General features: G+C 47.1%; 1 protein-coding gene across 1 annotated transcript; it reads right to left on the minus strand.

Moving 5' to 3' along the window:
* Window positions 1-33,086: 33,086 nt before the first annotated feature.
* Window positions 33,087-59,673, minus strand: DPT (dermatopontin). Its single transcript, XM_003999161.6, has 4 exons — window positions 59,270-59,673; window positions 47,244-47,369; window positions 37,204-37,311; window positions 33,087-34,283 (listed from the first exon to the last, which is right to left on the minus strand). The coding sequence occupies exons 1-4, from the start codon at window positions 59,599-59,601 to the stop codon at window positions 34,217-34,219; spliced, it is 633 nt and encodes a 210-aa protein (XP_003999210.2). The 5' UTR covers window positions 59,602-59,673; the 3' UTR covers window positions 33,087-34,216.
* Between the last annotated feature and the right edge of the window lie 12,182 nt (window positions 59,674-71,855).

Consider the following 71,855-nt stretch of genomic DNA (forward strand, 5'->3'; position numbering starts at 1 on the left):
GAAATGTGCTCAGGGCTCTTTCTTTCAATTCTGCGTTTGCCACACCTCCGCTTTCTTCCACCCTCTTTCACCACAAGTCAGTCCTTCCCCAGATGAGAAAATATGGCTGTGGGGAGTGTTTTAGTTTTCTGGATTACAGTGTTGATCGCTTGAAAGGGACTGGGCTAATTTTGGCCAAAGTCCATAAGGAAATCCAAAAACTAGACTCGTCAGGGTGAGCCAGTTATCTGCCCTTGAACCGATCAGCTGTGGCTGCAAGTGGGGAACGTGACCACCCTGTGCTCGTGTGCATAATGCGAGGGCTTTGAAGGGGGCAATTCCTGCACGGGTGCCCTCACTGCTTGTTCAAGTTTGCTAGTTAAATAGGTCAAATCAACCAGTTGTTTTTGGACTCGTTTAAGAAGAGCAAACATTTCCTTTAACACATGGGGACAACAGGACAAGCCATTCATGAGAGCAAGGCCAAATGTTTCCTAGCTGAACTAACATAATTTCAGAAAGCCTTTTATACACTTGAGCTGCCAGTGGCAAGAGAGTTGGAGAGGGCTCGATTTATTTTTTTAGGGCACTGTGGGTCTCAAAAGGCTTCCGTTGGGCATACTGAACCCTGGTGCCTCTAAATATTTTATGTCCCAGCCCAGAAATAATTTTCCGCTCATTTTTCTGGGTTTATCGTAGCAGCGTGCAACATCAAAATTATTACTTAGAGATAAGTGGAGTGACTCACAACTTAATGGTGATTCCAGAAGCTTTGGCTGGCTTCTTTCTAAAGAGTGGGCGTCCGTTAGTAGATGCCAACACCACGGAAAATCATTGCCATCCTTTGTTAACAAAGTTAACCATGCCGACCCCCTGTTCGGAGGGCATGCATTGTACATCATGAGCATTTCCTTTCCTAAAATGGAGGTCACTGACCTCATGTCAAAAGGATATACTGACTTTTTTTTATTTGTTTCTGAATGGTTTCTCTGATCAGAGCTATTTGCTATTGCTTAGTTTCCTTTGATATATGCATTTGAGAGATGTATGACAACCCTTCAGAGTTTGACTTATTCACCTGTTGAGAGTTTGAGGGATAACGACTGTTCTAGAGAAAGAGAGCAAAGTAAATAAAGTCCTTGGAAGGCTTGGGCCCTCGGAGCGATCTGAGACTGCCCAGCGGTTTGGATGGAGAATTTTGAGCATCTCTTCATCTCTATCAATGTTCCTAATTTGCTTGTTGTCATCAACAAGAAGGGCCCAAAGCTGAGTTTTTAAAAAAATACCTATCTTCAACATAACCATCTTGGCAGTTATGAGATGAAAATATAACGATCACTTAAAAATATAAGTGAGGTTAATATTTACTCAGAGTAAAGTGTTCAGCATCAGGTTCCTTGAAGCAAACAGGTTAAAAAAACCAATCAACCAACCAAAGAACAGTAGAGAACCAAAGGCCACTCATTTTGCCAACTAACAGCTTTTTGTGTCTGTCTCACTTGAGTTCATGCCAAACGTTGGGTTTACGATGATGAACAAGAATGGTATTAGGTTAGGGAAGGAGGTCAACAGAAAATACACGGGCATGTGAATGACAAAAATGAATTGCGTATGTTTCAGTTAGAGCTCCTTTCACCCCTTGTTAAACTCTATTCTGAAGATTCTATGCAAGTTTCATTTTCCGTCTGATTTCTCACCTAGACTTTGATATGATGCAGTAGCTTGGTTTTCTCTCCCTTTTTTGATGTTCAGGCTTTCGCTGCCTTTTTATAAACTCTCTTCTTTCTGTGCTCTTCAAGTAATTTCTTAAAACAAAAGCCTCATTATATCACTTTCAACTTCAAAGCCTTTAATAGTTACCTGTTAGGAACACTGTAAATTAGGGGTTATAATTTTGAAATTTAGAAACCCCCAGAGTTGACTTTGAGTAATCTGAGATCTCAAATAAATTCTTCAGCACTTCTAATCCTCAAGGGCTTAATTTGTAAGAAGGAGGCCCTAAAATTATTTTTCTCACAGGATTTTGGTGAGGACACATTCCCGAGTTTATAATAACTCGATAAATGGTAGCCATTGTAGCTGTTATCTGTGGATTATAAGGCACAATTTCTTTAATACATTACTTTATCAAGGATGCTATGGAGGAGATTTCTCACTGGCTGAGACTAGTCTGGACGATTTTGAATATCCCTTGTAATTCAAGGTTTTCTGGATCTTTGGCCCACTCTACCCTTAAATTTGTATCACAGTCATGAGAGAATAGTGTTTAGTATAAAAATCCCTGGGAATTGGTTAGAATAACCCTTGACTCATCTCTTAAAGGCCACAGCATGGTAATGAGACAAGGGATGAGCCGTCTGCACACTGCCGACGTCAGCTGGACGCCGACCAGAGACACTGACGTGAAGGACTTGGTGACTTGGTGGCGATGTTCCCAAGGCCTTACGGCCAGCGGTCCTGTCTTCTGCGGTGATCGTTATTTACAGCCTTAATTTCTTGGCAGTCCCTAAAAATTTCTATAATACTCACAGGTCATAAGTGCTTTATCCAAAATGCTTGTATATCCTTCTTTTGTCTGTCATAGAGATGAAATTTTCTTGAAAAACAGCGTCAGAGCAATATCCCAATTCAACTCTAGCAAAACTAGAGTCTCTGATCTGGAAAGTTCCTTCCCAAGTGTATTTGGGCATCGTCCCAGCCCCTTCTTGGTTCTTCTGATAGAAGAACGTGGTAAATGAAGCTTGATTCGAAAATTTCACAGTATTTTGCAATAATCTGATTGGGCGGAAACGATGTGGCAGGGTATATATACAGAGTTGTGGCTAGATAGGGAAGTATTCTGCTTTGTAAATACTAGGTACATAGAATTCACTTATTTATGACGTCATAGGTGGTTCATGGAGATGAACAACAGCGAGGCACTGGCCAAAAACTTTGAAAAAGAGAAATAAAATTGTCCTCAGAGATAACCTAATCTCACAGATAAAACATGTAGTGCCAGTTTACTGGTGAGAATAGGCCAGACTTCACTATTGGGAAAACCAGTTCAAAGATCGCCATGGTCAAACATCAAGGTTTGTTCCTTGTTCATTATATGTGTTCTTCACAAGTGATCTGAAGGCCTATGTTCCATAGTTTCTTCTTCTTGGGACCTCCAGCAGACCTCATCTGGAGCATTGTCCATTGTTGGGTATCTTGGCAGATAAAGAGAACTCGGGAGAGTTTTACGCTGGTATTTATTTACACGTTGCAGTATTGAAGTGACACATGGATATTTCACTTGAAACTTACTGGTCAGAGCTAGTCACATGACCTCCCCAAATTCAAGGAGGCTATCAAGGGCATGTGCTCAGAGTGGGTCCCTATAATGACTAGTAGCCCATCTTCAAGAAGATGATTGGCCCACAGGCCAACATGACTATGGACTGTAACCACACTGAAAAGGTTTATGTAGCTGAAGAATACAACAATTAGATTGTACATGTAAGTCAGCTGCCTTAGTAACACAGAAGCAGAGTCATGGATTTAGATACTGGCAATAGGCTATTCAAGCTCTTTCTGGAAAAGAGGGGTTTAGATAGACACAAGCACTTGGTTCTTGTGACCGGTCAATCAATCCCTGCTGTACACGTGGAAGCATTCGTTTAGCAAAGCCTTAAGTCCGTTCACTACTTGATTCTTTCAGTTTCCCTTGATCTCATTTTATGAGACCCAGGAAGCTTTTCTGTGAAGAAAGGGATAGTCAGGTGGATACACATATCCAGTTCACTCAGTATAGTTTTACTTCAAATTAATACTTTGATATGCTGACTCTAGAAATTGGTTTCTGGTGAGATTTATTAGCTTGAATCAGTTTCTTACGTTAAATCAACTCCAGGACGTAGAGTCTCTGAACCCACGCAGCTGAAAGTCAGGCGCACAGCTACAGAAAGTTCATCAAAGAAGGGGTTTGTTTTGTTTAGCTTTTTTTGTTATTGTCTGGTGTTTTGTCAGGGACGTTAGCTGGCTTACGCTGTGCAACAAGTGACGTTCCCTAACTTTGCCACAATCTCTTTCTATGCCGTCTTCTCTGGGGAGAAGGCCAAGGATATGGCTGTGTAACCTTTTGTTGAAGAGACGGCTCATGGATCCAGTCAGACCTCTCAGAAGAATCCTGGGATAGACATGGGATTTTCCAGGGAGACTCTGTCGAGAATTCTCTTGTCTAATGAGTGGGTCCTCTTGACATACACAGGGGACCATGAGATTTTGGAGAACCAGCAGAAACACTTCTAGGTTGGACCTAAATGGGCAGTGACTGAGCATAATTTACCCACAAGCACCCCCAAAAACCAGGTTGTCAGCTTTCCCAGATTCTACAGACAGGAAATGAGCCCATAGAGTTATGAGGCTGCACACACGTGCTCCTCTTCCAGGAGGAGGAATGACCTGGAGGATAGAGATGCAGCCCCGGGGGCTCAGGGTGATGGAGCAGCTGCTGAGGGCACAGGGTGGGGGCCATGGGGCTGCTGTGCAGGGGTAGGAGGTGACGGAGCCGTGCACCCAGACGGTGGAGCCTCGAGCCACAGAAGACTCTTCACAGGCCTTGTAACCTACAGGAATTTTTCTTGTTGGGTGTTGAACTCTACTGAGGCCAGTGACCCTTTAATTCCTTCCATTTTCTCCCTTTGGGAGTGAGAATACTTACCTGACACCTGTCCCACTGATGTATTTTGGAAGTAGATTTGCCTTGTAGTTCAGTCTATACCTAGAGTCTCTCACTCATACCTGACTCAGATGACTTAGGTGATGAAACAGAAGCCCTTTTGAGCTGATGGTATTTAGCGAAGACCTTGGACGTAGAGTTGATGTCGTCATGGGTTAAGACTTTGGGATGTTGGGATGGAGTGAATATATTTTTTCACAGGGAGTGGACATGAATTAAGAGACCAGAGGGCAGGGGCGCCTGGGTGGCTCAGTTGGTTAAGCATCCGACTTCGGCTCAGGTCACGATCTCACGGTTTGTGAGTTCAAGCCCCACGTAGGGCTCTGTGCTGACAGCTCAGAGCCTGGACCCTGCTTTGGATTCTGTGTGTCTCTCTCTCTTTGCTCTTCCCCCACTCATGCTCTGCCTCTCTCTCAAAATAAATAAACATTAAAAAAAATTAAAAAAAAAAAAAGAGAGACCAGAGGGCAGAATGTGGTGGGTTGAATAGGGGATCCTTCCCCCCGCCCAAATTATGTCCATCCGGAACCTCGGAATGTGACTTCATTTGGAATAAGGGTATTTGAAGATGTAATTAAGTTAAGAATCTTGCGAGGAGCTTATCCTGGATTAGGTTGAGCTCTAAATCCAATGATAAGTGTCCTTATAAGGGATAGAGAAGGAGAAGAGGCACAGAGATGTAGGGGAGAAGTTTACGTGAAGATGGAAACAGAGAAGGAAGTGTTGTTGGCACAAGCCAAGGAATGCCAGGAGCCAACAGACGCTGAAGGGGTAAGAAAGGACTCTCCACGAGGGTCCTTATGGTGAGCATGGCCCTGCTGACACCTTGACTCCCAACTTTTGGTCTCCAAAACTGTGAGAGAATATATTTCTGCTGTTTTAAGCCACCAAATTTGTGGTAGTTTGTTAGGATAGCCCTAAAAAACGAATACATAGCCTTATATCACTTATTCATAGATACAAATAAGCATTTATTGTGTGACTGCTCTTTGTGAAAGGTGCTGCCCTAGGTGCTGGGGACATAACAGTGAGCAAAATACATTTGTAAAATATACCAGACAAACAAAATAAAGTCATTATCACGTGATGTGGTAAGTTCTATGATACGGATAAGCCCAAGGAGTTAGAGAAATGCAGAGCAGGGGTACCCGACCCAGTCTGGGGTATTTAAGGAAGACCCCTGAGGATGTTAGGAGTTAGTTGGGGAAGGGAAAGGGGTGAAAAAAGGAGCATGTACAAAAGCCCAGAGGCAAGAGAATCTAGAAAGTTCATTCAAGAGACTGTGAATGGTTATATAAGCCTGGATCCCCAGGTGTGATGGAGACACCAGACAGTAAAGAGGTGGATGGAGCTTAGCTTGGTGATGGTTAGGATGGGTAGATGGTGGGAGAGAGAGAGAGCGAGAGAGAGAGAGAGAGAGAGAGAGAGAATGATGGCAAGGTTTCAGGTACAGTAAATGCTGGGTCCATGTAGGACAATCCAATGAAAGACGCATAATAAGTCACTGGAGTTAAGTGTATTGAGTGAGATACGAGTGATATCTGAACTAACATCTCCCAGTTAGAGGGGATGTGATGTTTGTAAATGGAACCTGAAGAAATGAGAATTGTTTGAAGAAGGTCAGCTCTGAAGGAAGAGGCACAGGCTACAGAAGTCACTAGGGGGAAATGTCAGTTGAGGACGGGTTTATTATGAGAAAGTTTTGAATACTGAAATGTTGTGACAGTAGAAGCAGAGAGGGAGATTCAGGAAAGAGGCGAGGATGAATGGGCAGCATGAGGTTCCCCAGGAGGCAGAAGGAGATAGGTTCTAGCTTGAGTGGGTGATTTAAAAATTTTTTTTCTTAACGTTTATTTATTTTTGAGACAGAGAGAGACAGAGCATGAATGGGGAAGGGTCAGAGAGCGAGGGAGACACAGAATCTGAAACAGGCTCCAGGCTCCGAGCTGTCAGCACAGAGCCCGACGCGGGGCTCGAACTCATGGACCGCGAGATCAAGACCTGAGCCGAAGTCAGAGGCTCAACCGACTGAGCCACCCAGGTGCCCTGAGTGGGTGATTTGAATTAGATCTCCCCTTGTGACAAGTACCACATCATATTGGTTCTTTATTGCTATGTAACAGACTCCAAACGTGGCAGCTGAAAACGATGGGTATTTTCACCTCATAGTTTTTGTGGGTCAGCCCAGCCTGGCTGAGCGTCTCTGGTTGATGGTCTTTCACGGGACTCCCATCAAGCTCTCAGTCAGGCCCTCAGTCACCTCAAAGCTCAAGTCTGGAAAAACAGTGACATAGGAGATCCCAACCTCCAGCCCCCAACAAAGATCAACAATTAGAGAGCCGTCTACAAACAGAAGCAGCTCCAAGAGAGCTCTGGAGTCCACTTAAGAAACTTCAACAACACAGGAGAACACAAAACCTGAGAATAAGCACCCAAAAAGAGAGTGATGTCAGCTTCATTTGGCCTGCATTATCCCATCCCCAAGCCAGTACTGCTCAACACCAAAAGGGAGCCTCCCAGCTAGGAAGGGTTGCCCTTGCCAGACAAGGAAGACGGGGGCAAGCTTCCCTTGCCTTTCGGGGCACCAGGGAAAGGTCCTGCTTGGATTCCACCCTCTCCAAGTTGGCAGAACTGAGACGTACGGAGACAGCATTGAAAAAGGAAGAAACGCGGGGTCTGCTAACAGCAGCTACTGTGGTTCCCGGTGATCTGCTTGGCAGGCAAACCTAGCAGATTTCATTTCTAAAGAAACCGAGGACTAACAAAGCCATGGCAGATTTTGCCCCCGGCACTTGCAGAAAGCCAGGACCCCCACAGCTGCTTGAGGTGCCTGTCTTCTGTCCCTGGCCTGCACGACCTCACTCTTCTGTGACCAGCCTTTCTGGCCACGTGCCTGCACGCTCCCGGCTTGACCCCCATTGTTGGCCTCCACTACTGTGCACATATGACAAAACCCAGCAGCCACGGCAGTACGCATCAACATCCAGGGCTCCCGCAGCTCCCAGGGTGCCTGCCGTTGGCTCCGGCCCTTGCTGCCTGCCCTGACCCCATTGCCATGTGTGTCTGCAAATGGCCTCTGCTAATGCAGAGGCACCTGTAGCTGGCTCTTGCAGCTACGTTTGTGGTGGTACTCCACCAGCTCTGGCCATCACTGTGGCCTGTTGGACCTGGTTGCTGGACCTGGGGGCGCCACGGAGGACCCCCCCAGCCCTTTTAGCTGCTGCAGACTCACTGCTGTGCTTGCCAAGGACCACGCATTTGTGGATATATAAAGAAAAAGTGGCTGGGCATGTTTCAAACCTGGGGAGAAATTTGAATATCCAAGTTAATAAAGCTCGTAGGTCACCAAAGAAAGTAAACCTAAAGAGATCCTCTCTAAGACTCAAGTGCGGAAAGGAAAAAAAAAATTGCCAACCAAGAATACTTTACCTGGCAAAGTGGTCCTTCACGGGAGGGCAATAAACCTCCACTTCTTAAATGGAAGTGTCCCCAAAACTTTCTGGATATGTGTTTTAAGCTCCTCCCTCCACATCATCTGCTGAAGGGAAGCCATGCGAAAGGTGTCAAAATATTGGGTGGCCATAAAATATTTTTTGATGGCTGGTAACAATGATGGCCATCTTTGAGACACATGTTCCAGGAGGCTACCTCCTTTCATTTCTGTAAAATATCTCATTCAAGGCTTCTGCACATTTTGAGGAAAGCAAAACATTCTTCATAGCAGAAACTTTCATTATGAGAGCCTCAACTTCAGAGTAGTAAATCACATCTGCTTTTAGCAGCATTGGGTACCAGGTGGGTACGGCATTTAGCAACTACATCTTTAATTTGCTTTCATCAGAAGTGTATAGACTGAGTGGAATTCACCCAGATATTCACCTGCAATGTCTGTCAACTATGCAGATACATTTGCTAAGTCTAGCCTGTGGTTAGAGAAGATATCAAGGATCTTTTGTTTTATGTTGTCCGTGGTTTCTTTAAAATCTTCACAGAATTCAAGGGAATGATTGGAAAGCCCGTTTTTCAAACCTGAGTTCTGAAGAGCGAGGAAGGACATTTTTTGTTGCCTCAGCTTGACTCAACACTGCATTAACTGAGGAAAGCATGGTCATTGGTAATATCTGAAAGAATCAACATCTACTGTAAGGGGCCAGCACATCTATTATCAAAATTTTCATTTTGGCTCCATGCTCAATGCACAGCCCAACACAGGTCTCAATCTCACGACCTGGGAACAATGACCTGAGTCAAAATCAAGAGCTCAACCAACTGAGCCACCCAAGCACCCCCCCCCCCCCAATTTTCTTTTTTATTGAACAAACAGGCATTTCATTTGTAACTTGAGTCAGAACATATAACTTCTCCGGTTCATAGAGATGCCGTGGGAAAGGTATTACAACGTTCCTTCATTGTGAGGGATGCCTCAACTAATTCACTGGTTGCTTTTCTCAACTGAGTGTTGGTGTGTTTTAGGAGACAAAAACAAAAGAAAAAACAAAACAACCCCTCTACACTGAAAGAAATATGTGCCTGTCTCATTTTGAACCGACGAGATTAGGTCTCCAAGTCCGTGCTTTCACCAAAAGTGCCCCTTTGCTGCGCACTAAATTCTTTACTGCAGACAGTGAGTGGATCGTGCTCTGTTTTGATTACTTAGTCCCTCTATCCCGTGGTACCTGCCTTCCAACTGTCATGAAAATAGCAGAGTCATTTGCCCCTTCTTTTTTTTAAGCAATTTCCCTGTCATGCTGTAGTAGGTATTTCAATCCTTCTCATTTTTGTTACCTGAACTCTTAGAAAACATGGTCACAACCATCACCATGTGGAAAAATTAAAATTAGGTTTAATCTGATACAGAGCACAATAATGGATCCAGGGGCAAAGTAAAAAGCGGAGTGTAAATGCTTAGGTATACCACGCACGTAAGTTGTGCACTTAATGCTTGGAGGAAGGGAGTTAAGATGGCGGAGAAGTAGGGGGACCCTGGGCTTTCCTTGTCCCTCAAACACAGTTGTATTAAGGTCAGATTACTTGGAACAACCAGGAAATAGATCTTCTGCGGCAGAAGGATCTCCACAGTTGGAGGGAGACAGCTTGGCAGACGCGAGGTGTGTGGATGTGAATTGGGGGAGAGAAAAATGGCAGAGCCACGGAGGAGAGGAAACCCCTTCTGTGAAGAGACAAAAGGGAGAGCAAGGGAGAGGGGTTGAGAAAGTGCAGCATCGAGTTAACACGAGATGAAAACCTCTCTGGACCGCAGACTGGGGAGCGAGAAGTACTGAGTGTCCCAGTTCTTTTTTTGCAAACAGCTTTTGGAGCTCAAACTCTCAAGTGTGGGGAGTGTGCAGCTTTCTCCGGAGTGGAGCCATGGTTCCTGCTCTTGGGGAGCTGGCCCAGAGTGCATCGCACGGTGTAGACATCTCTGGTGCACACCGGGAGAGAAGTCCCTTTCCTGGAGTACTTTTGGAAGAGGGTTTATTGCATCCCCAGGGTTTAAAAGATGCTGCAGGGGCCCACCAAAGGCTTTCCATCAGCAGGGTGGAGAGGGTCTACTCCAGAGGAGGGGAGCAGATCCACACGGTGCCAGCTCCTTTAAGACATTGGGTTTTGAATCCCAGCCATGCGCCAAAGAGAAGGCACGGAATACTTGTGGCACAGGGCGATCTGGCTGCCCTCGCTATCCTGGGAGGGCTGGTGGGAGTTGAGATCTTCAGTCTGGGAGTGAGAAGCTAGTGTGGCGCCATTTCCCCCCACCCCCAGCACCAACGTGGTGGGACTTCAGAGAGGTGGGACCCGCTTCCGCCAAACCCTGCCCCTCTGGGCCTGACAACTGCTTATTTCCTGGGGCAAGACTGATTCTGAGCCAACACAGCTGGCCTCCCCTTTAGACCAGTATAGCCGCCACCCTCAGGGACCTACAGACAACTCATTTTTAATTTTTTTCCTCTTCCCCTTTCCTTTTGGAATCAGGCTCAATTTCTGTCTCTCTCTCTCTCTCTCTCTCTCTCTCTCTCTTTTTTTTTTTTTGGCATTGTATCTTTTTTCTTGGCTCAGAAGGCTTTTGTTTTTCCTTCTTTTTCTTTTCTTTTTCCTACTTTTTTCTTCTGCTTTTTTTTCTCTCTCTTTCCTTGGAATCCACTTTATAGTTTTTTGACTCTCTGTTTTTGCGTGCGTGTTCCCTTTCCTTTTCTCTTTTTATGGGATCAGGCTTCCCTCCTCCCTTCCTTTTCCAGGGTTACTTCAACAAACAAAAGCACATCTAGTTAAGGGTCCAAGCCAGGAGGAGCTCTGCGGAGGACTGGCCAGTGGGAAAGAGTGACCAAAATGCAACAGCAGACTGCAGGCAACATACACCAGAAATGCTTCCCGAAGTGCTAGGCCCTGAACAACGTATGGGCCCTTTTTAATAGAGCAGTACTCTCAGGTGCAGGAAACATAACAAGCTTTTAAAACATGCAAAAGATAGAAACTTAGCCAAAATGACAAGACAGAGGAATTCTCCCCAAAAGAAAGGTCAAGAAGAAGAAATCACAGCCAGAGACTTGCTCAAAACAGATATAAGCAATGTATCTGGGCAAAATTTAGAATCACAAGCATAAGACTACTAGCCGGGCTTGAAAAAAAGCACTGAGGACACCAGAGAAACCCTTGCTGCAGAGCTCAAAGATCTAAAAACTGGTCAGGCTGAAATAAAAAAAATGCTATAACCGAGATGCAAAACCGGCTGGATATAGTCACGCCGAGGACTGAAGAAGCAGAGGAGAGAATAAGTGAAATAGAAGATAAAATGGAAAATAATGAAGCTGAAAACAAGAGGGAAAGGAAGTTACTACATCATGAGGAGGGACTTGGAGAACTAAGTGATGGAATGAAACGGAACAATATGCACATCATAGGAATTCCAGAAGGGGAAGAGCGAGAGAAAGGGGCTGAAGGTGTACTTGAACAAATCATAGCTGAGAACTTCCCTGATCTGGAGAAGGACACAGCCATCCAAGTCCAAGAGGCACAGAGACCTCCCTTCAGACGTAACATGAATCGATCTTCTGCACGACGTATCATAGTGAAACTGGCAAAATACAAGGACACAGAGAGAATTCTGAAAACAGCTAGGTACAAAATGTCCTTAACCTACAAGGGTAGACACATAATGTTAGCAGCAGACCTGCCCACTGAAAGTTAGCAGGCCAGAAGAGAGTGGCAGGAAATGTTCAATGTGTTGGATAAGAAAAATATGCAGCTAAGAATCCTTTATCCAGCAAGGCTGTCATTCAGAATAGGAGAGAGAAAAACTTTGCCAGAAAAACAAAAATTAAAGGGGTTCGTGATTACTACACCAGCCCTGCAAGAAATTTTAAGGGGGACTCTCTGAGGGGAGGAAAACAACAACAACAACAACAACAACAACAACAACAAAGCAGCAAAGACTACAAAGGACCATATAACACCACCAGAAACATCAAATCTACAGATAACACAATGGCACTAAATTCGTATCTTTCAATAATCACACTGAATGTAAATGGACTAAATGCTCTAATCAAAAGACATCCGGTATCAGAATGGATTAAAAAATAAGATCCATCTATATGCTGCCTACAAGAGACTCATTTTAGATGTTAGGATACCTGCAGACAGAAAGTGAGGGGATGTAGAACCATTTAATATGCTGATGGAGGTTGAAAGAAAGACGGAGTAGCCATACTTCAGCCATACTGAAGCAGGGTATTATATCATAACTATCCAGGAGATCAAACAGTTGTAAATACTTATGTCCCCAACTTGGAACACCCAAATATATAAAGAAATTAATCACAAACATAAAGAAACTTATTGATAATAATAACATAATACTAGGAGACTTTAATACCCTACTTAAAGCCGTGGACAGATCGCAAAGCAGAAAGTCAACAAGGAAACAATGTTTTTGAATGGCACGCTGGACCAGATGGACTTAACAGATATATTAAGATTTCATCCTAAAGCAGTAGAATACACATCCTTCTTGAGTGTACATGGAACATTCTCCAGAATAGATACTGGGTCACAAATCAGCCCTCAACAGATACAAAAAGATTGGGACCATACCATCCATGGTTTCAGATCACAATGCTATGAGATGTGAAATCAACCACAAGAAAAAATTTGGAGGGCTCCCAATACATGGAGGTTAAGAAACATTCTACTAAAAGATGAATGGATTAATCGGGAAATTAAGGAAGAAGTAAAAAAAAATACATGGAAGCAAATGAAAATGAAAACACAACAGTCAAAACACTTTGGAATGCAGCAAAGACAGTCCTAAGAGGAAAGTACATTGCAATTCAGGTCTATTTCAAGAAGCAAGAAAGGTCCAAAATATACAACCTCACCTTACATCTAAAGGAGCTAAAAAAGGAGCAGGCAATAAAGCCCAAAGTGAGCAGAAGAAGAGAAATAATAAAATTGGAGCAGAAATAAATGATATAGAATAAAAAAAATAGTAGAAGAGATTAAACTAAAAGCTGCTTTTTTTGAAAGAGTAAACACAATTTATAAACCCTTAGCCAGACTTCTCAAAAGAGAGAGAGAGAGAGAGAGAGAGAGAGAGAGAGAGAGAGAGAGAACCCAAGTAGATAAAATCACAAATGAAAGAAGAGAGATCACAACCAACACCACAGAAACACAAACAATTATAAGAGAATACTATAAAGATTGTATGCCAACAAACTGGACAATCTGGAAAAGGTGAACAAATTCTAGACACTTACACACTGCCAAAACTCAAACAGGAAGAAATAGAAAATTTGAACAGGTCCATAACCAAAAAGAAATGGAATCAGTTATCAAAAATCTCCTAACAAATAAGAGTTCTGAGTCAGATGGCTTCCCAGGGGAATTCTACCAGACATTGTAAGAAGAGTTAATACTTATTCTACTCAATTGTTCCCCCAAAATGGAAATAAACCTTCCAAACTCATCCTATGAAGCCAGCATTACCTTGATTCCAAAACCAGACCACGACCCAATTAAAATGGAGAATCACAGGCCAATATCCCTGATGCATCTGTATGTGAGAATTTTCAAGAATATACCAGCAAATCAAATTTAACAATACATTAAAAGAATTATTCACCATGATCAGGTGGGATTATTCCTGGGCTTCCAGCCTGGTTCAATATCCACAAATCTATCAATGTAGCACACCACATTAGTAAAAGAAAGGATAAGAACCATATGATTCTTTCAATAGATGCAGAAAAAGCATTTGCCAAAATATAGCACCTCTCGTGATAAAAACCCTTGAGAAAGGAGGGATAGAAGGAATATACCTCAACATCATAAAAGCCATGTGTGAAAGGCCCATAGCTAATATAATCCTCAATGGGGAAAAACTGAGAGCTTTCCCTAAGGTCAGGAACATGACAAGGACGTCCACTCTCACCACTATTGTTCAACATAGCACTGGAGATACTAGCCTCAGCAATCAGACAACAAAAAGAAATAAAAGGCATATAGGTTGGCAAAGAAGAAGTCAAACTTTCACTCTTCACGGATGGAAAACCCGGAAAGACTCCACCAAAAACCTGCTAGAACTGATATGTGAATTTAGCAGTGTCGCAGGATATAAAATCAGTGTGTGGAAGTCTACATTAATAATGAAGCAGCAGAAAGAGAAATCAAGGAATTGGTATCATTTACAATCGAACCAGAAAACCATAAAATACTTAGGAATAAACTTTAACCGAAGAGGTAAAATATCTGTCCCCTGAAAACTATAGAAAGAAATTGAAGAAGACGCAAAGAAATGGAGAAACATTCCCGGTATGGCACTGGCACAAAAATGCACACATAAATCAATGGCACAGAATAGAGACCCAGAAATAAACCCACAAATGTATGGCCAACCAATGTTTGTCAAAGCAGGAAAGAGTATCCAATGGAAAAAAGTCTCTCAGAAAATGGTGCGGGGCAACTGGACAGCAACATGGAGAAGAATGAATCTGGGCCACTTTCTTTAAAATATATAAATATATGTTTATATATATATATATATTTATTTATTTTTGCTGGACCACTTTCTTACACCATACAAAAAAGCAAATTCAAAATGGATTAAAGATGTAAATGTGAGACAGGAAACCATCAAAATCCTAGAGGAGAAAAAAGACAGCAACCTCTTTGACCTTGGCCACAGCAACACCCAAAATACAAGTGATCCAGTGAAGAAATGGGCAGACACTTTTCCAAAGAAGACATCCAGATGGCTGACAGACACATGAAAAGATGGTCAACATCACTCATCATCAGGGAAATACAAATCCAAACCACAATGAGATACCACCTCACACCTGTCAGAATGGCTAACATCAACAACTCAGGCAACAACAGATGTTGGTGAAGATGCGGAGAGAGGGAATCCTTTTGCACTGCTGGTGGGAATGCAAACTGGTGCAGCCCTCTGGGAAGCAGTATGGAGGTTCCTCAAAAAGTTAAAAATGGAAATAGCCTACAACCTAGCAATTGCACTACTAGGTATTTATTCAAAGGATACAAAAATGCTGACCCAAAGGGGCACCCCAATGTTCATACAATTAACAGTGCTGTCAACCATAGGTAACTTGTGCAAAGAACCCAAATGTCCATCAACTGATGAATGGATAAAGGAGATGTGGATTATAAATATAACGGAATACTACTTGGTGATCAAAAAGAATGGACTCTTGCCATTTGCAACAGTGTGGGTGGAACGAGAGTGTATCACGCTAAACAAAACAACTCAGGCAGAGAAAGACAAATATCATGGGGCGCCTGGGTGGCGCAGTTGGTTAAGCGTCCGACTTCAGCCAGGTCACGATCTCGCGGTCCGGGAGTTCGAGCCCCACGTCGGGCTCTGGGCTGATGGCTCAGAGCCTAGAGCCTGCTTCCGATTCTGTGTCTCCCTCTCTCTCTGCCCCTCCCCCGTTCATGCTCTGTCTCTCTCTGTCCCAAAAATAAATAAACGTTGAAAAAAATTAAAAAAAAAGACAAATATCATATGATTTCACTCATGTGTGGAATTTAAGAAACACAACAGATGAACATAGAGGGAGGGAGGGAAACATAAGATAAAACCAGAGAGGGAGGCATACCATAAAAGACTCTTAAATACAGAGAACAAACTGGAGGTTTCTAGAGGGGAAGTGTGTGTGGGGGGGTGGGCACAATGGGTGAGGGGCATGAAGGAGGGCACTTGTTGGGATGAGCACTGGGTGTTATATGTAAGTGATGCATCTGATGCATCGCCAAATTCTACTCCTGAAGCCAGTGCTACAATGTATATCAACAAACTTGGATTTAAATAATGCAAACACACACACACACACACACACACACACACACTCAGAGTAATGCAACAGTGAAGAATCCATTACTGTGAACTATAAATAATGGTTGTCCACATCAGCCATTGCTGTCGTCTGAATATTTGTGTCAGTCTTGAATTCATGTATTGAAACCTAACCCCCAAGGCAATGGAGTTAGGACGTGGTGCCATTCGGAGGTGATTGGGATGTGAGAGTGGCGCCCTCCTGAAGGGGCTTCGTGCCTTTACAAAAGAGGCCAAGAGAGCTCCCTTGCCTCTTGTGCCACACGGGGACAGTGGAAAGATGCCCTCCGTGAACTGGGAGTGGGCTCTCACCAAACACAGATTCTGCCAATGCCTTGATTTTGGACTCCTGTCCAGAAGAGGGAGAAAGAACTTTCTGTTGTTTCTAAGCTATTCAGTCTGTGATGTTCTGTTACAGCAGCCCAGACTAAAGAAGTTAAGGGGGGGGGGGGAACATCAATAGCCACCCTAGAAACTGGGTAATCTGCGTTGCATGCATTTGGTACCAAAAACAGTGTTCTTTCGGCCCTGTTTTTTGGGCTGTACTTTCCCTGTGCTCTTCCATGTTGACGGCCACTGGGCTTTTATGCACCAGGTGGAGACAAGAGACTTTCAGTGCTAAAACACTTCCGGTGATAATCCTGGGCAAACTGGGATGGCTGGTCATCCTATGTTACAGAGGTCCTTATACTCCAAAAGGGTCGACGCTATTTAGCCAGTAGATAAATACAGGTTATGAGGCCCATCTTCTAAATTTGCCATAACTGTCTCTGCTCACCAAGATCCTGCAATGGCTTTCCCTGGGGCTACCTTTCTGTCTCCGCTCTGTTCTTCCTTCTTAGCACCCTTTTGCCTGGCCACTTATCTGAGAGGCGAAAGTAAAGCGACAGGGAGCTTCACCATGGAAATAAAGAATTGAGGTGGTCGTCTGTACAATCGAGACAAAGAGGTTTATTATTGTTGGTAATCTGAAACCAGGGAGATGTGGGCATGGGGCGTGGGTAATCTGATCATTGCTCCCTTCTGTACATTTGGATACGTGCAAAGAAGGAGCCTGTGCATCTGAGCCAGATGCTCCAACTGAGGCCAGTAAGGAAGACAGGAAGTTTCTGAAACTCCCTGAGAAGTGTCATTGAATGGAAGAACCACTGGCTGGATCTCTAGGATTCATCTTTGATCTTCCCTTCTCTGCATCTTTCATGGAATTCTTTATTTCTGAAGGGTCTGTCTTCAACAAATGGTCCTCACCACTAATCTCCAGAAATGAACTTCCCCTTACTTCATCACTGATGATTCCCCAATCCTCCCCCTCCACTCTGGGGCCAGAGTCAGAAAGGAGTGTGGCCTGTGACCACCTGGTGGTCTATTTGAATTTGAGGTGTGGTTGGCTTACTCTACTGTTGTATGCATTCACTGTCTCTTCTAATCTTTTTCCTCTGTTTTTCATTTACTTTTACTTGTGGTGATTACTCACCCTCCGTCACTGCTCAGCCCCCTCCCTTTCTGCAGATGGACAATCTAAGGAGGTATTTGGAGCTCTAGAATCTTTCGATCCAGTTGAGTGAGGGGCTAAATTTTGCCTAAGAGGTCCATTTTCCTGAGAGGCTTACACTGCAGAAAACAAACAAACAAAAAACCTGAATGGGGGAATTCTGGGAATGATAGTTTTCTTTCAGGATTTAAGAAATTTAATATCTCTACTGATCTCGTCTTGGGAGCGGGGTAGACTTTGCCTTAATGGCCTGTTGTCTGAATTTCCCCATTTTTCAATGTTGTTCATTTAGAACGTGTTCCCTAGCGAGATCAACAAGTTTCTGCAACTCTTCACATGTCCACAAAAACAAAACGAAGCAATCAAAACAAGAAGAAAAAAGTACATCTATCTCCTGAGTAATATTTCAGCTGCACCGAATTGCACCATGACCTATGAGCACATTTCTGGAACACAGAAGTACCTCCAGGGAGGAGAAGCAGACTCTGGGTCAACTGGAAAGAGAAGATGTCTAGCAAGCCTCAGAGGTTGTGACCTCCCTCAGCCCCATTCTATGAGCTGCTCAGATCCCTGCAGCCTGCACACACGTTTTAGGGAGAGGAAGAGCTGCCGTGGGAAGGTCCAATGGTTTACCTTCAACACTGGGAGATTTTCAGTTGGGTGGTGTAAACAGAGGCAGAAATATCCAGAGCCACCAGCTGGAACTCAGGGCACGGTTTGAAAAACCACTGGGGTTGTCAAAACCATATTTTATCCGACTGTCTTTAATGGTGACTGAATCTCCCAAAGAGCCCAGCAGCTGTTTTCTTGGTGCCCCCTGGGATCCCAACCCTGAGCATTGCAAAATTGCTAGAGAAAGCCAATTAATTTGCTGCCAGAAGTGTTCTTGGTGCCAGACAAGGATCCTTGCTCTTGCGTTTCTCCAAGTTTTTAACTTGCTCAGTGGTGGTTTTCAAACCAAGATCCTACAGCAGACACTCCACATTCCACGATTAAAACGTTCAGTGCTAACGTGTTCTGTCACTAAAATAAGACAATGGGGATGACGTCCCAATTCACAGAGAAAAACAAAATGACAGAATAGATATCCACTTGTAGCCATTTCTGCCATAAAAGTTTTGCAGGCCGTCAGCCCTTGAGCGAACAAGTAGCTCATGAAAATAAAAAAGAAAACAATGATTGAATGCATGACTCTTGGAATCCTAACTCGGCCACTTATGTGGGCAAGTTAATCCACTGCTCTAATGCATTAATTTTATCATCTATAACATGGAGACTTAAAAACTTAGCTTATTTGGGGAGTTGTATGAAATTAGGGGAGATTTAGAAATCTTTATCTTGATAGTTATCTTTTTAAGTATACTTATCGTGGACATGTTACAGACTCTAGTAAGATATTTTTCCTAGTTTGTGGGCTGGAATCACATGCATGAGTATCTCCTTGTGTTTGGTTCCACTCCAAGGCCTCTTGACGGACCTTGTCAATCAAAACACTTAGAATCTTCTATTCTGCCTTGCAGCAAACTTCACTGAACAGGTTTCCTTATACATTTGCCAACACGTCCACCTTTGTCTAGGCAGACAGGAATCAATGGGCTAAGACCTAAATTTTGGATTCCATCATTTGGTGTCCCTTCAATTACTTTGTCCTTCTTTTCTGGATAAACTCAAGACAACAGGCCCAAATGGAGTTGCATATGCTGAGCCCTGCGTCACCAAACTGAGGCTTAACTTGAGTACAGTTTCAGCTCTCCCAGAACTGGAATTTTAACGTTTATTTATTTTTGAGACAGAGAGAGACAAAGCATGAACGGAGGAGGATCAGAGAGAGGGACACACAGAATCTGAAACAGGCTCCAGGCTCTGAGCTGTCAGCACAGAGCCTGATGCAGGGCTCGAACCCATGGACCTCGAGATCATGACCTGAGCCGAAGTAGGCCGCCCAACCGACTGAGCCACCCAGGCGCCCCCAGAACTGGAATTTTAAACTGGGCGATGAAGAATCACCTGATCAGAGCGAGTGAAGTAATCTACCTGATAGATCCCTCCCACACGCTACAGGAAAGTGGCCTTTTCATACCAACTCACTTTTCGGCCTAGCATAACTTCCTTGTTCCCACTCCTTTGTGGCTATGGAAGTCTTTCCTTTTGTACAGTTCCTTGGAACTTCTTTCCATTTGCTAGAACAGATACTGGCCAATCCCATTTGATTTTTGCTCAAACTCTTAAAAATTTTAATATACCTCTGTTTCTTTTAGCATTGGTCTCAGTTCAAGTGGCTTCATTAAGGGATGAGCATTTCCTTAGTTTAACCTCTCTAGATGCCCAATCTTCACCTAGCTTGTGAATCTTTTCTCACAAAGCGTTGTTTACCCTTCACCCCTGTTATGTTTGAATCCATCCGTTAGGTCTCGCTTAATTGGCCTTAAATCTACCTCATCTTGATTTTCTTCAATATTTATTTCTTTTTCATCCATATCATCTGCACGATTAGATTACGAGGTCCTTAAAGTTGGGATTCGCACACTTTTCCTTTATTTATTGTTAACCCTTGTAACTCCTGATGGAGTATGGGACACACACTTGGTGCTCAATGAATGCTTGCTTTACCAACTCTTTGAGGACATTTAGGGCATCCTAAAAGGATTTACTCATGCCATCCCAAAGGGCAGGTAAGAATGTGGAACTACATAGGGAAGGGAAGGAAAAAGAGCAAAACAGAAAGGGGGGCAAACCATAAGGGACTCTTAAATACAGAGAACAAAACTCAGGGTTGCTGGAGGGGAGGTGGAGGGATGGGCTAAATGGGTGATGGGCAAAGGGGGGCACTTGTTGGGATGAGCCATGGATGTCATATGTAAGTGATGAATCACTAAATTCTACTCCTGAAATCAACACTACACTGTAGATTAAGTAACTTGAATTTAAGTAAATAATAATAATAAAAGAATGTGGAATTGATGCTCATAACGTATCAGCATATGGTTATGTATAGTATGTTTCACCATAACTAAATTGATCTTCACAACAGCTCAGCGAGGAAGGGAGAAATTTGGACAGCTATCTTTATTTTACAGAGAAAGACTCTGACTCATGAGAATTGACTTACTCGCCCAAAGTTGTGCAGACGGCACATTTTAGAGGCAGAATGAGGACCAGGAATCCTGACGGTATATTCCATACCCTCCCAATGGTGCCACGCTGCTGCCTTCCCCGCTCAGTTGATGACATATTTACCTACCAAACCTCCTCTGTATCTGTACGCATCTGATCCAAGGCAGGAAGTGCCATACTTTGCCCTGGAAGCAAGAACTCTCCCGATAGATAAAGAAATTCCTTTCCAGCTTTTCTCATTGGAACTAAATTTACACAAGACTTGTGGTCCTGGTTGGGGGCAGATTGCTTGCATTTTAAGGTACAATGTCCTCCTTCAAGGAGGATGTTTGTCCTGGAATTTAGCAATTACAGTAGGTGACCAGGCTTGGAAGTCAGCTGACTAATCCTACTAGTTGCTGAAGGCAGAGAGGCTAATGTCCCTGGGCTGTACTTAGGCTCTCTCCTTGTGATATTTTAGGACTATTCTCATTCATGGTGGCACTCAGAGGAAGCAAGCCACCATCCCTGGATTCTCAGAGTTTACCCTGAGGACAAAAATTTACCATATAGGAGTTGCCTGACAGCTGCAAATTTGCCTCAAACATTGGACGCTGTCTTCCAGTCAAGGGGGAAAAAATAAAGTAACATTAGAAGCTCCAAAAGATTCTCTTGCTAGTGATTCAGAATCATAGTTTAAAGCATACCTTGAGTGTCCTAGAAGAGTGGAGAATTCTGTGAACATTTAGTAAGTACATAATGCCCAAGTCATAGCAATAACACATTCATCAATTTAACAGAAATTGAAAAAATAAGCAAGGGGTATTGCGGAAGAGTATAGAGATCTGATGGAAGCCAGAAGAGACTAATTTGAGTACTTCTGGATGGCTAACATGAATTTTAACCGACTCTCCAATACCCAAAATACAGTTTAATGAAGGTATAGTGCTATTGACAAACAGGGATCCAGCATATTACATGTTACAATACTGAAGGAATGAGATAATATTAATCTTGGACATGACCATGGCTGTGTTTCACTCTTAAGTGGCTTAATCATGGTGCTTAAATCACTTGGCTAGATAAATCAGATACATTGTTTCTTCATTGCCCTGATGGGTTGCCTGATGGAACAATCCAACATATGTAATGGCTGAATCATGACAACATTGATGGTGTCTATAAATATAGTCCAGTGAGAATTATGTACTTTTCAGATTAGAAGACACATTATAGATTTCCTAGCCCAACATGTGTAAGCAAATCTGCCCTAACAGATCACATCCATAAAATCTCACGCTGGAAGGAATTTGGAAGGATGAATGATTCTGTTCGGCAATATTTGACATCTGTCCCTTGCGCGATACTAGGAAGACATTGGGCTTCTGGGTCAGAAGATGTGAGTTCGAATTTTCGTCTGGTCTCCTATAGCTACAGAAACCCAGGCAAGTCCCAATTTCCGGGTGGCCACCTGCTCATTTGCAATACAGGGGTGGTGAAACCCACCACACAGGTCTGTAGAAGAGCTGTATGGTTATTTGTTACGTTTGTGTTGTCGACTGAGAAAGAAGTCCCTGAAAATTCAAGCTAATGGGCATTTATTTGGGCGATGAGAATTCCAATTTCAGGAGACACAGAATCAGGTAGAAACCTGACTGGTGTTTGGAGGAAGGCAAAGAGGGCGGAGTTCTTCTCATTTAGTTCCTCTACGTAAAACAGGTCCTCTATGAAACTGGGTTAACCGGGATTGGCTGGGTTAATACACAAATGAGGGTTGAAACTTGTCAAATCCCACCGGCTCCTTTCTAAGTGAGGAATGCAAACGATTCCCATGTCGGGGTGAGGAGGGAGGTAAGGCGAGGCCGAGGGCCTGCAGCTGGCAAAAAGTTTCATAGTTCCTCTGATGAAAACCTGCATGGTTTCTCCTCCCTTATGGCCTCACGACGCTATTTCAAAAGAGACTTTCCTAGCTAAGCTTGCTGGCTTTGTTGTGCAATCTCCTACAGTGCTCGTGGTAATAATCATGAATCGAACATGTATGACGGCGACCAAAGCTGCTCTCCGAGATGGGGATCAATTGGTTTGGCATCTTCAATTTTAATGCGTGTCTGGTAAATGAATGAAGAGACAGACAAAGGTAGTGGGCGTGTGTCCCCTCACAGCTTGTAAGAACCTTCTTCTTTTTTTTTTTAACGTTTATTTATTTTTGAGACAGAGAGAGACAGAGCATGAACGGGGGAGGGGAAGAGAGAGAGGGAGACACAGAATCCGAAACAGGCTCTGAGCTGTCAGCACAGAGCTCGACGCGGGGCTCGAACCCATGGACCGCGAGTTCATGACCTGAGCTGAAGTCAGACGCTTAACCGACTGAGCCCCCCAGTGCCCCCTCGCAAGAAGTTTTTGACAAATACTTGTTGGCCAGTTGACTGAAACCTTGCCTGTTGATGGGGATTATCACGCATTGGCAAACAGTGAGACGGAACATATAACAGAATGCAATCAGCCATGTATATACTACGAATAAATGCAATGATGTTAATGTTATGTATCATTAGTTATGACAATGCATGTTCAAAACTCGCTTTATGCAATTCACTGCATTTTATGAAGATTATCTGCGATTTTGTTTTCTACTTATTTTTATGATCTAATCAGATTTCGATTTGTACCAAAGGGTATTTACGAAATACTGTCCTCCGTTGAAGACGTTTGATGAAAAACGTTAAGTCCCCTAGCCCTTCTGGAATACGTGAAGTTTCAAGTCTGTTAAGAGGCCTGTTCTTTGTCCAAAAGATGCTTCTCTTTGCAACACTTCTCTCGCCAACCCAGATACGATTAATTCAGTACCCATGATTGAGCACCAGCTATAGGTCAATAACCGTGCTAGCTACCAGGGACCCAGCGATGAATATGACACAGCCCCTGTCCTCGAGGAATTTAGTGTCTGGGGATAGGAACATCATTTAAATAGTTGCCATAAAGCATTGTGGCAGAGGTGATGGTGTTCTGCATACAGTATTGTGGGACTCTCCACGAAAGCTTTCTAACCCAGCCCGCGAGGGATGAAGGCAGGCAGGGAATGGGGCAGGGAGAGTGTTGATGTTCTATGAGGAAGTAGGACTTAAACCCACACCCTGTGGGGAGCATGGAAAGTGTAAGATTAGACGGAGAGATCACTGCCTGCTCACTCTGACAGCCAAGTGTGTGTGGGATTTGATGGTGACGAGGAAGGATGGACCCAAAAAGCCTGGGTACAAAGCTATTGCTTTTTTGGGAAAGATGATGGGCTTTGTGTGTATTTTTCTTTTCTTAAAAAAAATTTTTTTTAACGTTTGTTTTTGAGAGAGGCAGAGACAGAAGGCAAGTGGGTTAGGGGCCGAGAGAGACGGAGACACAGAATCTGAAGTAGGCTCCAGGCTCCGAGCGGTCAGCACAGAGCCCCACGCGGGGCTCGAACCCACGAACCGTGAGATCACGACCTGAGTCGAAGTCGGACGCTCAACCGGCCGAGCCACCCAGGTGCCCCTATGTGTGTTTTTCATGGAACCGTAGACTCTCAGGTGTTACAAGGCACTTCTCTCACCGTTTGAATACTTATATAGTTAATAGGTAATAAATACGCACTGATGCTGGGTGCAAAAAGACAAAAAAACCCATTTAGTCTCTGTCAAAACAGGCCGAGGCACAAGTATGACATGGGCTATGAGGTACGTGTATGATAGGTGTTATGGCAGCACAGCCAGGGACCTCTAACTCGCCCTGGGAACCAGGAAACACAGCACTCCAAGTCAGCCTGGGAAAGAAGGTTCAGGTACAGAGCCCTCTGGGTATGGGAAATAATACAAGACAGACACGATCACCGCAGGGAAATGGGAAAATTCTGCACGGCCGGAGCACAGGCACTTGGGGGCCAGCGTGTAACGGGTATCATGTCATTGAAAGGCATGTATGTTCTGCTCGGAACGCGTTTAGGAATCACAAAAGGATTTTTTTTTCCAGCTTTTATTTAAATTCCAGTTCGTTAACGGACGGTGTAAGATTAGTTTCAGGGGCACGCTTTCTATACAGTACCTGGGGCTCATCACAAGCGACCTCCTTAATCCCCATCACCCACTCCACCCATCTCTACCCCTCCTCCCCTCTGAGAACCCTCGATTTGTTCTCTATAATTAGGAGTCTGTTTCTTGGTTTGCCTCTCTCTCTTTTCTTCCCCTGTGGTTATTTGCTTTGTTTCTTAAATTCTACCTGAGTGAACTCATATGGTATTTGTCTTTTTCTGACTGGCTTGTTTTACTTAGCGTTATACCCTCTATCTAGTTCCATCCATGTCCTTGAAACTGGTAACATTTCATTCCTTTTTATTCCATATATACATACGTCGATGGACACTTGGGCTGTTTCTGTAATTTGGCTATTGTAGATAGTGACGCTCTATACGTTGGATGCATACCTCCCTTTGAAATAGGATGTTTGTATTCTTTGGGTGAATGCCTAGAATTGCAACTGTTGCATCATAGGGTGGTTCTACTTTTAACGTTTTGAGGAACTTCCATCGTATTTTCCACAGTGGCTGCTCCCCTCTGCATTCCTGCCAACAGAACAAGAGGGTTGCCTGTCCCCACAGCCTTGCCAACACGCACTGTTTCTTAATGTTGTTGTTGTCAGCCATTCTGACAGGTGTGAGGTGACATCTCCTTGTAGCTTTGATTTGTATTGCCCTGATGACCAATGGCATCGGGCATCTTTTCACATGTCTCTTGGCTGCCTTCTTTGGGGAAATGTCTACTCATGTCTCCTGCCCTTTTTTGAGTTGGATTATTTGGGGTTTGGGTGTGGAGTTTTGTAAGTGCCTTATATTTTTTGGGTGCTAACCCTTTATCCGATCTGTCATTTGCAAGTATCTCCTTCCATTCTGTAGGTTGACTTTTAGTTTTGTGGATTGTTTCCTTGGCCATGCAGAAGCCTTTTTTTTCCTTTTAAGTTTATTTATTTATTTTGAGAGAGACAGATCTCTCGTGAGTGCAAGTCAGGGCAGGGCAGAGAGGGAGAGAATCCCAAGCAGACCCTGTGCTGTCAGCGCAGAGCCCTATGTGGGGCTTGATCCCATGACCCGTGAGATTACGACCTGAGCTGAAATCAAGAGTTGGACCCTTAACTGACGGAGCCACCCCGGTGCCCCAAAGGTTTTTTATTTTTGCTTTTGTTTCCCTTGCCTCAGGCGACATGTCTAAAAGGAAGTTGTTATGGCCAATGTCAAAGAAGTTACTGCCTGTATTCCCTTCTAGGATTTTTATGGTTTCAGGTCTTTAACCCATTTTGAATTTATTTTTGTGTATGGCAAAAGAAAGTGGTCCAGTTTGCTTCTTTGCATGTCGCTGTCCAGCTTTCCCAACGCCACTTGTTGAAGAGACTGACTTTTTTCCATTGGATATTCTTTCCGGCTTTGTTGAAGGTTAATTGACCGTATTAGTTGTGGGTTATGAGACGATTTTAAGTAGGGCTGCAGCTTCTTGCATTTATGTTCAGAAAGATCGTCTCCTAAGATGGCTGCATTTCCTGAAGAAAGACTTCTTTTCTTCTTCTTCTTCTTTTTAGAAGACTTCTTTTTAGAAGACTTCTTCTTCTTTTCCCAGACTAAGGAGATGGGGAAGCAGTGATAAGGGTCTGGAAAAAGGTGGTAGTGAGGGAATAAATAAAACAGGTGAAGATCAAGAATTGCTTACGGGGCAAAAATTATGACCGATAAGTCCATAGTACTCAGAGCATATGTGAACGCACGGCCAAGAAGCCAGTAGGGGATGGGGGGGGGGGGCGGGGGACAAGATTCAGAAGGTGAGGCATGAGTTTGTGAAAAGAAGGAAGCTGGATGATTAGGATTAGGATTATTTTGAGCTGTGTGATAGAGGTTCCCGGAGCTTAGATGAGATGAATGTTTGGGGATGTGAGGATGAGAACAGGGGATATAACCAAAAGAATATGAATTAATAGTATGGGAGAGAAGGTGGATAAAGTGGCTGCCACTTGAAGCATTAGCCAAGAATGATCAACCAAGTAAGTCATTCATTCACTCCACAAATATGTATTAATCTCCAACGATGTACAAGGTATTTCTCTAGGTGAAGGGGATACAATCATTCCCTTCTGCTCCATGGGTCCCAGGGAGGAATTGACTGGCCCTGCGATTTCAGATAAGCTTGACTTTAAGTTGATCTGGTGCCTGTGCTGGCCCCAGATAGTGAAAGAAAGGATGCCATTGGCATCCACGGCATTGACCATGGAAGGCAGCATAGCAACGTCTATATTGGAATATCGATGTTCTGGACTCGGCCAAGCCGGAGTCTGCTCTGATGTGTAGGATGTGTGCCTTGAGAAAACAATCCAACTGATGAGTCTCAATTTTTTTCATTGTAATATGAAGATAATGACAGCCACCTTGTACGTCTGTTATGAGTATTCAAATGGGGTGCTTTAAGTGCTGAATAAGGACTTTGCTCTGAGTACGCACAAAAATAATTTTTGCCATCATCAGTATCTGGTGCATATATCCATAGCCACAGGCAAATAAAAAACCCGGCTACCTCAGGAAATGGAGACCTCCTCTGAATTCACTGAGGCCAGTGTGGGTCAAAGCTGCACCTAATGTCAGAAGCAGCGTCCTTAATGGCCGTAGAGATTGGTTTCGTGTGGAAGGACCTCAACGTGGCCACTACCGTAAACTTGCTTATTTCTCTGCTTTCGGCGGGTGAAATCTCTACAATGTCTCACAAAACGGCAACACAATATTCTCTTGTTTTGGATTAGGCGTCCAAATTTACAGCTAACGAAACATCATGTACGTATCTAACGAATTGGTTGTAACTACCAGATGCCAGTGATTGATTTGGTTTACGATGCAGGTCACTGCACGCTCCAAAACAACCCTGGAGGAAAGCCTCATGCGATGAGACGGGTTAGAGTTTTGAAGTCAGCCCAACACATTTCTGCTAACAGACAGGGTGTCCTGGGGCTTAATCCACTGGGGAGAATGTGGTGCTCGTCGAGCTAGCTGATTCTCCAGGCAGAAAGCTTCTCGGAGCCCACGTGGGAGGAGGAACAAGGCCGTGACCCTGCGTGGACAGCCAAAACCGTCGTGGAGGCTGGAAGACCGAGCAAAGACATTAATGTCTCAAGTCTTCCTTGGGTTAGACTGAGTTTGTGGAATTGAGGGTTTGTGGTGTATGAGTCATTTTCTTCAAGGGTAGACAACAGACGTTACTCTAATTGCAAGAGATGTTGAGTCTGCTCCAGATTTTATCATGATGGGTGAGGCCTGCCATACTATGAAAAAGTAGAGTAGCAGCACTGTGCTTTTCTAGATCCGACTCTGCCACTAACACGTGAGGTGTCCTTGGGTAAGTCATTGACCTCAGTGGGCTCCAGCCTCCTATGGGTAAGATGTAAGAATTGGACTCCTAATCCCCAAGGTTCCCCTGGGTTCCTGGAGGAACAACCTCTCTGGCTCACGTTTGCTCAGAAGTTTCCACCACTGGCGTGAACCTTAGCGTTCTTGTATCTGTCCTACGGGCTTCGGTCTCATCAAGCCCATGGCGATCCTCCTATGTCTGCAGTAGCATAAGATTTCCGGCGTCACTCATCATGACTTGATTGTGAACAGCCTTATTTTCTGTATTAACCTCTCCAGATTTTAGCTCTCGTCTCCCTATCTCGAGCGAACGTCTCCCTGGGTAAAGGAGTGTGTTTTATACGCTTGGCCTCGGTCGGTATGTGCCAGGAGCAAAGCAGGTGGTTAATGGCACCTTGTTGAAGTAACAGTCAACCTGATGTGGAGAAAAGCACAGATGTGCAAGGTTTTGGATTTGAGAACAAGAAATGGTGTCATTCTGAGAAGAGCCAAGCCTGGTCCCTCTGCTCCAAACAATCCACTTGTGCATCTCCTCTCGTTTTTTGTTTTTTTTAACCCCTTGGCAGAGACTTGTGAATTTTATCAAGGCTTACCTACGCATGCAGTGAACTAAAAGCCTGCCTTCGCTTCGGATCTCCAACTGGGGCTGCGCTGTTTTGTGCTGTGAGAGGTTTGCCATTCCTGTCTCCTGGAAGCCTGTGGGCAGAGCCAATCTGCATGACATTGCACCATCTCGGTAGGGGACAGGCAGATGTGACTCAGAGCGAGTTTGATTTCCAGGAACATCTTTCTTGGGGGGGATGGCGAATGAGCTCACCTTTGAGTCTGCCAACAAATGAGACCCATGGAAACACTCAGATCAGTGGAAATCCAGCCGTGGAGGGGGAAAACGAGGGACACCAGAGTGGTCTCTGAATGCCTGCCAGGCAAGCCTACAAACAGGAAACCACCTAACTCTGAGAAACCGGTTTTACTGCTTGGGTCCAGCTAACCAGCAGCTAGTTCCACAAGTGAACCCTCAGTGGGAGTAAGAACAAAGAGAAAGGGTCAGGCATGAAGCAAGTCTCCATTCATGAAGTCATAATCCAGGTTAGGATTTGTCTTTGGGCTCTACTTTTATTTATTCATTAAATATTTGCTGTGCAGGGGGTACAATCAAACAAAACTCACGGCTCTACCTCCCCTGGACTCAGATGCATCTCGATTCATACAGGATTGCCCCTATTTTCCCAGCCTGAACCCCTTTGTTCCTTAGTCCCCCAGTCTCCGCCCCGGGGCTCGTTAGCAAAGCGCTAGGGTCACACTCAGCACGTGCAGAGTCCTGTGCTGGCTGCTCAGATGTTGATTTCACTACAGTTCAGAGGTCACCACCACAACAAAATTGGCATTCGGGTACCTAGTGTGGTGACATACGCTTTCTGAACGTGTAAGTGACAATTGTGACTGATTGATGTGTTTTTCCAACACACCCGACGTTAGTGAGTAAGTAGCTCTTTAAAGGCTAAAATTAATGGTCACCCAATGATGCTGGAGGGCATTAACCCTCACGGAGGACTTCGGGGAGTGAAGGAGCTTGAAGTGTCAGTTTCCCATTGGCCACCTGACAGAGTGAACACCTGTTCCACTGTCTCTGGGGATGGTGAACAGCACGGGAAGGAGCAGGAATTTCTGCTTATGAGATCATGAGCCACCAGTCAACTGGTTGGATGAAAGGGTTTGGTTTTATAATCTCCTTGCATGAAGCCGCCATATGCTTTTACCTTTAGACTGGGACGCGGTCCTAGGGCCGAACTGCTTGGCACTGGTGACTACTTTTGTTCCAGAAGATTAGAATTACTTTTCTTCTTCTTTTTTTTTTTTTTTTTTGATTATCAACAGTCAATGGTAATCATTTTTTAAAGCTGAGGAAGATAGAAAAGGAAAGAAGAACAAAGAAATAAAGAGTGATGTCACGGCACAAATGATATAATGTGGGGGCTAAGATTAGGAATCCCTTGGGCCTGCACCAATGGGTTAATAAGGCATAAAGAAACACAAAGTCATAAAATGCTTACACCCGAGTTCAGGAAAAACAGGCATACCAAGAATAGGGAGGCACAAAGTTGCCAAGCATAGGGAGGCACAAAGGTGCCAAGAATAGGGGGGTGCAAAGGCACCCCAAAATAGGGAGGGGTTACTATACCGCCCAAGATAGAGAGGGAAAGGCAAAGGCCCGAAATTGAACCAATGCAAAGGTGCCCAATACATGGGAATAACGAGATTAGATATTCAGGGTGAAAGCACCCCAAGTTTAGTACTACAGCAGAAAGCTGCTTTCATTGGAGAATAGGGCCAGGGCAGGTAAATTGGTGTATTGGACTTTGGACCACTGCCCTGCAGGCAAAACAGCCCGAAGCAGAGATGGTTAACGAAAGAAAAGGTGTCTTGTTAACCCTGAGGTTACTCGTCCTATCTGTCTCATCCCCTAGGCTGGCAAAGATAAACAGGCAAGGCGCCTCCTCTCTGCTGTTAACAACCATCTACCCATCTGCCCGGCACCTGGATTTTGTTTTATATTGACCCACACCCCAAACACTGTATATCTTCAAGACCCCCCTTTTCCCCCTCACGTCCTCAAGTTAATGTTCACAGTTTCTTTGTCTCTTTGTGCACGCCCATCACGTTTGTAAGCCTTCTGATCTGAATAAATACGAGGCAAGGGCCCTTATTCGGGGCTCTTGTCTTTTTCCCCGGACATTAGCCATCTCTCGTTTTCATCCTCCGTCCGCTCTTTTGCTAAGAAGAAAGAGCACTTTAGACTTAGCGTCTACGACAATACAATAGTTTGCATTTTCCAAAATTTCCAATTTCAAACATTTCCTAATAAATAGGTTTACAGAACGTGAGGGGTTGTGGTTGTTTTTTAGTTTTTAGGAGACAATGGACGTTCCATTCTGTTGAGAAGTTGCAAGCTCCCTGAAAATCTGAGTTGTGTGTGAATGTATTATTATTAATCATTAAAATGACTTTTGAAGGAGGCGTGTTTCTTCTCCTGGCTTTACAAAAGAATGAACTGATAAAAGAAACTCAGCGGTTCGATACCTAGAGGGTAACACAGCCACGTAGGCTTACGCGCCATTTTGCAAAGGGTTTCCCTTACCTCCCTGACTCCGGAACCCAGAACGTTAACCAGGTTCCGCTATCACTCCTTAGCAGCGCATTTTGATTGAACAGAACTAAATAGAAGTGGTTTAATTGAAATCGATTGAGGTTTTTTTGAGAGTGGATGCTATCGACTATATGACCTTGGTTGTGTTGGCGTACCTGTTTGGGCGTGGGCACACAGTGAAGCAACATTCTCCCTTGTTAATAGGGGGAGAACGACTGGGAGGGCAAGGAGAGAGCCTAGCAGGCTGGGGGTTAGATGGAGGACCGGGTACAAAGAGGTCATGAAGTTGGTAAGTGACAGAGCCAAGATCTGTGCCTGGATAGTCTGAACAAGGTCTCCCATGTTTTTCCACTCACCTCAGGGGTTCTCGTTGTCCCTTGGGGCCAGGCAGAGACTTGGCTTCCTCAGGAATCTTTCCTCCACTTGTGTCTTCATTGTCCATGTTCTCATCTCTCCCCGTTAGGACTATAGGCCCTGGGAGGCATGAATACTCTCCCTTTTTCCCATTTTGTGTGCCCACCATCTTATGAGGTTGTCAGGAGAGCGGTTTCTGTCCCTACCAGGAGGCTGAGGAAAATGGTGGCCTGGGGATTTGAGGAATACTACAAGGCCACCCTCTGTCAGAGCCAGGGGTCGTACTTAGCTTTTCAGCTCTCGTGCTGGGCTTCTGATCTGGAAGAAAATGCCTTAGCAGGGCTCCTTACAAGCAATTGGGGGCCGGTGATGGAGTTCACAGAATTCTAGAATTGCAAGAACCCGCAATGGTTACCTGAAATAAATGTCCTCATAGAATGGGGAGGTGGCATAGCCAAGGCTGTGATGCATGTTAGCAGAAAGATTGGAGTAGTGAGAACACGGAATTAGCCTGTGTTCTTACTGATTGACGTACGTTATCGAGTATAAATTATTCAGATTTGAACCAAGTGGGTAATGCCTTTACTATCATTGTCCTTGGCCCGCATGCAAAGACTAGTTTTATTCTTAGTGAAACCTATTTATTCTGCTTGGTGCGGGCCCTTATGGGATTGCTTTATCAGGTTTTGTTGTTGTTGTTGTTGTTTAAATCAACTTTGCTCCCTTGCAGTCCCCTGGACCTCCCCTCCCCACCACAGTCATCCCTCCAGCCCCCCAGCCCCTGTACCCCCCATGCTCTCACCAACCCTTTGTTTTCCTCATGGCTGCCTTCCAGCTGGGCTCCACACACCCCTCTAAGGCCATTTCCTGGCTGCATCCTGAACCAGTGCAGCAGTTGCTAAAATATTAATGGCTCCCTGTGTGAAAAATAACACAGTGAAGCCTGCTGTAAATTAAAATTGCCAGGGAGGTGGAAACGAAGAAATGGAAGACGTTACGCAAAGTCGGAACACAAAAAATGGCCTTATAGGGCAACGGAGGCAAAGGAAGTTATCTTAGCTCTGCTTCCCTTTCACGGTACCAGCCGTCACCATGGGAAATGGCAGGTGCATTGGCTGGGATTCACCATCTTGGCCACCTTTGGTTTTGCCTGGCTGCCTGCTCTCCTGGGTCCACTGGGGGAGAGGAGGAGGGAAGGGCGGCACAGGTTTGAAAACAAAAGGTAAACTGTGTGGATAAGAGGACTAGGGGCTCCCAGAGTTACAAGTGCATGTGGCAAGCTGGTGGGAGGGGGGCTGAAGGAGGCTGATGGCAAATCAGGTTAGGTTCAAAGGCAAAAACGTGGTTCTACCCTCGGTCCGGTCCTTAGTGAAGGCACTTGGTGCTTTATGTCTTAATTATTAGATTCGCCAGCCAGACTCATCATTGTCGTCCCGGTGCCTCGCACGGTGCTTGGTGCTTGACACAAATCACAACGCTAAGTGACATTTGCTGAACGACTGGCGTGAGTAATTGAAAAGGAGAGGGGCAGACAGCAAAAATCGACCCTTAACATGTGCAGCGCAGTGAATGTTAACATTTTTATTTCTTTTATGATGAAGAGAGTACAGAGGGCTGGGGACAGAGGCATCAGAGGAAGAGGAAAGACAGTGTCACCTCTGCAGAAAACACCCCTAAACTGTACATAGAAGAGAAATGGAGTCCCAGGGCCGCCTTTCCCAGCTGGAAAATCGGGACCAATCCAGGTGAGTTTTCCAGTAACTCCCATGGCTACAGGGCATATGCCAGCCTTCCCAGGAGTCCTGGCCATATCTCCAGGTGCCAGGGGCTCAAACCCTCTCTTCTATTCCCAAAGCAACCTGGCCACTCTTTTTTTTCCCTCTCAAGTTCCTGACTCGAGTCCCATGCTCTGGTCTCTGTCTCCTTCCTTGTACTTGTCTGACTCGAGCCAGATTTGCACGCGTTCCTCTGGTTTCTGCGTCATTGTCATTACCATTGTCATACCTGAGAGGTATGCCAACAACCTTCCTCCCACTCAGAAGATTCTTCCAACGCTAGGTCTTTTAGCTCTGCCCCAGACCCTCTTATCTCCCCATTTTACCTCCCTGTCTCCTCCCTCCTGGAGCGCAGAGCTCTGCACTTGGACTTCCAGACAAGCCTGGTTTATGTGGAGGGGGAGAGTGGAAGCATATCCCCTCAAGGCTTGCTGAGGATCCTGGGTTTCATCCAAACAGACTGAGCTGCCAAGACCTTTCCTGCCACCCTCTTCAGTTTCTGTCATTCACTCCCCTCCACTGAACCCCTTCATAGACAGCACTCAGCCCCGGGCCTGCCTGCAGCTCATTTGGTAGTAAAAGCCGTAGGGAGGCGGTGACAGGTGCTCCTGGAACCAGGCATTTTTCCGGCTGTGAGCATGCCCACTGTGTATGCAGTGTGCAAGAAAGCCATTGTCAGTCACGTGAAACGGTTGCTATGGAACGTGCGGAAAGTGAGAACACGATTTAATTGTGGATTTTATTAGAAGTGTGATACTAGTCAGAAAGGCCCAGAAGGCTGGCGCTGTGGCCACTAACCAGCTCAGGGAGAAGAAAAGAGCAGTAGAAACCGCTTTGGAGCTCCAGCTGACGTGGACCTGTGTGGACATCCTCCGGTCTCCTGGCCCCGTTCCCCTCGCCCAGATTTGGTAGGTGGAAGCTCTAAACATTCGCAAATTCACAGTCATAGTCGGTCATTCGGCACATTATGAACTTCCACTGGCGATCCCTGTGGGGAGAGAGTCAAAAGGCAAGCCAGTGAGGACTATCGCTGCCGAGGGAGAAGCAGTGAATGACTTTTGGAGGATTTAGGAACCGAAGGGGCACCTAATCTCATGTCGATCTCTACGAAGTCTCTAGAAAACCGACAAGTAATCCACCTGTGAGGTCAGGAGTTCTCGACACCTCCTTGGTCAGGGCAGGTCACACCTTGCAGGTGACTGACAGGTTCCTGGCCACGTGGAGGTCCCGTTTGTCACCCAGGGTCTGCTGGCCACTGCTCTGTCCCATGAGTACCTCCAGGACAAATAGGTGCACAGTTTGGAATAAAAGCATTTATTTAGCATCGTCTCCTTTCTACTGTAGAGAATCTTCTCTTCCATGGGCCATCCATTTGCTCATTTATTCATTTACTAAATGCTTCCCGAGTTCTAGGCTCCACACCATACACTGTGTGTTTCCATTCAGAAAACACCATGACGGGGAAATGAAGTGGGGGGCCCACAACCCTAAGCCCCCATAAAGCGAACAAGAAAATGCCCCCCATCCACGCACGGCAGAAACTGAATCGTGTATTCGTCCTAGAGGTCAGGCACGCGGATGAAAGGCCATAGCATTGTTCGATTGGGGAAAATGAGGTGTGGTGGGTACATTTCAATGGATGTTCTTTGCTAAGGGCAAGCCTATGTTCTTTGTTCACGCATTTAACTGCATATTTAACTGCCTATATATACGTATATACTGCGTATATTTTTGAGCGCCTGCGTGGTGCTCTTCTGGCATAATAATACCGCCTAACAGCGATATGACAATTATACCCGCTATTTGCGGAGCAACTTTGGTACACCCAGCATCACACTGGTACACAGGTTTGCTCGTTTAACCTTGACAGTGATTCATGGGTTTAAGTGAAGAAACAGACTCCGAGAAATACGTGCCTTTCCTTAAGATAACTAGGCAGTGATTTCAGATTCCAAGAGTGTTGAACTCAAATCTTCCTCTTTCTCCTGTCCCACGATACCAACTGTAACTACGTGCCTATAACCCCACCAGAGGACACGGCTGTCACATCCTTCGCAAAGTCCCAACGAAGGGCAAAAATAAAAACCCATTCCATCCGTGGTCACGCAGATCCTTCCAAAGCGCAGCCTGTCGTTCAATCTTAGAATTATCCTTCTCCCTTTTCAACCTGCCAGGCTACTTCCCAGTTATTGTGAACAATAACTGATCCTGAGAAGGTCTCCATCCAGCCTCCGATCTGGAAGGTAGTTCTGGGAGATACCTCTGGCCAGCAGCTCTGGGGCGTGCTGCTCAGTCTGAGTCCGGATTTGGAATTCTGAGTCTGTTGTTTCAAGTCATTTGCTTAAAATCATTGGCAGGAGGGTCTCCCAGTTGCTCCCCAAGGGGTTTTTTTGTTGTCACAACTATGGGGGAGGGGAGGTTGCTAGTGCCATCTAGTGATAGGGGTCAGGGATGCCGCTAAACATCTGGAATGCCTGGACCCGCGCCTGCAACAGAGAATCATCTGGCCCCAGATATCTACAGCACTCAGGCTGAGCAACTCCATACCAAGAAGACCCCACTATGATTTGCATATGGAAGGAAAGCCCCTGCCCAGTAAGTCGGTCCTGCCCTGACAATATTTCTCCAAGGAGGTGGCCTTAGCATCTTTCAACAGAGCTGAAGGAACCCACATTGTGGATCTTTAAGCCATTGACTATTAGCGACAGCAGAAAATCTCACGGGCACGTTCATAGTAAACAAACGCGTGACACGGTATCTCAGTTTTCCAAGGTCCTGGGTTAATCCCCATAACTGATACATTTCAAGCCAATGGGAATTGGGTATTTTAACCACCAACATATATGTCTTTTGTCGTGATTTTGGATGGTATTCTTTCCATATTGTAGTCTTTCCTGCCTTCTTAAACAAGCAATGCAGAGCTAATTTTCCTGTTGATGTGGAGACGTCACAAGAATACTGAATGCCCTGCTACACTGTTACCCAGTCTCCCCTCTGGGATGGCACAGCCACTGATTTTCACCAGGCTCCCCTGTTTTTTGAGTTCTCAGGTCTTTCCTTTTCTTAAAAATAGTGTGTGTGTGTGTGTGTGTGTGTGTGTGTGTGTGTGATGCCATTTGGCGATTTCTTCTCCCTGGTGAAGAGTTTCATTCCAAGCACTATTTTCCCTGATCATTTTTAGACTTTGTGCTTCTAGAAAATAGACAACTAAGCTAGTTTAAAATGCATCTAAAATAAGAACGATTAATGTGTGAGAAATGAAGGGTTCCCTTATGAATAAACATAAAGGTTCTTTGATGATGGAGCCTGAACCATGTAGGGGGCCTTTTCAGAGCTGCTTAATGTTTGTTCTTTTGTTTTTTGTTTTTTGTTTGTCAAATCCTGGGCCATGTTAAATACGATCACTTCAGTTAGGTGAGATGTCGTTTCATTTAAAAGCATAAATTTCCCCGAAAGGTAAGCCACACTCACATTCATCATTAGTCCATTATTGAATGAGTCAATGTAAGTTTTGTTCTGTTTGCAAAACACGTATGGGTGACTTTTTGGGAATTCATATGCTGTGTGAGGCGATTATCACCTGACAGAAAGTCCCTGAATTTATAGGGAAAGCGCTCTCTGAAATCGAGTGAAAGGCAGAGCTTAGAACATCATGGGAGACCTAGCTGGGGTTTTCCTTCTCTGGAGCGGCCTGGAACCCATCATTATTTCCAAGGGTGAGCTGCTCCATGAAATGGTTGATGAGAATATCTCCATTCCCACAGCCGTCCATCACCCTGGCAACCTCTCCCTTAATTCTAGACCAAAGAGGAAATAAACTAGAGAAAACCCCGGATGGAAGTTCCTGCTGACACGGTCCTTGCTGGGGTCCCCAGTTCCTTGGACTCCTAGCCCCTGGGCAGGCTCACCTTTCCACCGCAGAGAAGGTGGTGGTCGCTCCTCGCATATAGTAGTCGTAATTGTAGGAAATCATGTCCATTTCTTCCCCATAGTGGCCTGGATATTCTGTGGTCAGCCTATGCGGGAAGAAGAAAAGTTTAGAGGAAGAAGCACTATCATTACAAAGAAGAGAGGGTGTCTGAACATCACGGGAAATCCAAGCCAGAGTTTGATGGCCTCCAGTAAACCTTTCCAGGCTGCAGAAAGGCGATGGGCAGTTGCCTCCCACTTCTCATCTTCCTTCTTCTTGCCATTAAACTACACACTGAAAAAGATGTAGATAACTCCTCGGGCCTTGAGGAAATATTAATTAATATCACTAGTAGTCCGTTCCAGACAAGTCCACTGGAATCGTGTTTCCAAACTGTGGATTGTGACTTCTCAGTGGATCATGAAATCAACTCACCTGGTTATTTCCAAGTGAGCTTTAAAACATAGGGGCGCTTGGGTGGCTCAGTCGGTTAAGCGTCCCACTTCAGCTCAGGTCATGATCTCGTGGTTCGTGGGTTCGAGCCCCGTGTCGGGGCTCAGAGCCCGGAGCCTGTTTCAGATTCTGTGTCTCCCTCTCTCTCTCTCTCTGCCCCTCCCCCGCTCGCGCCCTGACTCTCCCTCTCTCTCAAAAATACATAAACATTAAAAAATAAAAATAAAAAAATAAAAAGTAGAATAGGAAATATCAGAGCACATGCTGAAGGTTGTGTACGTGTGTGTAAAAACTTTGTTTCAAATATACTGTATATGTGTGTGTAATTATGATGTATGCATGGTGTGATAGTTTAGTATGTATTTTTTTACTGTGAGTCATGATTAAAGGGTTTGAAAAATATTAAAATAATATTTAATCCCCACAAAGGTAGTCTTTTCCTTGTCCACTATTGTTTTGTGGCACCTGGAACAGTTCCTTCTATGTAGGAGGTATTTGCTGAATAAATAAATGGCCTTGGGAGAGTCACTTAATCTCAATTTCCTGCTGTAGAGAAGAATGAAAACTACCTTATAAGTTTGTTATTGGAACTAATACTCGTATGTGTGATGTGCAAATGGTGGAAGTTGAGCCATAAGGAGCAATTTGTTTCTTCTTCCTCCTCCTTTTTCTTCCTTCTCCTCCAAGATTAGGTTGATCCCAGGCCTCCCTAAAAGTAGGTTTGCTGTGGTCCACCCTGGAATAAATCTAGAACCTCCCGAGGCTCGTAAGGGGATCTTCAGGACCAAAAAGGGTCCTTTCAGTGTGAAATGGGTGTGCCAAAGTCTTCATCTGCGTCTCCAAGGCAGTTAGCGAGTGTCAATAATTTCATCCGATTTGGATTCACCAGGTCATTGTGCGTTATTGTATATCTGTTGATGATCCAAAGACCTTCCATTATGTGGACTTAGTATTGCAATGATTGTCATGAAATCTTGAAAAGACTGATTTATAAACTGGAAGGGCTCGGAGGAGGATCTCAGAGCTTGGCTGCAGCAAGATCAATGGTTAGCTCAGGATAACGTGGGGTTAGCTAGAGCCCCAAAAGCCCGTTCTCGAGGCTCACAATTCGTCTTCACATTATATAGTTGCCCTCCTTCTGAGACTTTTCTCAAGACATAATTATGCTCCATTGGGATGCCAAGCCCAACCCAGGGGGGGTTATGTGTGTTTTTGCCTAATGTGTTCATGAAGGAAAATTAGACTCTGCTAATTCAGAAATCTATTCAGTGCTTCTAAAGGGACCCAGAACAGGAACTTCCCTTTCTAATGAAAGTGTTAAATGACTCATAAATGGACTTAATAGGGCCTCACTTGGATCCCATTGGTTTTTGATCCGCGAGGATTCTAACAAGTGCTAGACTAAAGTTTATCCAAAAAAAAAAAAAAAAAAAAAAGAGGCATTGGTTGAGAATGTTAATGATGCAAATTAGGATTAAAAGAAATGGGGTAGGAGGTGTTTTCCTTACTTCAGGGAACGTAAAATATTTTCCGGAACTTTGAAACACTCTTTGGATACAATGCATGAAAGCTAAGTGCCAAACAGTTTTATATGTGTGAAGGCAGACTCTACATATGGCAATACTCTATTGAGCTAAATCCAATTACTAAAATTATATGGAAATGACCAGGCTAGATATTTATTTGTTTTTAAATTTTTACTGATCTGACCTCAGATTACTTGGTTAGTTAAACAAATTTGGACTAACGTGGAAAAGAGAGGCTTGCATTAAAAAAAAATCACGAAGTTCTAAGCTTCGAAGGGGAAAAATGTATCCAATACTTTAACCAGCATTTTCTATTGCTTTATTTTTGGTAGTGATCAGATACAGGTCCCTTAATCAACTGGACAGTTGATCTCTGTGGGGGACTGCGATCCAGTAAATTTCTAGATTGCCCCAGAGAAGGCGTGCATGTTCATTAGTACATTTCTGTCTCGGTCCCGCCGGGTTTTTGTTTTATTTGATGTTTGGTTCTTATTGTTATTTTGTTACAAAACTGTGAGATCAAGTTTGGACTCTCTTACCGGACCCTGGATTAACGGGGCCAGGGAAGGAATTTACATATTGATGGAAATTATGCCTGCTCTCTGACGCTAAAAATGTAGAGAAAGAAATGGCCCAAGTCATGAGTGGGAAGTGAACAACCCAAAGACCATCCATAGAGGGAACTACTGTTTCAGTACGATCCAGGATCCTGAGTTTTAGAACCAAATAGATGTGTCGCCATTTTAGTTCTTGATGGTGTTGGGCACACACAACACGTCTTAATAGAGGAAAGCCCCAGCAATAGCTTCTATGAGAGAAAAGAAAGAATGTAAACTTTCATAGCTGGACACTGAAACAGGGGCGTGGGGACTTGTCAGGACATCAAAAGAACTTATAAGGAAGCAGAAAAACACTGAAATGGGTAGATTATTGAAGGTCTCCATTGGGATCCTCACATACTCCCTTACACAGAACTGTGTGTGTGTGCGCGCGTGTGTGTATGTGTGTGTGCGTTCCTCCTATCACTTTGGATGAATGACTATCGGGGTACACTTTCTCACCCCATGATACCTACCTACATACATAACTACATACATAAATGATACCCCATTTACGCCATCTGCAGGCAAGACAAAGAACTTGACCGAGAACTTGCAAAGTGAGGGAAACTAAGCGAGAACTCGATAACGTAGAACCCCTTTACAACTTCCTGTGTTAGATGGGGTCGAGCGAGATGGAAAGAAATTAAATAACATCTCACTTATGAGCTGAAGAAAACTCAAACTGAAGGGATTTTTAAGATTGATAGAGGAGATTCTCATCTAAGATTCTCATCTAAGATTAAAGCCCTGAAATTATCAGCAGACCCAACTAGAGTCAAAACAGGGCTGCTGCGGTGTTCGCTACCATCGATGGAGCCACAGCCGACAGATGTCCCTGCTCCTTTTGCTGTGAGAATGGGGCGTATCACAGAGCCAGGCCCAGATATATGTTATCACAGCCATTTCAAAAGAGGGAGTAGAGCTACGATTTAGTTGGATAAAGAGGCCGGTCTTACTGGTTGTTAGAGGTTTGGCTGAGGACTGGGTTTAATAAAGGAACGGGTTTTAAATCTATTCCTTGGCAGAGAGTGACTCAGTGTAAAACCGTAACAAAATCCACCTCTATCATCGATTACGGGGCAGTTGAACCTACAGTCAAACGTCGCAGCCCCAGGATCGGTTTCCCACCCGCCTGATCTGCTGGCAGTGGGGACAACTGGATTATACGACGGCCTCCTGCAGGCTGCTCTCGGGCTGTGTGCCCCACCGATGTGCACATGGACAACGGGGCCTTGTCTCGTGGCCCCGAGTCAGCGAGGACCACGTCCCCAACCTTATCCCGCCACGTGGGACAGCAGGGGAGCACACACCACAGCCTCCCGAAGGTAAAAGCTGGAAGAACAACCCAGCTTTTGCAAATTAACGCATCAGGATGGGAGCTTCAGCTTCTGTCTAAACAAGAATAAACTGAGGGTGTCTTCTGACCCATTCTTTGGTGAGTAGCCCACGTTCAATCGACATTTGAGAGAAGCTGCTTCTGGTCAATCCAACCTCTAATCTTGTTTTCCTCCTGTTTCCTCCACTTCCCAATCGGCACCTTATTATTTTATTTTATTTTATTTTATTTTATTTTATTTTATTTTATTTTATTTATTTTTTTTATTTCATAGTTTGAGGGGGGGGGGAGAGAGAGAGAGAGAGAGAGCGAGCAGGGGAGGGACAGAAAGAGAGGGAGACAGAGAATCCCAAGCAGTCTCCACGCTGTTAGCTCAGAGCCTAATGCTGCGTTTGAACCCGCGAACCGTGGGATCATGAGCTGAGCTGAAATAAGAGTCGGACGCTTAACCAACGGAGCCACCCAGGTGCCTTGTGCACCTGATTTTAAATACCCTCTTCTAATGTCCTATTACTTGTCGGCCCCACATATGTAGCATTTAATTACAAAAACAGGATCCCATAAATATGTCTTTTTTTCACGATGATGACCAGTGTGGTGAACTCCTTAAGGGGACAGTGGCCCCCACAGTGGCGTGAAGGAGAAATTCAGCATTTGTAGAACTGATGTGTTGAGGTTGGCCTACGTTCTACATCCGGCTACAAAGAGGTTGTCCCTCTCCGGCAGGCAAATCACGGAGAAGTTTGTTTTTGTTTTTGTTTTTGTTTTTTAAGTAAACAATCTGCTCACGATCAATCCTCTTGCACAAAGCTATTCCAGGCAAGCCAGCAGGCATGAGGATATTTCAGGTTGGACCAATTTGCTAATGGCCTGGCATCTCCAATAGGAGCCTCATCAGAACCTGTCTGAATTATTTGCGCAAAGATGTGCAAAGACCCGAATGCAGTTATGCGTGAAGGAAAGCACCTGCGAAGGAACAACCACCTGGCTTCTCCCCCAGAGAGCTGGGGAACTGGCCCCGTGGGGCTGAAGGCCCAGGTCTCTGCCGTCCCCCAAGTGCCATCCTCTGTGCAGAGACCTTAGACCCTGAAGGGAGGAAAAAAAAGAACCTCGGATGCTCATGTCGACCTTCTCCTGGCGTTTTGGAGATTTAGATCGCAAAAGGTTCAAATACGTATCACAGCACATGGAAATGCGGTTCCAGAGACATCTCTGACTTCAGTCAGAAGAGGAGAACCTCTAAATATTTTCCCAATTGCTCTCTTGGAACTGAATTTCCAGCTCACTGGCCACGCCCAGGGCTGCTCAGCAAACACATTTATTTCCACGCTTCCTGGCTCTCATCAGCCACATTGCATCACGGTCGCCCCGGTCTTCAACACTGAGGGGAACAACTCGGCGTCCCACATCTCTGCCCCAGCTCACATCACCCCCTTCTCTGCTGTTTTCCCTTCTAGAGGCCCCACCGCCTTACTCCCTGGTACTTCGCCCCTGTGGGTCTTAGTTTCTCCTCTGGATTGAGAGAGCTCAGCACTGCGTGCGGAGCCTAGGGCTGGGAGGCAGCTGGACCTGCTTGAAGTAAACAGCGGGCGCACGCTAGGTGCTCAAGGCATAAAGGGTACCGTCGTCATCCTTCCTGGGAACTGAATCCAAGTCTCTAAATGGTAACCTATTTTATATCCATTCACATTCACTGGCTGCTGAGGCAAAATTAATGGAAGGAGTGATGGTCTCTAGACTCCAGTAAAGGCAAGCGGACTAGCTAGAATGACGCAACAGATTACGTCTATCGCCGCGAGGCTTGCCTTGTTCTGAGGAGCTACGGGGCCTGGCCTTGGGGTGGCCGACGCTCACTCGCCAACGAGCCACACCTCTGAAATTGCTGCTTTTGAACTTTGAGCCTAGGGTGGGGGTGGTGGGGGGAAACGCATCACTGCCATGCAGGCAGCACATACAATTTCTCAAGTGCAAAACACTGTGAACAGCCGCTCGGGCTGATGAAAGGTGTGACTGATTCTGCTCAGGCTCAGAGCGGCTGTTGTCCCCCAAAAGGAGCGCTTTGGGCCTCAGGCAATGCGAGGCAGCCACTGTTCATAGAGGAAGTGACTAAACTCAATGCGAGTTGCTTTAAAATGGGAGCGGAAGGGAAAAAAAGTGGTTAGAGAGGGAGGGAGCCAAAACATAAGAGACTCTTAAAAACTGAGAACAAACTGAGGGTTTATGGGGGGTGGGAGGGAGGGGTGGGTGGGTGATGGGCATTGAGGACGGCACCTGTTGGGATGAGCACTGGGTGTTGTATGGAAACCAATTTGACAATAAATTTCGTATTAAAAATAAATGCAACATCCAGTCCTATTGTCTCAAAGCGTGGGTGTCTCCACCTCTCTGATACTGGCTCCCAATGGCTCGGAGGAACCAGTGTAGAAGCCGCCTTTCTTCCCAGACTCTGGGCACAGTGCTGAGCAGGGGCGGGGGTGACAGACACAGCAGTGGAGGTGCCTGTGACGTCATTCTTGTCCCTGCCATGACTTCAGGCAAACACCACCCATCTTGTATTGAAATCTGAACCACGAGACCCAGAGTTGAAGGTTAGTTTGATCGAGTGCTCTAGAGTGGGGGGAGAAGAGTGTTCTGGTAAGCTGATTTCGTTGTCGTGGACTCGAGCTATCTAGGCATTAAGGAAAATATTCTCTGGCGTCAGACTCGAGCTTCAGGGAGAGGGGAGCTGGGCAGCAGAGAGTATAACGTGCGAGAGTCATGGGACGTCTGGGTTGGAGGAGAACTGAACATGTCGTCTATATTGATTCTGAGGAAGAACATTATTCTTTGTCCATCCAAACATGCTATGCAATGAACGTAATGAAAGGCCACAGGTCTGGAGAAGAACCATGAGAAAAAGGAAATAGATGCTCAATTCAAAACCGTTGGTTCCTGGGACCCATCGTCTACATGAGGCCGGCGTCACCTGCCGATGGGGGACGTTCTGGTACATGGCAGGCAGCAGCTGTAGCTGCTGGGAGCCTGGGGATTATTAACACACAGGCTCCGAAGGGTTGTGGCTCCGTCAGCGACATGTGTTTGTGGTTTGCAGACAACCGGACAAAGATTTTGAATTCTCACATGTAAATAAAGACGTGTAAGATGTACATATGGAACCCATCCAGTGGGGACTGTTTAGTGACAGCGTGTCTGAATCTATCAGAAATTCTCTCTTTTGCTCTACTCTCTAATGAGAAACTTCAGTCTGAAGCAAGAGCAGCACCTTGGTCCGAACTAAAGAAATGAATCTCTCGCTCATCTGGGAGGTGGTGGGGTGATTTGTGTTTTTTTTTTTCTCTCCCTGCAAGAGCAGTGCTATTTCTGAATCCTTAAAGGCCTGCACACACAAAGAGGATAGATGCTCATTTAGCGACTTCCAAACAGTGTCGGGCTCAGTGCAGCAGATCGGCTTTCAAAGTGGGAGAGAAAAAACGTCCCCCCACACACGCATCTAGTTCCCGGGGAGGTAATTCAAGCCAGTTTAAGTGACAGAAAGGGAGGCTACAGATTGGAAGGTTATCAGCGGTTTTCACTGTGGGAAGGTGTGCGAAAACACTCCTCACCCCGGCAGGCTGTTAAAAGGATCAAAGAAAACAATGCGCGTGGAAAAATCCTTTTCAACTAGAAAACGTCATCCTAACAGTGTCAGGTTTCACCACGGTTCCTGTTCCTATGGGCTTGCAACGTTCATCCTAGAAATTGATGAAGGGCCTGTTTTGTGCCAGGCAGTCCTTGGTGAACAAGACCTAATTTTTGCCCTAGAGACTTCATTCAGTTTAGAAAGACATATAATAGAAGGAATGTCATGACTCAGTCAATTTAAAGACATATGATATAAGGAACGTCATGACTCAGGCAATTCAAAGATGCCACTAAGATGTCTAGACAGCCCAGTGGGATAGTGAGTGCGTGTGGCAATCTCACTTTGCAGCTTCTCCAAGTTTTCCTTGGGACAGCCATGGTGGCTCTCGGCTCTGACACCATGCAGTCAGAATAGATGCAGCTAAGCAAAGCATTCCTCGGAGGGGCTTGCCTCCAAGTTGACTTGCCGTGTCTTTCTGAGTCATTCTCTCCACTTTCCCCCCACTGGTTCTGCCAACCCTCTAGGATGGGGGGGCGGGGGGGGAGGCACCGCAGGCGAGGCTCGGGGTGAGTTTTGCCATGGGGCCCTGAACGTCTCCGGCAACTGAAGAAAAGTTGCTCATCTCCCTTTTCCCGTCTTTAACCCAAGGCGTTTGTTCCTTCATATCTACGTCCCCGTTCATGAAATTCTTCACATCCTAGCAAGTCGTGGGTTGCATCTAAGGGAACTCAAAGAGTCATTTCTAAAGTGCGTGAGAGGAAGGACATCCAGCCCTTGTGAGGAGCAGGACGGAGGCTGGAACCAGCGCTCCAGTGATCAAGGGAAGTCCGGGGCATCATGAGACAATTAATGGAATTTTGAGATATAACGATCTGGATGCCTCTGGGATCTCAGCATTTATTAGTTGGCCAGGAGGCTGGGTCTACACGGCAGCTGGGAGGGTTGAAGGGGACAGATCATAGCCGGTGGCAATACCGGGTATATATTATCTCAGTCCTCACAAAATTAGGGCGGGTGTCCATCCTGCCCAGGGAGGCCCGCTCTGGGCTGACTCCTCTTTACCCCCTCTCTCCTGAACATGCTCCTCTGGGCCACCCGGTATCCTGCAACCCTGATGGCTCCTTTGGAGCCTAAGGGGAAATCTTGCCAATGTGGTGATGGATTAACTGACTATTAGTTTGTGGCTTGCTCTTTCAGATAATTTATTTGCAGTGTAACTGGCTCTGAATGCCTTGCCACAAGGGAGGCGGATTTCATGGTGGGGGTGGCCTCTGTTGGCCGACTCGGGCCGGGAAGATTGGGAAAAGCCCCATTTCTCAGGTCACAGTGGGCAGACTCCTACCTCCTTCTCTCTCTCAGTGGGGCCCAGTCATCTTTCGGACCCTCATCCTCTCTTTGGAAACAATTCTGGGCATCTGGTTGCCCTTTGCAAAAGCACCTTTGGAGTCAAGGAATTTTTAGGGCTCAAAACAACCTTAAAGATCTTTTGGTGGCTTTCGGGAGTTTAAGGACTCCTGGAAATTCTCTGTAAACTTTTGTTTAAACACGCCGAAGACAGGATCTATAGCTTTCATGAGATTCTTAAAAACCTCAGAGATCCAGAAAAGATGGCTAGACTTGAGACCCCGTAGAGAAGGAAAGTGACTTTCTAGAGATGTCACAGTGGACGAGGAGGAAGGCTGGGGGAGGAGGAGGGGAGGGAGGGAGAGGACACGTCAACACAGAGACACAACCTCAAGCTTCTTGTTGCCCCATCAGGGTTTCCACGCTGTGCCACCACGCACGGGCTTTAGGTCCTTGCCTTTGGGACCTGTCACAGTTCTAGCCTATGTCCTAGTCATGCCTGTGCACCTGCCACGGTGGGGTAAGAACTGCTTTATAGGGCAGCTTTGGAGAGTTGGAGGAGGCCCCTGCTCCTTCATATGGAATCTGGATTTTCTAGTCACCATAACTTTGGACAGAAAAATGTTAAGCCTTTGGAACTGCCCATCCTCAGAGCCACACAGGCATCTGTGGAGGAACTCTGGTTACAGAAGACAGCATAACCCTCAAGGCTGCCTTTTCTGGCATCACACGGCAGAGAGATAAATCACTTGAGTGAGCCACCCTTCAAATGTTGCCACTTTGGGATCCATTTGTCCAAGGCGGAAATGCCTGGCTTGTTTGCACACCCAGGAACTTGGGACAAGTTCTAGAGGTGACATCCCCATGAAACAGCTGGGTGACTTCGGACAAGTGACTTCCTTGTCCTATCGTTCTGTTTTCTTTCCTGCCAAAAGAGGGGTGTGGGCGCATTGGGTTGGCGACCTGTAAGGTCCCTCCCTGCTAGGATATTATTCTAGCCTTTTCCTTAATTTTATTTGTTCATTTCCTTCTATATGCTGGCTGTTGCATTCTAAGCTTGTCTGTGACCGCCCAGGCTTATCTGAAGCCAGAAACATGGACCAGAGCACCCCCCAAGCTCCCCTCTGGACTCCAGGCTCCTTCCGCCAGGCTCACCAGCAGGAATATGGACATCTCTTGCTGTAGCGACAGCAGTAAAACTGCCATTCCCGATCCAGCACGGACTCAAAATAGCGGCTCTGGAACCCCGCCACCAGCCCATTGTTGGAGCACGTCTGGTACCTGAAGAGAAGAGAACAATCCAAAGTGAACTGACGACAGAGACACTCAAGACCCCGGCTGCCACCGTTACCAAGCCAGGCCATGCTTTGACTGACCTAGATTCCCAACACCGTATTCCATTTTTATGCAAACAGTCAACACTTCGTTATATTTGTAGAAATCACATTACGCTCACCGTTAAAATTCACATGATTCAGAATCTTTCAGCTGAAGGAAACTTGGGGGAACACTGTTCCTGACAGACTTCTACGAATGTAGAGTTGGATACAGGAGAGCGTGAATGGATGGAAGCACTTACCCAGGAGTCTTCCTACCTCCCGCTAAACCATAAGCTCTACCTGGTCAGAGCAGATTTGGGTCAGATTTATCCCCAGTGCCCACGGTGGGTCCTGGTATATGGAGGCACCACCACAGGGTGGTGACAGGCCAACTGGGCCTCAAACTGGGCCTCAAACTGCCTGGACGAGCATTTTTCCTGCCTGAGAGGTTGCGTTCTAATTCTTCACAGAAGGTATCTCCTCTTTTCTGGTCCACAGACCCTCCCCTCGACCATGGGTGTGGTCACCCTTTCCTTGTCGCTGGGCCCTCACTCTGGGGATCGGCCCCTTTTCCCTTCACAGCGCCTTCCTCACTAAGCGTTGGTTTTGGACGGTGTGTGATCATTTCTTCCTTTGTCCCACCTCCTTTGCCCCACTTCCTCTCTCCCCTCCCCCCCCCCCCCAAATCGCACTGTGGCCTGAAGGTTGCCACCTTGAGCTGATATTGAGGACGCTGTTCTCCACCTGGCCACAGAGGGCCACTCACAAGGGGGGTGGGGGTCACTCACAAGTCCTTCCAAAATAAGTCTTTAGCTCCTTCGGATTCTCTGCATTCCCCACCCATCCGGCCACAGAGCCCGATCCCTCTCTCGAGTGAGCGGAGCAGGCAGTTGTCTCTGCGTCCTGGCCTGACAGCTGCCGGAACACAACCCCGTTTTCCCAAGTCCTGGTACATTTCCAGAAACGATCACAGATAAAGAATAAGTGCTCCGTGCTGACGGGTGGGAGGGGCTGTGCTGACACACAAACTAGAAAACCATCGGTGGTGACGGGTTTCATGTGATTCTTTGGAAGTGCTAGAAACGATCTTGTGGATCTGACACTAGCAATTAAATATATTTCATGGCTCTGATTGGAAGGCTTTACTCTTGCATCCATCTCCGTGCTTCCGTGTGGAGAGAACTGAGACCTGGGCTTGGTGCTTGGCCAGCCATGCAGATTAGCCTGGGTTGCTGTCCCTGGAACTTGCAACAGGTGCCGGGACCCTAGAGCCCTCAGCTCCAGGAGCTCAGGAACGCAGATGAAAATGCCCTTGACGCGCTAGCCTTCTCTGCCCTACCGTTGCCCACATCTTATTGGAAGCAGTGCCCCCTTGGGAAGACGCCTGGCACGTGTTGGAAGCCACGTGATTGGAATGGGCTGCCAGGCTCTGGGGCAGTGGAGTGTCCAAGATGGTCTATGACAGACTCATTCTGGCAGCGTGAGTGAGAGCTTTTCAATAGAAAGCGCTAAAAGTTGTCCACGAAGCTTCTGGTGTCTTCTTTCTTACCATCACTACAATTCTGGCTTCCTCTAAAAAAAAAAAAAAACAAAAAATGTTCCTTCTCAGAACTGAGCCAGGCTGTGGTTTCCCTGTGGCTGTTGTTCCATTGTTCTGGTTTGTCAGAGGCACTCGGATCACCACAGGGACAGGGTTCCCAGGGTGATCATTTCCCTCGAGTAAAAATTAGTGCGGCAAGAGAAGCTGACCTGAGCCCGTGGAGTCCCGGTGCTGAAGGCATTCCGCGTCCTGTGAATTCTCTGCCGGTGGTCAGCCGGGCAGCTGGCCCCACCGTCCCGCAGGGCAAGTGTGCCTGTCACTCCCTCATTCGCCACCTCAGGAAGGCTGCCCTGTGAAGATCATTTGGACACGACAGGCACGGGGCGTAAGACCGTGTGGCAAAAGTTAGAGAACCACACAGGGCTCGCCTCTCCTACCTTCTGTCCCGTCACCTACACATGTTGCTAGAGTGAGCCTGCACCGGGGTTTTGGTAGTGCGTGTGGCCAAGCCATGAAATTATTCCTCCCTGAAGTGGATTTTTGTTGGGGTCCATTTTCACTCTCACGTGGCGATCGGTGGAGCAGAAAGGCTAACAGCATGGGATATGCTGCCGGACCAAGTGCTCCAACCACCCCCAGCTGTGTCACCTTGGGTGGGTTTCGTAGCCTCCAACAGCCTCGGTTTTCTCATTTGCAAAACGGACATAATAATCGCACATACTTATGTAGGTTATCGTGAAGACGAAATAACACCACGCAGATAAAATCCTGGCGCTTACTAAATGACTTATTATTGACGCTTTCGACGCTTGCTCGGTCATTTATTATTGCCATCATACTTTCATTTCGTCCACTTGACGACTGTTGAGCATACGCAACGAAAGCAGCCTCGGCTCCCCAGTCTCCGGTCAGAGGAAAGCTGGTGGACTCCAGTGCATTCTTTGAGGGTCTGTTTCCCTAAAACAAAGCTCACGGGGGTTGGATGCCTTGGTTGTAGACACACACCCACTTTGTTTTTTTTTTTTTTAATTTTTTAAAAATATTTATTTGATTTTTGACAGAGAGAGACAGAGCCTGCGCCGGGGAGGGGCAGAGGGAGAGGGAGACGCAGAATCCGAAGCAGGCTCCGGGCTCTAGGCTGTCGGCCCAGAGCCCGATGCGGGGCCCGAACTCACGGACCGTGAGACCGTGAACCGAGCTGAAGTCGGTCGCTCAACCGACTGAGCCGCCCAGGTGCCCCGACACACACACCATTTTGTAGTATAGATACTTAGATCTCACTTATCACCCCCAGTAGAAGGTAAAATCCTTAAGGGACAGCTTGATCTTTAGTTTGAAGTCCCCACAGTGCCTGACACAAGGGGTCTAGCAGATGTTTAACAGAAGAACGAACGAATGGATGACTGATGACCGAGTTGACTTGGGAGAGCCCATCGCTTAGACCCAGAAAGGACCCTGAAACTCCCCCCCCTCCATGAAATTTCCAGTACCCAAGTGAGTGATCATCTCCCCACATCCACCTTCGCCCTCAGGAACCAAGCCTCCTCAGGCTGAGGGTGTCAACTGAATAGAGCTTTGGGCATTCCTCCCCTCCCTTCTGGCAACTTTTGATCTTTTCTGAAAGCACCTTATTTGACAAGAGTCACTTAAACATTTGGCCACAAGCTGCAGAATCACAAACACGGAGCGGGCAGGGGAGAAGAAGGGTGAGGGTGGCTGTAGAGGGGAGGGGTGCGGGGGAGCAGGGGAGGGCTGGCATGGCTCGAGTGATTCAAACCAGTCGTTAACAATGGTTAGTGATGGGGGCGCCTGGGTGGCTCAGTCAGTTGAGCGTCCTGCTCTTGACTTTGGCTCCAGCCACGATCCCAGGGTCATGGGGTTGAGCCCCGCATCAGGCTCTGTGCGGACAGCAGGGAGCCTTGTTGGGATTCTCTCTTCCCTCTCTCTGCCCCTCACCTGCTCGTGTGCTCTCTCTCTTGCAAAATAAATAAACATTAAGAAAAAGAAGTGGTTGGTGATGAAAAGACACAACAGAGGCTCTGCTCTCCTTTCCGGCACCTGTGCGATGCTCCTGAAGGGGCCTATGGGAGGATAAGGACCCAAGCCCGTAGGCTTCTGGGTGGCTTATGACGGGACCCCATGGAAGCCCTGGGCCCAGATTCCCTGAGAACCTCGGGGTGCCCTGCTTCAGAGGCTGTCTACTCCCCACGTCGGAAGGCAGCCTTTCCTTCTCACCAACCCCGTGAAGGCCGGAGGTTCGGTTTTGTCTCACAACCTGGATCATCGTTGGCCCGGCTCCCCCTGACGGGAGAAACTTTCCAGAAGGTAGACTAGGAGGCAGTTACTTAGTCCCCCCCTTACGATCCTCAGGGAGGAACCTTCTCTGGGAAGTGGCCTTTGGAAAATGGCTTGTCTTGGGCCTGTTGCCCCGAAAGCAGAGACAGAAAACGTTCTCCTGTATCTGCCGCCGTCCAACAAAGAAGCATGCAGGGGAAGAGCTTTTGTTGAGGTCTGCGCCTGTCCTGTCCTTACCAGGCCGTGCGGAGCCTCACCCAAGTCACCGTGAGGACCGAATGAAAGAACGCCTGCAAAAGTCTTGGCCAAGACAGAAACCGGAAAAGCCGGTGTGAGGGAGACTGTGTGAGACACGGTGACCCGGCCTCATTCACTCCGCCAAACTTCTCCCCCAACCCGGCTTGAGGAGGGCTCAAGTCCCCCCAAGAGAGAATCGTTATTTTGGAGTGAAGCCTCGATTCCCGCTAATTCTCTTTTCCCCAGAATAATCCTTCGGGTTCCTCTAAGGCATTTATACCAGAGTTCACAGGGCTTTAGAATGTTTCTTAAGTCTTTCAACAAACAGACCCTCATCAGAACTTCCTCTGTGCCTGGTGCTATCCTCGGTCTTTCCAGAGGGCTGTGCTGGGAAGCACTCACTGTGGAAATTCAGACAGTGGGGAGAAGAAGGGGGTTGACACTAAAGGCAGAGAAGAAAAATGAGAGACCAGGTGGGGACCTTGGGACAGGGAAGCGGCCAGGGGCAGAGACGAACCCAGTTTAGGGGCAAAGTGTGACAGTGCAGAGTTTTTGGAGGTCAGTGCTGCACCGCTGAGTACTGGGCCTCCTGCCACAATGGTGGAGACGCGAACTACCTATTTAAATAATGTCGAGCTGTCCGCAGGCTGTTCTCTGCCTGCCCGCATCTGGGGAAGAGTTCTGCCGTCTTCTCTGTCCCGGTTTCATGTCTGCCGGCCTGTCTGCCAGGTTTCCAGATGGGGAAGCACGAATGGCCTGTTGAACAGCTTTTCTGGATAAAAAGACACAGGCCAGGACCGAGGGAGAAAGACAAATTCTCCCCACAGTACAAACTCCAGCCCTGTTTTGGAAAAACACAAGAAGTCAAGGCTACCCCGAAGGCCTCTGAGAAGATGCAGATGAGCTTCTATGATGGATTTATGGCCTGAGATCAGCTATGGCCTGGGAATAATTTCAGGTCACGTGGGGACTGCAGGCTCAGCCCCGGGAGACCTTGAACATCAATTATCGCAATGTTTGTTGACCAGGAGATCTAACGCTACTTCCAGGTCTAACTGAAAATGTGACAAATATTCCAGACGCTCGTAATGTACATTTAAATATTCATAGATCAGAACCGAATTGCATGTTCCTAAAACAAAATGGTACGTACCCATCAGGGGTCTTTGTAAGCCCTGTAAGCCCGATTTATATTTCAGCGCCAGCTGTCCAATTCACTGTGTGAAACTGAGTTTCGGTTTCTACAGAGTAGTCGTAAGAGTAAAAAGAAGCGACCTTTGCCGGGGACTTTCCATGTGCCAGCCGTTGTGCTCAGCACTGTCTCTGTGTTCGTTATTTCAATCACCCAAACAATCCTGTGAAATGGCTTGAATAACCAGTCCCCCCCTTCCCCACCCCCCCACTCGCATTTGGTACACAAGGATGCTCAGGTTGGGAGAGGTTAAGTGATTCCCCCAAGGACACACAGCCAGGAATGCCTACAATATTATCGAAGGTGCTTATCACAACAATTCTAGGGGGTTGTCTTTGTAGAGGTAGAAACTGGGTCTTGGAACGTGGACATGATTTGCGTCAGCAGTGGGGGAGGGGGCAGCGTTTTAAGAATGGTCCTGTTTGGGGGCGCCTGGGTGACTCAGTCCGTTAAGCGTCCGACTTCAGCCTGGGTCACGATCTTACGGTCCGTGAGTTCAAGCCCCGTGTCGGGCTCTGGGCTGATGGCTCAGAGCCTGGAGCCTGCTTCCGATTCTGTGTCTCCCTCTCTCTCTGCCCCTCCCCCGTTCATGCTCTGTCTCTCTCTGTCTCAAAAATAAATAAACGTTAAAAAAAAAATTAAAAAAAAAAAAGAATGGTCCTGTTTGACTCCAAAAATTACCTCTCCACTGCTTCAAAGAAACACACACGTGGACGCACAGAAGAAGCAATCCTAAGTCTGTGGGTCAGACTTATTTACTGGGAAAATTATGTCTGACAAGTACCCCGGCAGGAGCAAACCCCCTACCGGAGGAGGGAAGCTTTGCCATCCTGATCAGCCCAACCAAGAGCCAAGTTCGCAGAACTCAAGGTTTCCCCCAGACGATTGATTCCTAGTACTTAGAGGCGCGACCTAGATGGAAAGTTGGCAAGAATCCTGGATCTGCCATAACCCTCCTCCTACACTTGCCTCCTTGCCTCCAGAAGTCATTCTTCGGTGGATGGGGTATCATCGCCAGCCCAGCACTCACCACGGCTCCATCCAAGCACAAAAACAATGCCGACCTTTCACATCCGCCGTCAGCTCTGTGGCATCAGACTGTCTGGCTTGGCCCCCCCCCCCCCCCGCTACTCATCAGCTCGGAGCCGGCAAGTCTCCCAACGCTCTGAGCTACAGTCTCTCGTCTGCGAAACCGGGAAATAATAAGGCCTGCCTCCCAGTATTACCGTGAGGAACAAGTAAGATTAGATAGACCATGAGGAAGCCAAGGGCATACGTAGACTGTATATCATTTGTCTTCAGGTTCCCGGAGTCTGGCAAAGTTTGTGATGATGAGCATTTGGTAGTGAATGAATGAGCAAAGGAACGTATAAATGGGGAATGTTTATAAACTCCAAAGCGTCACATAAATTAGGCCAAGGGTAATAGCTCCTATGCCGAATGTATTTCTGGCTCTCTTGGCCTTTATTCCTCTTATACAAAGCAAGGAGACTGCTGTGAATTATTCTCCAGATCCCTCCCAGCTCCGGGCTTCTTCGACTCTGTTGCCGTTTCCTCATAAACTCCCGGTACATACCCCACTAGCCTGCATCGTTGTTTTCAAATATCTTTTTAGTTTGAAATAGATGCAGATTTACAGAGGAGTCGTTCCCTTGACCTTATCTCTCAGAACTCCGGTGCCTTGATGAACACCCAGGAAGTGACATCAGTACGGCCCTAACGTCCGGACTTCACTTGGAATTTCGTCGGTTTTCACACTAATGCCCTTTTGCTGTTCCGAGATCCAGCCCGGAATCCATATGGCACTGGGGCTCTGTGGCTTTTGAGATAAAGAGCTCGCTACTGTATTTTCTTTCTTTTTTTTTTTTTTTGAAGCTTATGGGGACGTTAACATTTGGGGGGGTGGGAGAGTGGAAGCTAAAAAAGAACTTATCTTAAGTGTGTCAACCATCCTTTGTATGTTTTAGAGAACTTTGGGAAATCTCAAAAGACCATCCTGCAGGGCCGCAAAGGCAACTCGTCACAGTGAGATTTGAACAATAAAGTTGGGCCCTATATTACGGACAGTGGAATGCTGAGACTCAAAAATGGAAACCAAACGGCGTCCCCTGCGGAAAAATCCGCAGGCTTCTTTGGTGAGGGCGGTGGGAACACCGGCTGGGATTGGGACTGCCTAAGCCACTAACGAGTCAGATTTAGTCTTGCATACGTATTTAGTGGGCCTGCTTTGCACAAGCCTTATCCACGGCGCTGGAGAATATTCTACGCAGCACTGAATAAGACGAAGTCCCTACATTTGTGAAGCCTGTTTTCAAGGAGACGAGCAATATACAAATACACATTGGCTAATGACAGGTGCACCACCGCAAACATAAAGCGGGTTGGGGAGTGGAGGGTGAGAAACGTGAGTTTAGAGAAGGTGGTCTGAGGAAGGATCTCTGAGGAGGCGGGCGCTGTGTGTCCTGAGTGCTCAGAACCACAGATCAGGAGGGCTTGCCCCGTACTACCCAGAGCCCTGGTCTCCATTAGAATTGGAACACTGAGATTATGGAAAAAACTGAGTTTCTGCCCACCAGTCCCAGGTTCAGACTGACGTGGGTGCTCCCACAGCTCAGTGGGAGAGTTTTCCTTTCTCCTCTTCTCCATCACGTGGCTTGTCGTTCACGAACGGTTCATTTTGCTTTGAATTCCCTTGCCTTTGGAGGCGCGTTGAGTAAGAAATTGAACTTGAATACGCTGAAATTGTCAGCTCTGATGGAAGCGGCCATTGCAAAAGGTCTTCCTGAGGTCCTTTGAAGTCCAGGGGAGGGGAGTGGAGGAAGAAAGCAGGTGCCAATAAACACAACGCTGTTCCTCTGAATGCAGGCTCCATGCAAAGGTGGCTTGTCCAAACCCAGCCTCAGCAGATTCCAGAATCTCTGAACCTTTATGGACCGCCCAGGATGTGCCGGGCATCTGTTTACATGAGATTTGGAGTTCCCGTATACATGTAGGGTTCCTCTACACATTTTTCCTTGCACCCTATTGCGAAGCGGGTGTTACACCTTTCTTTCTTTCTAGAATGAATGCGCAGGACCCCAGGGCCGGCAGATGATAGCAACAGGAGCTGTGAATCAGGGGTTTCCTGACTCTAAGACCAAAGCTCTTTCCACCGCGTAACAGCTCAGCCTGACTAGAAAATTCCAACTTCATCTTGTTCCGCCCAGGACCGACATGTCCTACAGCTTGTGCTGTGTCAATTTAGAGACGATTCCCCGGGAACAACACAGCCATGCCCTGAAACAGCGAAATGCCACGCGTGGGACCTACGTAGAGCCTCCTGGTGGTCATTAGTTGGGGAGCCAGGATCCACACACCAGAATCTGGCATTATGGTTTCTACAGAGAAACCACAGCAAACAGCAGTGTTACGAGCCGCTCAGCCACGGTTGGAGCACCTTTCCAATCTGTGCTCTTATTAGCAAGCGTCTTTATTTTTTTTACTTATTTTTTTATTATTATTATTTTTTAGCAAGCGTCTTTAGTAGATCTTATGTATTGTCGTCATACCTGAGCTCGAGATTCCTCCTGCCTCTTAAAATAAACCGGCAAGCTGAGTCAGTTATACAAGGTGGCCAAATTGCTTTTGGATACTAGCCCTTTATCCGAGATGTCATTTGCAAATATCTTCTCCCGTTCCGTCGGTTGCCTTTGAGTTTCGTTGACTGTTTCCTTTGCAGTGCGGAAGCTTTTTATCTTGGTGAGGTCCCAACAGTTCATTTTTGGTTTTCGTTCCCTTGCCTTTGGAGACGTGTGGAGTTAAGAAATTGCTGTGGTTTCTATATACAATGGAATACTACTTGGCAACGAGAAAGAATGAAATCTGGCCATTTGTAGCAACGTGGATGGAACTGGAAAGTATTACGCTAAGTGAAGTAAGTCAGGCAGAGAAAGACAGATACCATATGTTTTCACTCATAGGTGGATCCTGAGAAACTTAACGGAAGACCATGGGGGAGGGGAAGGAGGGGGGAAAAAGTTACAGAGAGGGAGGGAGGCAAACCACAAGAGACTCTTAAATGCTGAGAACAAACTGAGGGTGGATGGGGGGCGGGGGAGAGGGGAAAGTGGGTGATGGGCATTGAGGGCATCTGTCGGGATGAGCAATGGGTGTTGTATGGAAACCATTCTGACAATAAGTTATATTTAATATACATATATATAAAAAAAAAGGCAGCCAAATTGCGCAAAACCATCAACGACTCTTTCCCCAGAGCAGATTACACGCTGCAATGCAGCCCGTGGGAAGACGTAACTGCCCCTCAGCCTACAAACAAATCCCTTCCTTTCAGAGTTTTCACTGACAATGAAGTCTCAACTCCAGGCAATAATCATCTAAAACCATGCCTCTGGGGTAATTGGTGTTGGTCCTGGGGCAGCCGAGGTTTACCGTAAAGGGGCTGTTTTTCATGGTTGTGCATTTTTAACTCTGTGATTAGCTGAGTAGCAAGCTGGCAAGTTTAAAACTAAACATCATTTGCTTCCTCTGCCTAGCAGGGATAAACACAAGATCAACAGAATGCCAGAAAAATCCAAGTGCGTTTTCAGGGCCAAACGGAGCGTGGGGTGCTGGCGGTGTGGATTCTTCTGGGATCATGTAGTGGGGCCACTCGTTTTCCAGATGAGGTGGGAACCCAGAGAGTTGAACCACTGGTCCAAGGTCACATGGTCTTTAGAGCCCGGATCCAAACCCAAGCCTTCTGACTCAGAGCCTGGGGCTTTTCCTTTGGGGTGAAAAAATCATCTCCGAGTGCCGTTTTACTCTGTCTCTAAAAGGGGGGATTAGAAAGGGGACCCATCCATATCATGGCCCCCCAGATGGAAGGACCAGGTGGAAGTATAACTGGGTTGGTCCTGAGCTCCAGGCCAGGCACTGGGACCTGCTTCAGGTCTTTGAGGTGAGGCTACATTCTGAGTTGGCCGCCTACCAGAAGGAGTTTGGGCTGATTAAATCTGCTCACCGGAGGCAGTGGGGTAGACGGGGAAGGCCGGATGAAGGGCCCCACTTGCAGCTGCTTGTGGGACCCTCTCCCCATCCCTTCCACAGGCTGGCGGAACCCCTCGTCAGTCATGGGTACCGAGCTGGTCCCCCGTCCTCCAGGGCCGGGCTTGTGCTCTGACCTTTGCAGATCCCATCCTCCCAGGATGAAGAACTGCCTTGAGTCCAGCCCTGGTCCCCCAGCTGAGCCAATGGCCCCCACTGGGCGGGGGCAGCGGGCTCTCAAATAGCTCATCACCGGGACCACGCACATCCACTTTGGAGTTAAGATCCAAATCCTGGCTCTAGCACTTTCCGGCTGAGGAAACACCTGGGTCTCTAGACCACAGTTTGTCTGCCTATAAAATGACTTAGAGATTTGTTTTGAGCACTAATGAGGTAATCCATACAAAGCACTCAGCATGGCTCCAGCCCAGCAGAAGCACTCAGTAAACGGTGGCTGTTTTTACCACTCAGAGGTCCCTTCTCTTGCCTGGCTCCTCCGCGGGTCACTGTCTTTGCCTCTTGGCCTCTCATCATGGTTCTGTCTGTTGACCGAGCGATCCCCCAGAGTTTGACCACCCCAACCCCCTCTATGCCACATGCCTGCTGGAACCTTCATAGAGCCCTGCCTTACAGCAGCCTCCCAGCTGGGCATCCTCCTCCCTGGACCTGCCTCCCCTAGGGCTGCCCTCCCCTCCCAACCTCCCAGGGCTCCCCTCCCCCTTCCCCCCCCCCCCCCAGGGTTCCTGCCCCCAATCCAGGCTGAATGAATAACCAGCCTAGCCGTCAGTAGTACTGGGATGGGCTCCTGACCAAGTACTGGGGCTGGGACGGTCACACCCCACAGCGAATCACAGACTTGGACCGTGTCCATGCCATTGACTGTGGCGGAGCCCCGTCAGGCAAAGAGCAGCCCTTCTCCCCCAACAGTTTTCCATAAACTATTTTACAGTGGTGAAACCCACTTTCGGCTCAGGCAGAGAGAAGGGGCTCAGTATTTATAGTTGAGAGAGCACATCTTCTCAGGGCGGCGGAGAGGTTTTTCATTTCACTTCTCTTTGCCTACATTTCTCTGCCCCCCCCCCCCATTCGCTTGCTCTCAGTTCATGTTTCTCAAACGGTCTGTGGGGAGGGGCCAGTCATTTCTCGTCCCCCGACAACCGTGCACCAGTCCTTTGGTGAAACAGTAAAAATAAATTGCTGCGAGACGAAAACGCCGTCCGGACACCACAACGACGTTGGTTGTGGGCTCTAAAGTGTCTTAAAGACTGCCAATTTCCATACTCCTCTGGTCTGCAGGCTGGGAACCTTCTCGCAGACCCAAAGCAGTCCCTGGACCAGATTACGAGGAGGGCGGCCTCTGGAAGGAACAGAGGCGCGGGGGAGCCCGTCTGCACTCCCCATCCTGGGTCTCTGTCGTCTAATGTCGCCGCTGGGCAGCGGCCCGGCCCCCACCACCCATGAAAGCTACAGTGCACTCCTGGCCTAGTCCTGGCACAGACCTGAGGCTGTGGTCAAGCCGATGCAGGGGGACAGATGTGCCACCAAGCCCCCGCCCGAGAGCCCAGGCCGCCCTTACCACTCCATTCCAGCTCTGTTGATTTCCTCCCACCAGCACTCCGTGGGCTCCCCGAGGTTCTGGGGCGTGGGCATGCAGGCATAGTTCCACTGTCTGTCCGAGCCTTCTTTCTTGTTGAAGATGCTCCTCACGGCCACCACCACCTGCCCGTGGGGACACTGGTAGCTGAAGCCTTGCCGGTTCAGGTTGACCCACCCGTCATCGCTGTAGTCATGGTACTGTTGGTAGGGGTACCCGTAGTCACCATACTGGCCCCAGGCCACGGTGACCAGGGCCAGCAGCACCCACAGCCGAGTGAGGTCCATGCCGCCCGGGCTTCTGGCAAAAAACATCACCCTAGGTCTGCGGGGCTGACCGTTTTATACAGCTGCCGCCGACATGTGGCTTCCAGATGTGGGAGAGCAGGTTCCAAGTGCACTGTGTCATTGCTGAAGCAAAACCTCAGCGTGGAGAGCCCGGGCCATGAGTCCGTCCAGCTCGTTTTAAGGTGGAATGCTAGGAAAATGTAAGGAACATACAAATGAAAGGAACTCCCTGGAGAAAGACCCACCCTGCGGGGAGATTATAAAGGCAAATGGCTTCACGCCCCTTAGAGGCGGTCACCTGAGACCGCAGGGTGTCTGCCCCTCGTCTCTCAGGACCTCACCTCCCTCTGCTCCCCTCCCCCAGCAACCCCCCCCCCCGATTCATTCCCCCAACTAGCCTTCCAGGACCCCACGGGTACCCGGAGTGATTTCAAAACACCAAAATAGTAGGGATGAAGGGACGGAGTCATTTAGATTTCTGCAAGGCCAGATGCCCGGTTTCTTTGAAGTTCCCAGCCCAATGTCTTTTGACCTTGAGTGTGTGCGTGTCGTGCCAGTTTGCAAGGCTGCTCTGTGAATTAGTAAGTCGCTCATGGAAGTGCTGCGGGCCCCGGGAAGCGAAGGTAGGCACCATCTCTGCACTTGAGCAACCCCCTGAGCTGCTGAAATTGGACCCCCCCCCCCATCTACAAGCTGTGCTCTGCTCTCCAGTCTTAAAGAATTTAATCCGAATCATCCGAACTCATCTTTCAGTGTTTTTCCTCTATGTTGGGGGTTTTCTTTGTATTGAAGTATAATGTACATACAATAAAATTCATCTTTTAAAATGTTTAGCATACGGTCATTTAGCCCACACTATAACTGAGATGTAGAACGGGTGCATCAGCCCCCGAATCCCTTTTAGACCCCCTCGGTGATCAAATCTTCCCCCATACCCTGTTCCTGGTAATCCCTGATCAACTTTCTGTCACTATAGCGTTGCGATTTCCAGAATGTCCAGTAAATGGACTCATACGTAGTCTTTTGTGTCTGACTCCTTTGCCTTAGCATAATGCTTTCTAGATCAATCCATGCGGTTGCGTGTGTCAATAGTTCAGCTCCTTGTACTATTGAGTGGTGTTCTATGTTACGGCTGTACCACAGGTACCGCTGAAAGACATTTGGAGGGTTTTCTCCCCCCAGTTTTTGGTAATTGTGAAAAAAGCTGCTATAAATATTCACGTACGGATGTTTTGTGTGAACTTTGGTTACAAAATTTGTGTGAACACATTTTTTAAAATTTTTTTAAAGTTTATTCATTTTTGAGAGACAGAGCGTGAGCGGGGCTGGGGGGGGCGGGCGGCAGAGAGAGAGGGAGACACAGAATCCGAAGCAGGTTCCGGGCTCTGAGCTGTCAGCACAGAGCCCGACGTGGGGCTCGAACTCACAAATTTCAATACCATGACCTGAGCTGAAGCCGGACGCTCAACCGACTGAGCCGCCCAGGTGCCCCTGTGTGAACACATTTTTATTTCATTTGGGCAAATACCTAGGAGTGGGGTTGCTGGACCATAAGGCAAGTGTATGTTTAAGTTTATAAGAAACTATCTGATTTATAAAGCAGCCGAGTCATTGTGCATTCCTCCCAGAAAACTGCCATTTCTTTCTTTCTTTCTTTTAACCATTTTAATTGGGTCATAGGCATCTAGAGGTATTTCAGTGGGGTCTTGATTGGCATGTCCCTAATGACTAAGGATTTTGAGCATTTTGTCATGTGTTTATCAGCACTGTGTGCCTTGTTAGGTGATTTATTTTTTTTTCTTTAAAAAAAAATTTTTTTAACGTTTATTTATTTTTGAGACAGAGAGAGACAGACCATGAATGGGGGAGGGTCAGAGAGAGAGGGAGACACAGAATCCTAAACAGGCTCCAGGCTCTGAGCGGTCAGCACAGAGCCAGACGCAGGGCTCAAACTCACGGACCGCGAGATCATGACCTGAGCTGAAGTCGGATGCTTAACCGACTGAGCCACCCAGGCGCCCCCTTGTTAGGTGATTTAACTGTTCAAATCTGTTGAGCCTTCTGGGTGTCTCCTAAGTGCATAGTATTTCCCATTTTCCATCTTCTTCGGGGTTGACTGTAAGGAAGTTTCCTTAAATTGTGGTTGTAGACCAATGATCTCTTAGCTTGTTAAAATGCAGACTCCTGGCCTCACTCCAGAAGGTACCAAATCACAACCTCACGCGGGGTGCACAGGTGTCTACAGTTAAAAGTTTTCCACGTGGTTCCTATCCACACCAAGGTGAAGAACCACTTTCCTAGAGGAAAGTGGAGCTAGGGAAAAAAGAAATCCCACTAGAAATCCCACGCCTTGTCCCACCTATGGCCCATACACCAGCTGGCATTCGGGCTCGATTAAACATCAAGGTAACCTTGAAGGAGAAAGAAAGTTGCACAAGGACAGAAAGCAAGTGTGTGTGTGTGTGCGTGCGTGTGTGTGTGTGTGTGTGTGTGTGTTGGGCATGCAATTTGCTCTGAGATTGTGGTTACCAAAGGGAGGGGAGGAGGCCGTGGGCTGGACGGAGGCTTAGTTTTGTTTTTAGCATCACCTTCTCCTACCACTTTGCCCTTGGGTAATTCCCCATGGCTGGCAACGGGCGTCCTTCAAGCTTAGGGCAGCTGCTCTGATTTATAATATGCTGGAATAATCATTCTCATCCCCTGTCAAAAATTACCACTAAAGAAACCTGGGAGATTTTGAAAAACACCTATGTCTGCGCCTCCTCCCAGACCCACCAGACCAGACGCTTCTGAGCAGGGCTCAGACGACAGTACCCTTTTAAACCTTCCTGTATGATTCTCCTGTGTGGAACAGGTTCCTAATGTCCGCTCCGGAATACCCTTCTCGGTGAAGCCCCCGGCAACTCACTTCAAAGCCCTCAGCAGTTTCTGGGATCCCCCGAGACGTTGCATAAGCTGGGATGCTTTCGGCTCTAAGTAAGAGGAAGCTACACCCACACTGGCCTACGTTATCAAGATGTTCACTCTTGCACACTGGGATTCCAGCCCTGGTATCTCTAAGCTGTAAGGCCAGAGAGGTCTGCCCAGAACAGGGGACAGGCGGGGCCTGGAAATGGTTGGAAAACGAAGGTGCAATAGAGTGAAGGGCTTACAGTCACTTGCATTGTCTCTCTCTGGGAGTTAAGGTTTCAGATGACTCATACGTCGTACCCAGAATGCAGGATAACTCACGAGCTTCTGCATACTACCACTTAAAACCCTTAGGGGAGGGGCGCCTGGGTGGCGCAGTCGGTTAAGCGTCCGACTTCAGCCAGGTCACGATCTCGCGGTCCGTGAGTTCGAGCCCCGCGTCGGGCTCTGGGCTGATGGCTCAGAGCCTGGAGCCTGTTTCCAATTCTGTGTCTCCCTCTCTCTCTGCCCCTCGCCCGTTCATGCTCTGTCTCTCTCTGTCCCAAAAATAAATAAATGTTGAAAAAAAAATTAAAAAAAAAAAAACCCTTAGGGGAAAGGGATGGAAGAAAATCAGTAAGTCAATCAATCAATCAATTGTCTACAGCAGTGGTTCTCCACAGTGGCTGCCCATGAGAATCATACAGGAAGGTCCATTTCTAGACCACTAGAAATCAACACTCAGGATGGATCGCCACGTAAAATATTTATGAGGTTATGTATCTCAGCACGCACATGTACGACTCATTTGCACTATGGATTTCTGCGGCTCTCGGCAACACGTGCTCAATAATCTGAGGACTTTCAAGAACTGAGTTTTCAAAGTGTGGTTCTAGAACCCGCAGCCTCAGCACCGCCTGGAAACTTGTGAGAAATGCAAATCCTCTGGCCCCACCCCAGACCCAATGAATCAGACACGTGGGGGCCCAGCAATCTGTGTTTTAGCTTTTTTCTCTTTTGCATGTTTTTTTTTTAATCTCCGGATTTTTTAAACTTATTTTTTATTCAAATCCAAGTTAGTTAACAGAGAGCGTAATAATGATTTCAGGAATAGAATTTAGCGATTCCCAGGGCTCATCCCAACAAGTGCCCTCCTGAATGCCCCTTGTCCGTTTAGCCCCATCCCCCTACCCAACACCCCACCAGCAACCCTCAGTTTGTATTCTGTATTTAAGAGTCTCTTTTTTTAAGTTTGTTTGTTTATTTATTTATTTATTGGAGACAGAGAGATCGAATGGGGGAGAGGCAGAGATAGAAGATAGTGATAGAAGGAGAGGGAGAATCCCAAGCAGGGATTGGAGCTCATTGAGGGGCTCGAACTCATGACCTGGGCTGAAACCAAGAGTCGAAGGCTTACCCGACGGGCGTCCAGGCGCCCCATGTATTTAAGAGTCTCTTATGGTTTGTCGCCCTCTCTGTTTTTATCTTATTTTTCCTTCCCTTCCACTACGTTCATCTGTTATGTTTCTTAAATTCCACATATGAGTGAAAGCATGTGATTTTGCCTTTCCCTGAGTGACTTGTTTCACTTAGCATAATACAGTCTAGTTCTCTCCACATTGTTGCAAATGGTAGGATTCCATTCTTTTTCATTGCCGAGTAACACGCCATTGCATATATATACCGTGTATTCTTTATCCATTCATCAGTTGGTGGACATTTGGGCTCTTTCCATACTTGGGCTATTGTCGATAGTGCTGCTATAAACATGGGGGTGGACGTGTCTCTTCGAATCAGCATTTTTGTATCCTTTGGATAAATACCAAGTAATGCAGTTGCTGGGTCGTAGGGTAATCCTAGTTTTAATTTTTTGAGGAGCCTCCATACTGTTTTCCAGGGTGGCTGCACCGGTTTGCATTCCCACCAACAGTGCAAAAGGGTTCCTCTTTCTCTGCGTCCTTGCCAACATCTATCTGTTGCTTGAGTTGTTAATTTTAGCCATTCTGACAGGTATGAGGCGGTATCTCATTGTGGTTTGGATTTGTATTTCCCTGATGATGAGTGACGTTGAGCATCTTTTCATGTGTCTGTTGGCCATCTGGATGTCTTCTTTGGAAAACTGTCTATTCACGTCCTTTGCCCATTTCTTCGCTGGGTTATTGTTATCATTTTATTTTTTATTTTTATTTTTTGGTGTTGAGTTTGATAAATTCCTCATATATTTTGGATACTCGCCTTTTGGATACTATGCCATTTGTAAATATTTTCTCCAGCAGTCTGTGTTTCAACAGGCCCGCCGGGTAATCTGATTCACGCCAAAATGAGAGCCACTATACGGAAGACATCTCGGAAAACTCTCCCCAAGTTCCAGGAGTCACTTGGTAAGGGGCAGTTGAGTGCTACCAAAGCCTATCAGATGCCAAATCATTCATTTCATTCCAGAGACCACACAGTGATCACCGGACTATCCCACTTCCTAGTAGTAATGAACTTGAGATCTTTTGGACAGACTCAGCCAATGGGCATTCCAAAGCCTGAATGATTCTTCTTTTTCCTTCTTCCTCTCTTCCTCTTCTTCCTCCTCCTTCTCCGTTTAACAGCTCTGTTGAGGTATAACTCACACACCCCATGATTCACTGTTTAAGGCACATCATTCAATGGCTTTTAGGGTATTCCCATTGTAGCACTGTCACCACAGCCGATTTTAGAACATTTTTGTCACTCAGCAAGAAATCCCGTACCCATTAGCAGGACCCCCGCCTTTGGCCCTGGGTCATCACAAATCTATAGTCTGTCTCTACGGATTGGTGTAGTCGGGACATTTCGTGTCGATAGAATCACGTGGTCTTTTGCGACGGGTCTGCCGCTTGGCATAACTTTTGATCCATGTTGTAGCCTGTGTCAGGACCTCATTTCTTTTTGTGGCCAAACAATATTCCATTGTATGGATATACCACCTGCTATTTGTCCATTCATAAGCTGACGGACATTTGGGGCTGTTGTGTTAAATGTTTGGGTTGCACCTTGTGGCCATTATGAACGACGTGGTTATGAACATTCACGGGCAAGTTCTTGTGCGGCCGTAGGTTTTCCTTTCCTTTCTCTACCCAGAGGTAGAATTGCAAAAGCTGAGGAAAGCCACAGCCATCCCGGGGACCCTTTTCGGGGTCTGGACCCACTCCAGTCGGGTAGCTTCCCCAGGCATAGAATTCCTTCTTGAGACATTCTGCACATATACTCTTTCGGCCCAAAAGAACGTTTGTCAGCCGGGGAAGGTCTTACTTAAATAGCCTCGGCAACATCCCCGTCGGTCCTCCCATCCCTCCAGCCTGCCACTCTTGGCACGACCCACTGTTTTCCTCGGATCTCTTTTCGCACCCACCGTGGTGCCAGCCGAGGTTAACCCTGTGAGCTAACCAGCCAATCAGTCCTAGGATAACCCTTTCAGCACTGGGGAAAATGGGGTGGACAGAGGCTGGGTCACTCACCCCACTTTTTACAGCTGGCACGAGACCCAAAGGGGGACTTGAATTCATCAGCCCGTTTCTTTTAGTGAGGCGACGGCCTTACCCCAGGGGGGCCAAGTGGTGATGGCCGGGCACGAGAGCAGATTGTAATGCTTGACACGAAGGTAGGTGGTCATTAGCAGCTCGGAGAACCCCTGGGCACTGGGGCAGTGGGCTCATCCTGCAAATCCGGGTAAGGAGCAATCCCGGCGCACCCTGGGCTCAGGGCTCCAGGGGACCTGCCTTGCGTGGACGCGAGGGGACCCGTCCTAGAGTGCTTCGGAAGATCCAGTCACACCCGTTCACCGAGCCCTTCCCGCTGACCATTCTGAGGGCTGTGGGGCTGGGGGTTCAGCAGCGGCAGTAGCCTCTCTGAGGGGCCCTTCCCCTGCAGGGCGGGTGGCGTCTACACCATCTGGCATCGATCAGTCGCTTCGCCTCTGAGGCTGCGGGGGCTGGATGTGGACACCGAGGAAGCCTCCTGCCTTTCCCAGGCTTACAGGCCCCCCCCCACCCCCCAAAATCGGCCTTTCCCAGCGGAGGTCCGCAGCCGGCAGCATCACAGTCAGGGAGGGACGTGCTAGTGACTCCTGCTGAAGCGGAGTCCCGGGAGACGGTGGGGGGGAGGGAGGCGGGGGGGGGGGAGGGGAGCCTGGAATCTGTGGTCCCAATGAGCTGTCCCCTCACTCCAACTCGATGCATGCGAGAGCCTGGAACCGTAGGCGAAGGTGCATTTTCATTCCTGGAGGATGCTTCCGAGTTTTGTGTTGTTCCCGAGCGTGAGGCCGAATGGGGCAAGTCGCCTCTGCCCCGTTCCCCCGCTGCTGGTCCAGGCCCAGGGTAAACTGAGGGCTCTGCGTTGTAATCCTGCTTTTGCGGAGCCCCAGCTGCCTCCCGCCCACACGCCACTGTGCAGACAGTGACAGGGCAGAACAGAATGGCGGCTCAGCCCTCCTCCTGTCCCCGTCGCCGGCCTGCGGCTGAGCTGACTCTCATTTTCTCTGGCAGCTTTTTAAAGGCTGCGATATTAACACCTCCCGGAAGAATTCGACTCTCTTCCGCGGTGGGCTTGCGCGAACAGAGCCGCAGCATTTCTGCTGTTGCCAAAGCGCTGCAGTGTGTGTGTGTGTGTGTGCATGCATGCGTGCGCAAGTGTTTGCGTGCGTGTGTGCGCGCGCGTGGGCACGCACCCGCACGCACGCGCGCACACACACAGGCACATACTTTACTTTGCCTCCTTCGTGAAAATTTAACGAGACAATACCTGGAAAGGGCTTGAACAGAGTCAGGTATTCAAAAAAAAAAAAACAAACAAACAAGAGTTCTCATTTTACAAGGTGTTGTGCTCCACATTCTCTGTTGCACTTTCTGGAACTCTTCTCATTTAGCTGCATGAATGTGCCTCTTGCGCTCTGGCTGGGGGGGGGTGGTGCTTGGCCAACGGCAGGCATCAGGGGACTATTGAAGGAAGGAGGAGAGGGTCAGATTATTAATTCCCCTGGTTCCCTGCCTGCCAAGCCCTGGCTGCCAGTGGCTGGGTTTCCCTCCAGGAAGCCTTGGCTTCTGCTGGCCGGTCCCTCCAGGAACATCACCTCCCCACCCCCCCAACCCTGCCACTTCAGGCCTGGAGAGGTGTTTCAGCAGTTTCTAGCCACAGCTGGCCTTGGAATGTTCCACCTTAACCCTGCTCTTACCTTAGTCGACAGTTCCTTCACTAATTCTCCCCAGTAATTCTCCCTCTAATTCTCTCCACACCCCTCTCGAGTGTGCACCTGCTTCCTGCCGGGACCTGATGGATAGAAGCGATGACTGGCTGAATTCAATACAAGGAAAATCCTGAAACGACGTGACTGTCCCAGGCACTGAACATCCGTCTCCAGCTGCTGTGGGCGTTAGCTATTCACAGGAGAAGAAAGTTCTCGCCCTCTGGGTGATGTCAGGCAGTATCGGCATGGCTCCCTCTTCAGTGTGAGGCCAGACAGACGTCCACCCGCTGTTCCTCCGTCTTCAGCCCTAACATCACTCCGTCCTAATGCCCTCCTTTGCAACCTGTTCCCCTCAGGAAGTCAAAGATAAATCTTGTCCCGACAACACATTGTTGGACAGAAACCACAGTGATGCATCACAAACCCAGGAACACCCAAGATCGCCGGGAGCCTGATGTTTGCCTGGATCCTTCAAGGGCCTTGGCTCTGAGGACACCTTGCCTTCAGACTCGTAGTCTCCAGAATGGTGGGAGAATCAATTTCCATTATTTTAAGCCACTAGGTTTGTGGTTACTTATTGGGGGCAGTCCTGGGAAAAAAGTACCTCTGGGTTCCAGGGGTTCTGCTACCGGGCTGACAGCTGCCCTCCTCGAATGAGACACGATCCCCACCAGCCTTCTCAGTCTCCCTCCAGCACTCCCTCGTCCTCTCTTTCTGACACCACCCTACCCGTTCCAAGTGGCCCCTCCGCATTGTAACTCGGACGGAGCCTCACAGGGTTGACTTCCGGAGCAGCTGCTGAGCTGGGGACTGCGCAGGGTAACGAACGAGCCCTGGAGGCAAGAATGGAGCTCCTGGGGGGTGGGGGGAAAGGGGCACCTCCATCCAAGGGCATCCAGAGGATGGAGGGAATGGGTCCTCCCTTCCGCCCACTGCTCCCAAGTGTACTTTCTCCTTATAAACATTCCAGAGAGGTCCAGACTCCCAGGGAGCATGCCTGCCCATGCTTCGACTCTTCCCCCGTCTCTTACATTCAGGTTTGCACCCCCCAAACGGAGCCTGAACATTTCAGTCCTGGCCTCCGGTGCTGAGTTTTAGCTGACCCTGGGAAGACACAGAGGCATCACCCGAGCGAATTAATGAATGGCTCTGGGCCTCAGTTTCCTCCTCTGTCAAGCGGGAAAATTAACAGTCCCTACTTCATACAATGAGTGGGAGAATCAAGTGAACCGACATATGCGAAGCAAGATATATTCGCAGCAAAGGACCCAAGAGAGGGGTCCACACCCAAGAGCATTAGCCCGATACCGTTAATACTGTTTTGGCAAGGTCTCAGTTCGTAGGTTTTTTTTAAAACACCCTGATTATCATAACAGAGAAAAACTATCTCCTGGTCCCTTTTTACAAAAACAAAGGGTCCCTGGCTTAACTGGAAGCAAGTTCAACAGCAACAACCACCTTGTGACCATGCTGGGTGCCCGGCTAAGCTCTTTGTGCACATTTAATCCTCACAACGACCCTCTGAGGTGGGCCTGGATCCACGTGGAAGGTGAGAATCGCTGATTCGCAGGCGGATTCAGCCCCAGGTCACACAGCCAGGTCAGAGAGCACGTGGGACTCGAACTCCAGAATTCCGACTTCGACGCCCACGGTCTGCACACCAAAGCCAGGTGCCGGCTCCAGTGATGGGAGTGGGGTTTTTCCCGGAAAAAAGCGAGAGCTGACGTTTTCCCATGGCTAATCAGAAGGGAGCTAAGCACTGTGATGCTAGTAAATCCCTAGGATAAAAGACGTTATATAAGCATCCATTATTATTACGGTTGGAAGCTAGAACGTACTGTGGAATAGACAGCTACCGTTGGAATGACTGGAAGAGTTCCGTATCACTGATTTCTAGAATGATTTTGGGGGATGTTTCTACGTAGTCCTTTCACCAGCTGATTGGGGGCTGTATGAACATTGTACCTGGAGGGGCGCCTGGGTGGCGCAGCCGGTTAAGCGTCCGACTTCAGCCAGGTCACGATCTTGCGGTCCGTGAGTTCGAGCCCCGCGTCAGGCTCTGGGCTGATGGCTCAGAGCCTGGAGCCTGTTTCCGATTCTGTGTCTCCCTCTCTCTGCCCCTCCCCCGTTCATGCTCTGTCTCTCTCTGTCCCCAAAATAAATAAACGTTGAACATTGTACCTGGATCTGGAAAAAGTATTCACTTTGGCGATACATATACTTGCCATCCAGGAATGTAAGATAGTCATGCATTTACTAAAAGAGAAGCTTGATTAAAGCTTGTTGGGGACTTTAGGGGCGCCTGGGTGGCTCAGTCGGTTGAGCGTCCGACTTCGGCTTGGGTCATAATCTCACAGCTTGTGGGTTCGAGCCCCGCGTCGGGCTCTGTGCTGACAGCTCGGGGCCTGGAGCCTGCTTTGGATTCTGTGTCTCCCTCTCCCTCTGCCCCTAACCCACTCGCATTCTGTCTCTGTCTCTCTCAGAAATAAATAAACATTAAAAAAAAAAAAAGCTTGTTGGGGACTTTGGATAAGTCACCAAACCTCCCTGAGCCTCAGTTTCCTCCCTTGTCAAACAAGGGGTGTGCATTAGACGAGAGGCCCTTTCCGACTCTGGAAATACATTTAAAATATAATCTTGATAAAATAAATACTTTGTTTAGTGTTGACAAAGCTTCTGTCTCTAAAACTTCAAAGTCACCATTGTGTTATTGGTTAGGGAGAAGAATCGGTTATTGAGAGGATAGGAGATGTCCTCTGACGATCTGCCCCCTGCCTCTTCCCCCCCGAGCTGTACGATTCAGCCACACAAATTACTACTAGATTTAAAAAAAAAATTTTTTTTCAACATTTTTTGTTTATTTTTGGGACAGAGAGAGACAGAGCATGAACGGGGGAGGGGCAGAGAGAGAGGGAGACACAGAATCAGAAACAGGCTCCAGGCTCCGAGCCATCAGCCCAGAGCCTGACGCGGGGCTCGAACTCACGGACCGCGAGATCGTGACCTGGCTGAAGTCGGACGCTTAACCGACTGCGCCACCCAGGCGCCCCAAGATTTTTTAAAACACCATGATCATTCTTACGTCCTGACCCTTGCACGATCTTTCAACGGCACGGGACACTCTCCATCTCCCCTTTCCATTCGCCCGGCTCTCCTAATTCACCCTGCAGACTCCAGCTGAGCTAGCACCTCTCTGGAGAAGGCTTCCTTGACTCTCCCATGTGGATAGTGCCCGGCTGGGCATTCTTGTTTGTTTCAAGTGCCATTATTATATACCACTTTCCAAACTCTAGTGTCCTTGTTTGTTTAGTTTTTAGACACTTCTAGATGGTAAGGTAGAAATCTTATGTTATTCACCCTTGCATCCCATTTCTAAACGGAGTATCTGGCCCATAATAGGTGCTCAATAAATACATAGTGTGGCTCTTGTAGAACTTTAAGCTCTGAGCAGTTTTCAATCACTAATAATTGCACGAGAGTTTAGTGCCTTGGAATAAGATTTTCACCTCTGTGGTTGTCAGTTGGTTCCTCTGAGTGCCACTGTCATTAGAGAGCCGCTTCATGTATCACCAGCGTGGTGAGGCCACCCAAAGGGCATTTGGACATTTACTCTATGACCATCTGAGAAACACGCTGTTTTCACTTTTCTGGAACGGAGAAGGAAGCACATTTTTGCAAAGTCTCCCCGAGGGCCATGGAATCACCAGGATTTTCCTTGCCTCCTATGTAGAGATGATCCAGACCTGTGAAAGTGGCCTCAGAATGGATCTACTTCCAACATTTCAGGAAAGAACTGCAAAGGACCACTCGTCACCGTTTAAGGTGGGTCCAATGCAAAGCTCCCCAAACCACACGAGGAATAGAACACCCCTAATCCCAACAATGAGGAAAGAGATCCATCTACAAATTCTGACTTTGAATCCCTTAAAAGAATTGTCCAGAGGAGGCCAGGGATAAATATCTGAGCGTCCTGAGTGTCTTACGTGTTCCTGATCTCTATAACCAGTGATGAATTCATCCCTACCCCCTCTATATAGTGGCTCTCTGATTTTGATCAAGGCCCTACACTGAGTATAAGTTCTTTCATGTGTAAAATGGAGAACATAATACTCATTAATCTACTCCCTTTTCTTTTGAGTTGTCAGTCGATAATCCAACCAATAACGTTCCGACTGACAAC

This window comes from Felis catus, chromosome F1 (genome assembly GCF_018350175.1).
Source record: "Felis catus isolate Fca126 chromosome F1, F.catus_Fca126_mat1.0, whole genome shotgun sequence".
NCBI lineage: Eukaryota > Metazoa > Chordata > Mammalia > Carnivora > Felidae > Felis > Felis catus.

Coding starts and splice junctions, on each gene's coding strand:
- DPT (XM_003999161.6), bottom strand. CDS start 59,601: ATGTTTTTTGCCAGAAGCCCGGGCGGCATGGACCTCACTCGGCTGTGG. Junction 47,370..59,269: donor AACAGAGCTGGAATGGAGTG/GTAAGGGCGGCC, acceptor TCTTCTCTTCAG/GTACCAGACGTGCTCCAACA. Junction 37,312..47,243: donor AGATGTCCATATTCCTGCTG/GTGAGCCTGGCG, acceptor CTTCCCGCATAG/GCTGACCACAGAATATCCAG.